At 41.3% G+C, this 72,089-nt stretch overlaps 1 non-coding gene across 1 annotated transcript; it reads left to right on the top strand.

Annotated features, from left to right (window-relative positions):
- The first annotated feature begins 49,844 nt into the window (after positions 1–49,844).
- Positions 49,845–49,916, top strand: TRNAE-UUC. The gene has a single exon. It is a non-coding gene; the product is annotated as a tRNA-Glu (tRNA).
- The last annotated feature ends 22,173 nt before the right edge of the window (positions 49,917–72,089 follow it).

The raw sequence follows: 72,089 nt of genomic DNA, 5'->3' as shown, positions 1-72,089 counted from the left end.
GAGTCACTAAAATTTGTTACAGAGTTCTGACTCCTGTACATAAGTATATAAGTACATAAGTAATGCCATACTGGGAAAAGACCAAGGGTCCATCGAGCCCAGCATCCTGTCCACGACAGTGGCCAATCCAGGCCAAGGGCACCTGGCAAGCTTCCCAAACGTACAAACATTCTTACATGTTATTCCTGGAATTTTGGATTTTTCCAAGTCCGTTTAGTAGCGGTTTATGGACTTGTCCTTTAGGAATCCATCCAACCCCTTTTTAAACTCTGCTAAGCTAACCGCCTTCACCACTTTCTCCGGCAACGAATTCCAGAGTTTAATTACATGTTGGGTGAAGAAAAATTTTCTCCAATTTGTTTTAAATTTACTACACTGTAGTTTCATCGCATGCCCCCTAGTCCTAGTATTTTTGGAAAGCGTGAACAGACGCTTCACATCCACCTGTTCCACTCCACTCATTATTTTATATACCTCTATCATGTCTCCCCTCAGCCGTCTCTTCTCCAAGCTGTATAGCCCTAGACTCCTTAGTCTTTCTTCATAGGGAAGTCGTCCCATCCCTGCAATCATTTTAGTCGCCCTTCGCTGCACCTTTTCCAATTCTACTATATCTTTCTTGAGATGCGGCGACCAGAATTGAACACAATACTCAAGGTGCGGTCGCACCATGGAGCGATACAACGGCATTATAACATCCTCACACCTGTTTTCCATACCTTTCCTAATAATTCCCAACATTCTATTCGCTTTCTTAGCCGCAGCAGCACACTGAGCAGAAGGTTTCAGTGTGTTATCAACGACGACACCCAGATCCCTTTCTTGGTCCGTAACTCCTAACGTGGAACCTTGCATGACGTAGCTATAATTCGGGTTCTTTTTTCCCACATGCATCACCTTGCACTTGCTCACATTAAACATCATCTGCCATTTAGCCGCCCAGTCTCCCAGTCTCATAAGGTCCTCTTGTAATTTTTCACAATCCTGTCGCAATTTAACAACTTTGAATAACTTTGTGTCATCAGCAAATTTAATTACCTCGCTAGTTACTCCCATCTCTAAATCATTTATAAATATATTAAAAAGCAGCGGTCCTAGCACAGACCTCTGAGGAACCGCACTAACTACCCTTCTCCATTGTGAATACTGCCCATTTAACCCCACTCTCTGTTTCCTATCCTTCAACCAGTTTTTAATCCACAATAGGACATTTCCTCCTATCCCATGACCCTCCAATTTCCTCTGTAGCCTTTCATGAGGTACCTTGTCAAACGCCTTTTGAAAATCCAGATAAACTAAACTGCAGTAAAATGCTATATTTTACTGCAACTTAAAAAAATTGGTGTAGCAGACATTAATCTACAAATTAATGAGCATAGATTGAATTTCTGTATGTTAATTTAATTTTTATTTTTTTTGCACAATTGTAAGAAATGAACCAAGATAAAAGTCCAAAAATTGGGAAAGACAGGGCCAGGAAAACCAAGACCAAATTGAAAGGTTTTTACCCTATGCATCCCTATTTATAATTTTGTTTTCAAAAGGATACTAGAAGAAAGCATTTGGGTTATCATTTCTTCAAACACTCCTACAAGAGGAATAAAAGTAGATGGGTCACTAGAAGGAATGAAAGGATGCAGACTGAAACATGTTTAAAAACACAGAGAGAAGATCTTTGAAGGCATTACCTTTGGTAAGTAGGTCTTAATGCAGGTAATAATGACCTGAGGGGTACTTTTACTAAGCCACATAGGCACCTGTGCACGTCCAACACGCGTCAATTTGGTGTTACCACCCGGCTACTGCGTGGCCCTTGCAGTAATTTCATTTTTGATGTGTGTCCGATACACGCGCCAGAAAATAATTTTTGTATTTTCTAGTGTGTGGCAAAAACCGGGTGGTAATCATCATTCTCCACGCATAGATTACCGCACCGTTACCGTGTGAGACGTTACTGCTAAGTCAATGGCTGGCGGTAAGGTCTCAAACCCAAAATGGACGCACTCCAATTTTTATTTTGCAACACATCCATTTTCAGCAAAAATTTTAAAAAGGCCATTTTTACAGGCACGCTGAAAAATGGATCTACGCATGCCCAAAAGATGCGTCTACACTAGTGCAACCAATTTTTCAGTGCACCTTAAAAGGACGCCTTAATGAAAATTGCTCCCTAAGGGGACCTTTTACTAAGGTGCGCTGCATGGTACTTAATGCACACTAATTCGTTAGCGTGCAATAATTCCATTAGATTAGTAAAATGACTGCTGTCAAGTCTAAAAAGATGCCTATTTTGAGCATATTTTATAAAAGCAATGTATAAAATAGGCTCCCGATCCAGCTCCAGTTGACACACAACTTTATACCTGCTCCAAAGAAGTAATAAATGTGTGTGTATACTCTATGCAGACTTTGCAAGTCTGCCTTCACTCCAACCTATGTCCCCGGGAATGTCTACATGCAAATCACCTAACATAGGCTCACACTTTCTGTTTGCATACTTTTTATGCATGTATCTCTGGCTAAACAGTTTTATAAAAAGGCCTCTTCTGCATGTAAAGCAGGATTTACACACTGAAATAGTGTATAAAATATACCTCCTTCAAATACGGCTCAAAGTTTTTTCAGTCATATTTTTGAAAGGCATCCCTGTGGATCTGTTTAAATATAGTATTTGCCAATAGGATTTGCAAAAGTATGGGGTCCTTTTACTAAGCTGCAGGAAAAAGAGCCCTGCAGCAGCAGTGGGGTTGTTTTTCCTGCTTGCCAGGGCCCCTTTTACTGCAGTGGCTAAAAAGCTCCTAAAATGAAATGGCCATGCGGTATGTTAACATTGAGGTGGCGGTAAGGGCTTCCATGGTAACCCGGCAAGAACCGCGCAGCACACAGTGATGCAAAAAAAAAATTTTGTCACGCTGGAAATGGCGCACACTCAAGGTGAACACCAGGGGCTATATTGGGCCAGCCCGAGTTGGGCTTACTGCCACTTTAAAAAAAAGGGCTCCTATGTGGCCTAGTGGTTAGAGCACCAGTCTTGCAATCCAGCAGTGGCCAGTTCAAATCCCACTTCTGCTTTTTGTGATCTTGGGCAAGTCACTTAACTCTCCATTGCCTCAGGTACAAACTTAGATTGTGAGCCCTCCTGGGACAGAGAAATATCCAGAGTACCTGAATGTAACTGACCTTGAGAAGGTGTGAGCAAAATCAAAATAAAATGTTTGCTATTTTGCCCTGGCAGGTGTTTGTGGGAATATCTTAATAAAGCTTTTTCTCCATGTAAAGCTGGTCGTACATGTGGAGTAGGGATCTCATAAAATTACACCTACAATAATGTGAACTACACATAGGTATTCCTGGGATGTAATTTGGCTAGAGCTAGAGCAAATTGTGATGTACTGTATGTGCATATAAAATGCACCAGTAAATGCAGAGAATTCACAAACATTTTTACACCTCCTAAGGAGCACATATATATTTCTGGACTCCCAGGGGCTGGATCAATATGTCTATTTTATAAAGACACATATCTGCCCATGTCACCTTTATAAATAGGCATAAACTAGTCACTTTTTTTGATATGTCACAAAAACAGCCTGTTATAAGATCGAGCCCCTAATGCATTGCAGCTGCTCATTTTCAAAGGGAAAACTGATGGGTGGTTTTCTGCCAAGAATTGTTGCGATGTGCACAGGATAAAATAACATGTGTACTTTGCACACAACCTGAGCCATTGAAAATTGTCCCTTAAATCCTACATGTCACATTTTTGCTCTCTCTGAGTTGAAAAGAAACAATTTAGAGGAACGTCATGTTTTATGAATACATTTAATGCACTCTCAAATGTGTTCTTTTCCTACTACAGTTTCTACCACCTAATTTATATTTTGTTATTTTTTTAAAGCAATATGTGCACTTTTAAATCTTATGTGCAAGGAGTGGCAGTTACAAATCGAACCACCTTGCTATGTTATATTAAAAGCAGTAATCTAATCTCTAGGAGGTGCATTAAGGGAGTCTTTTACAAATCACATCAAGCAGGGCCGTGCCAACACAGTAAGCGGGGTTGGCATCGCAGGGGGGCACCAACCTCTGGAGGGCGCCTACGGGCACCTTTTTCCTGAGGTCAGCTCACTTGCAAAATGTTTTACCTGAAGCTGTGATTCTCCTCGCTCCCCTCCCCTCTCCTCTTTTCTTCTCTTCTCTTCCACCACAGTGTTCACTGAGGCAGGCAGGCTCTGCTGAAGTTTTTTGAAAGAATACAACCAGTGCTATTTATGTCTTTGGTGTGGGACGAACTCCTCATTCAGGGTGAGCTTGAACAACATTCAAATCAAAGAGAACAGCCAGGTTTGGAGGGAGGTGTGCAAGTGAGACTGGGGAGAAATAAAAACTAAATAGTGTAATTGTTAAAATCTGTAAGTGGTTCAAAGTTTTGGGGGGTTTTTTCTCTGAGCTTGTACACCGAGAGAGGCATGACTGCAATGATGTTTGCATAATTATCAGGTAACCGGATATCTATAGCTAAAAGCCATTTCATTGACTGATGGTTCCAACAGTAGTTTCAGAGGAAGTTTAGCTGACGTAGTATAGAAGAACTGGTAAGTGAAAATCTGATTGGTTTTTTTTTTTGGTGTTTGTTTTTATATAAAAGATTCTCCTTGGATAGGAAGAGTCTGTGATATGTGAAAATATATTTTGCTTTAATGAAATTGCTAAACTTTAGAGTCAGAGACTTATCAATGATCAGAAAAAGAAAGTCACCAGACAACAAAGGTAGAGAAAAATCATTTTATTTTCATTTTAGTGTTTGGAATATGTCCACTTTGAGAATTTACATCTGCTATCTTATTTTGCAATGTATAGCAGTTTGTTTCTAAGAATATTGCTGACAATTCCTATCAGTATGGCAAGTGGTGAGCGATCATTTTCATGGTTAAAAATCATAAAAAACTAGTAAAAAATGCCTGCTTCAAAAAGGGAAGGAAACAGGCGCTAGCAAGGCCATCCCCCACCCTCCCTCCCTCGCTGTTCCAGTCTCTGCCGTCCCTCCATTTTCACCCCCCCTTTCCGCGACCCAGTTGACCCCCCCTCCCTTCTCGGCGAAAACCGTCCCCCGCCATAGTCCAATACCTGTGCTGACGGGGGACCCCCAACCCCTGTCAGCAGAAGTCCTGTGCTGGCCTTCGAGGTGTTGCGTCTTCAATGATTTTGTGTCCAAGTTACTCTGCGTGCATCTGACATCAGACGCACGCAGAGGAACTTGACCCGAAGATCATTGAAGAAGCAACGGCACGAAGGCCAGCACAGAATTTCGGCTGACGGGGGTTGGGGTCCCCCGTCAGCACAGGTACTGGTGTTACGTCTGTGCTCACCTCGCCCTCTGGTGGCCAGAACTGGTGGCTGCTGTGGACCATCACCCGGTCCAGATTTCAGCCCAGTCCGGTCCGGATCTTCCAGGCTGCCAGGGTTGCTTGTGCTGTTTGAGTCTGCACAGCACCTGTAGCTGCCTGGTGATTGCAGCAGCTGAGTTCCAACTGCTTCTGGGCTTATCAGCCATCTTGGAACATTTCTGCTTTGTCTTTGCATTGTGTCTAAGGCCCTGGTATGTTGGGGTGCTGGTGCACTTTTGCTGTTTCCAGTTCTAGTTTTTGCCTGCCTTGATTCTTGTTTGTTCTTGCTAGTCTGTGGATAGTTAGATTAGATTGTTGTTTGTTTGCTTGTCTCTGAGTGGTAGTTTGGTGTTTAGTCCTTGACTGTTTGTATCCTGCTGGCTGCTCTGCAGCTTTTAGTTCTGTGTCTTGTTAGTCAGTGTTTTGTTCCCTGTTTCAGTGGCTGCTTGCAGCTTCCAGTTTCTGTCCCCTAGCTTGTCCTGTCCTGCCTTGTGTTGTATTGTCTAGCCCAGTTTTCTGCCTTGCTGCCCATGTTCCTTCCTTTCCCCTCTGACACTCAGTCCCTGTGCTGCCTAGCTGTTATCCAGCTCCTGCCCTGCCCTGCAAAGTCCTGTCGGCCACATGAAACTGGGAGCTTAACTCCTGGTGGAAAGTGGCCAGGTACAGGTGAAGCCTAACTGTTGTCAGAGTTCTGCCTTGCCCCTGGTGTGGGGTGGTTTTGCCTGCCACTGCCGCTCCTCGGCAGTGGCCCAAGGGCTCACAACCCAGTTCCAGATTTGAAAACGTGACAACTGGACGGCGGCAGGGGATGGTTTTTGCCGAGAAGGGGGGTCGACTGGGTTGTGGGGGGTGCAGTGGGCTGTAACACAGGGGGAGGAGTAGGGAAACACGCTCCGTGTGTTTCCCTACTCCTCCCCTTGCTTTGGTATCAGCTGTCACTGACGTCAGTGCGTGCCTGCCTAGCAGACCACCTCCGAGGGAGGCACGGTCCCAGGCACATCCTGTTGGAGATGAGAATTATTATATAGGATTATTTGCGATCAAGTATTTTGCAAGAAAGACTTGTAAGCCTTGCCGTGATTGCTATTGAGAATGATATATGTGCCCAGTTAGATATCAAAGATTTAATTACTAATTTCGTGAACATGAAAGCACGAAAAGCTAAGTGGTTGTAAACCCCTCTATTTGTTCAGCAATCCCACAAAGATGCACTCCATCTTTCAGCTCCTATTTCCTTTGCATCTTGTGCCACACAGGGGGCGGGGGGGGGGGCGCCAACTGATAGTCTACAGGGGGGCACCAGAGACCCTAGGCACGGCCCTGACATCAAGTCAATTCTTGTATACTGTTAATATCCCCTTTCCAAATTCAGTGCGGTTTACATTCTAGGTGAGCAAGTGCAGCATTTTTAGCACATGCTAATTAGCGTTCGCTAAACACTAGTGACACCCATAGAAATATATGGGCATCTCTAGCGTTTAGCGTACACTTATTTTTAGCATGCACTAAAAACGCTAGTGTGCCTTTGTAAAAGGACCCCCCAAGAGTTTAATTTTATAAATGAGTGTGTATTTTAAGAAGTAAACAATGCATCCACTTTGAGGTGTGGCTGCATTAGGATTTGAATTGCATCTTATAAAATACTGATCAGCACAAATGTATTTGTTTTAAATTGACGGTGTGTGTTTTGCCAGAGGGTGTGGCTTTTCCTACCATCTCTATGCTGATGACTCCCAAATCTACCTTTCTACCCCTGATATCTCACCTTGCATCCAAACCAAAGTTTCAGCGTGCTTGTCTGACATTGCTGTCTGGATGTCTCAACGCCACCTGAAATTAAATATGACCAAAACCGAGCTTCTCATTTTCCCCCCCAAACCCACCTCCCCGCTCCCCCCGTTTTCTATTTCTGTTGATGGCTCTCTCATTCTCCCTGTCTCCTCAGCTCGAAACCTTGGGGTCATCTTTGACTCTTCTCTCTCCTTCTCTGCTCATATCCAGCAGACCGCCAAGACCTGTCGTTTCTTTCTTTACAACATCCGTAAAATCCGCCACTTTCTTTCCGAGCACTCTACCAAAACCCTCATCCACACCCTTGTCACCTCTCGTTTAGACTACTGCAATCTGCTTCTTGCTGGCCTCCCACTTAGTCACCTCTCCCCTCTCCAGTCGGTTCAAAACTCTGCTGCCCGTCTCATCTTCCGCCAGGGTCGCTTTACTCATACTACCCCTCTCCTCAAGACCCTTCACTGGCTCCCTATCCGTTTTCGCATCCTGTTCAAACTTCTTCTACTAACCTATAAATGTATTCACTCTGCTGCTCCCCAGTATCTCTCCACACTCATCCTTCCCTACACCCCTTCCCGTGCACTCCGCTCCCTGGATAAATCCTTCTTATCTGTTCCCTTCTCCACTACTGCCAACTCCAGACTTCGCGCCTTCTGTCTCGCTGCACCCTACGCCTGGAATAAACTTCCTGAGCCCCTACGTCTTGCCCCATCCTTGGCCACCTTTAAATCTAGACTGAAAGCCCACCTCTTTAACATTGCTTTTGACTCGTAACCACTCGCCTCCACCTACCCTCCTCTCTTCCTTCCCGTTCACATTAATTGATTTGATTTGCTTACTTTATTTATTTTTGTCTATTAGATTGTAAGCTCTTTGAGCAGGGACTGTCTTTCTTCTATGTTTGTGCAGCGCTGCGTATACCTTGTAGCGCTATAGAAATGCTAAATAGTAGTAGTAGTAGTAGTAGTAGTGTGGGCAGGGGTGAAATTTGGGTGGAGCACAAAAGTGCAGTGTTGATTATAAAATATAATTTGCACACATTCTTGATAATTTGGATGTTTGCATTTGCACCAGCTCAAGGGCTGGTGTATATGTCCTAGAGAATGACACAGGGACAGGAACCCGCGGTAATCTCAGGGATGGGAACCGGGACAGAGCTTGCAGGGACGGGCAGTGACAGATCACACAGGGATGGGGTGGGGACAGGGACAGATTCCACAGGGACAGGTAGGGATGGGGACAGAGCCCATGGGGACAGGGACAAACTTTGTCCCCGTGTCATTTTCAACTTTGAAGCCTGTTAAGGAATTGGACTGTTATTTATGTTTGAGTGATGCCTACAACGATATTTAGATTTTTTGGAAAAACAAGCAAACATGCTGGCCACAGCTAGTAAAATTTGCATGGGGGATCCTGTACATCCTGCTTCCAGCACATCTTATAAGAAGACATCTTCTATTGCAGGAAGGACTGTGGAAGACAGGAGAGCTAGATTGAATCCTGAGATTGTTGATGACTTCTTATTCATCCACAGATTAAAAAATCATAACAGTTCTTCATAGGGCATATTTTTCCCCACTAGGGCTTACAGAACAGGTTGTATTTTATATCCCTGGACATTTTAACAGGGTGAATTAAGATTCCTTGGTGTAGTAGAAATCAGCTAGTGTTGGGGTTGGAAGGGTAGAGGGTGGAGGTGGGAAGGAGGGTTATTATAGCTGCTCATTGTTATTATTGTTTTCTATTTGTAATTTATGTACAACAGTTGCACAGCATATTGTTCCTTTTTATACTTTAATAAAAAGATTTAAATATAAAATCATAAGTGTTCGAGGCTTCTGCAGATAGGGACAGAACCTACGGGGATGGGCGGAGATGGAGACAGGGCCTGTGGGGAAGGGGTGGGGATGGAGACAGAACCCACGGGGACGGGGTGGGGATGGGTACAAACATTGTCCCCCTGTTATTTTCTAATATGTCCACACCTGCCATTTATGCTAGTATTTTGTATTAGGTGAGAGTCATGTTCTGCACCTGCAAAAGAAGCAGCAGAATGAACTTGATGGAACTTATAATCATGATTTTGTTGTTTCAGGGAACCTCTTCCCTGAGGAAGATACCAAAACTTGGCCATGTTGCTGCCGATATGAAAGATAAGTGGAGTTATGAATGCTCAACTTTTAAGAAAAAGGTTACAAAAATGTTACAAAAAAATTTATTGAAAAACAAAACGTTACAAAAAATCTATAGATACACAAGTAGTAGAAATTTGCATATATAATAAAAAGCTAATTTGGGTTGATCTGTGAGGATTTGCGCCTCAACCATTTTCCTGGATGGACAGTGAACATTGAACTTTGTGTTCACATGGTGAGAGCAGCAGTAGTATCTGATGATCCCCGAAGCACAAAAATATTATATATAAAAAAACTACAATGTTAGAGAAATTTATGCTACAGAGGGCTACATTGTTGCAGTGAATGAAAAAGAAAAAATAAAATAAAATAATATAAAACATTATGGTTGTTTGGGACAAGGTTTAGAGTGTATTATTTCTAGGATAAGCAGCATAAAATGTATTGTACTTTTTGGGGATCTTGCCAGTTATTTGTGACCTGGACTGGCCACTGTTGGAAACAGGATGCTGGGCTTGATGGACCTTCGGTTTGTCCCAGTATGCCAATATTTATGTACTTATTCATTTTGAGTTATATAGAGCAGCTGTTTTTTATATAGCAGGTCCTACTTTGTGGAACAGTTTACCTTTTGAGACTTAAGAAAATACAAGAGATCAAACAGTTCAAAAGAGAAATTAAGACCTACTTCTTTATACAAGCGTATGGGGCTGAAGATAATCTGATTTTAGAAGGTGGAAGAGATCAGATTGAGTAATGAAACTAAAGTTTTAAAATATTTTTATGTTGAGTTTATCTTATTTTAGTTAGTTCAGTAATGTATATCGGTGTGAAGATTTATATTTTGATTTTATGTATATATATCTTGCAAATATATATATGCCTGCAAATAGGTGGGAAAATGTGGGATACAAAAGCAACAAATAAATAAACTGCTGAGAACTTTTTGATTGTGTGGTATATAAATTTTTTAAATAAGTCAACAGCAACCCCACACAGCATTATCCAACTCTGTTATCAAATATCATTCAACATTGTGATATGTTCTGTACATTTTACTCTGTTTCCCTCATTGGAACACCATGCTCCTACACCACATATAACATATGACATATAACATTTTCTTCAAACCATTACCCAAATTCAAACATCTTCTTCACATTACTATTAACCTTAGTAAATCCACCACTTACCAGTTTTCTGTCCATCTTCTCATCAGTCACCTTATGTGCTGACATCACTTTCAGTACCCCCTCAGTATTACACTTACCAGAATTCTCTCTAACAGAAAATTCTCCCTACTGCTCCTTTACGTTTACCATGTGTTTTTCTCTAGTTTAAGCAGGACACACAGATATCCACAGGGTGGCAGCCTGTTTAAACTGTTTTCTGTTTATCATCTTGTTTTTTCCCTTTTTTTTCAGACAGCACTTTGGGCCTGCCAGAATGGAAGCCTGCTCAGCCATTCTTCCACCATATACAGTCAACCATTTCCCATCAAATCCACACATACAGGTAAGAACACTTATTTCAACAATAACTCAAACTTGTATTTAACCATTTGTGTACCTTAACACCATACTTTTAGTTGTATCTCTGCTTTATATCCCTAAACACAATTCGGACTCTAAACAGATCTGCATGCAGCATGCTCATCAGCGGGGACGGGCCCATGTCAGCTGCTACCATTCTCTCGGAGTCTTCCCACCTCCTGGAATTCATGGCTGGTGCCTCGACCTCCATACTGCATAGCACTTCCTGGTGCTCCTTCTGCAATGAGGGTAGCCGCACTCTCCCCCTCCTCATACAATACCATCCCTCCCTGAATGTCTGGTAACAGGGGCACACTGGAGCCAAACTGTCCCGAGAAGTGCACGCCAGACAACCACTCGGCCCATCGCTGTCCCTTCCTTGATGGCCAAGTCCACCCCTGCATGGAACTGATACGTTATCTCACTTCCAATTGCTGGATCGCTGATTGCTAATAACTCCAGCTCCTCCTCATGCTCCACACACTCCTTCTCTTCTACAGCCACAGCCAACGTATCGAGTCCAAGTGTATGTCCACCATGGTCCTGCGTCACTTCAGACTCATGTGGGCTAAGTGTCCAATCATGCTCCGCTCCCAGTGTTCCACACAAAGGGCTGCAAGCTGGCGTACTATCCTCCTCTCCCTCTCCACCAATGAGGAGAACTCTGTCATGATAACTCAACAAGTTCTTCCCACCCTTTACGCAGGTACTCAGAGTTTTGGCATGCTTCTCTATGTCTATTAGCGTGGGATGTTACTGGGTGGAAAATTTACATTTTTACCGGGCTGGTTTCAACAGACTCTTTTCCTGGTTTAGCAGCACTTGCACTTCCAAGGGGAACAAAGTTGTAATCCACATAGCAAGGAATTTATAATCCATAAATCAATCAGAATTTTTGTAATCAACAGGCAAAAAAAAATCCAATTTTGTAATACACTACACGAGGTGTTCTCCGGTTCAGTCCCCAAAACGCCCCACGTAGGGTGACATTTTTGTGTAACCAAGATCTCACCCATGCGCTAGCTCCGCAAAACAGATCTCAGTTCAATTTCACATTCAGGGCCAATCTACTGTCACTCAACAGTTCCAGGACACATGCAATCGAGCTTGGGATTGGGTCAATGATCCGGAATAGTAATCCAGAGGTTTGGGAGACACTTTTACAGTTCTGGATTCTACTCAGCTCTTCAGTCCAGGAACCACAATGCACTCCAAAGGGTTTAATAGCAAAATTAACTTTTATTGCAACCTCTGAAACAAGCAGACTTTAACTTTAACGTTCTTCACAGTCACTTAATAAACTCCAGCACAACTCAGTCCCAGACTTCTGTTATTTCCAGAGGGAACACCTTTTCCACTATTCAGCTATATTTACAGGGGCACTTTCTTTCAGGGGCTATTCACAAGGCTCCTGTCCATGCCTATACTGTAGAGAGATTTTATTTCCAAAGGTTGCACTCCTCCTCACAGTATAACTTCTCTGTATCGGGCTCAGACCCCCTTAGTCTGAACCTTCTCCGGCGGTGACCCCACTCTGGATCCATTCTGGTCATGGGACGAGCTCTTCTAAGCCCTGGTCCCCTGCTCCCAGGCTGGGCCTTCCTCTACCCACCTGTAGTACACTCCACTCCTGGTTGCCACTTTATGGAGCCATGACCGGCCTCTTCCAGCCAGAGGATCTCTCTGTTTTCCAGGATTCCCCTTTCCCTCCTCCAGGTCAATGGCAGGGAACAGTGCAGGCAACTTAAACCTGTAGACAACCAAAGACACCCCCTAAAGGGCATAACCTTAGCTTTATCTCTTCCCAAACTCCTCCCCCTCCCTGTCACTCTTCAGTAACAAGGCACTATTTCTCTGCATTTTATTTCAAAACTACTCCTCCCCTTGGGCTGGGTTTCCTTCCACTCAGGGACCTTCCAGTCATAGGAAACCTACTCTCTCAGTAATCCCCATACACTAGGCACGCTGATGACAAGAAATGCTAGTAATCTATAATGGAATCTGAGTGCCCAGATGCGGTTGTAGAATAGGATCTTATTGTGCTGCATTAAGAATAGCCATATTGGGTCAGCCCAATGGTCCATATAGCCCTGTATCCTGCTTCCAACAGTGGCCGATTCAGGTCACAAGTACCTGACAAAATCCCCAAAAGTAGCAAGATACATGCTACTGGTCCCAGAGACAAGCAGTGGCTTCCCCATGTCTATCTCAATAGCAGACTATGGAATTTTCCTCCAGGAACTTGTCCAAATCTTTTTTAAACCCAGATATACTCGTCGCTGATGCCACATTCTCTGTATACTTTGGAAGACAGGAGGAAAAGAAGAGATATGATACTTCCATGGCATAAATACACTGGAGGTAGGTCTCTTTCAATTGAAAGGAAGCTCTGGAATAAGGGTGCCTAGGATAAAGTTGAAAGGGTATAAACTCAAGAGTAATCTAAGGAATTATTTATTTACAAAAGGTGTGGTGGATGCATGAAACAGCCTCCTGGTATGGGTAGTGGAGACAAAGACTGTATCTGAATTCAAAAAAGCATGGGATAAGTACAGAGGATCCCTAAGGGAAAGGAAGGCATAGGAAAGATTAGTAGATAGCATGGATGGACAGACTGGAGAGTCCATATGGTCTGTACCCGCCATAATTTTCAATGGACTCAATATTCAAAGGATTTATGCTCCTAACTGTGAGAGTTATGGGCCAGATTCTATAAATGGCACTCCGAAATAGGTGCCAGAAAAGATTAATGCTACGTGTAATTCTATAAAGGTAACACACCCTTTATAGAATCACACTTTGTGCTGATTCCCTAACTTTGGGCACCAGACTTACGCTTACTAAAACCTGGTGCAAATGCTGGCACAATTGCCGGACTCACCCATGTCCTTCCCATGGCCACACCCCTTTTTGAGTTACATGCTATGGAAATGTCCCAAGTAACCTTCTTTTCTGAGGAGTTCTGAGAAAAGAGGACATTTCTCTGGCAAAGTGAACATTATTTTGCACTGTGCTTTGGTAATTTAAAGACTGGGATAAAAGAGAAACTGTAGGCTTATTGATAAAATCAGTTTGAATTTTTAAAAAGCAAACTTTATTAACTAGTTTAAATAGTATAAAACATTTCCCCCATAGTTTTAAACTTGAGTGTTCTGTCCTCCTTCCACCAGGTTTCAGAAATTGTGTTTTTCCCTGCATCTACAAGCCACTTAGAAGTTGACGGGGATAATTTGCTTCCTTTACTCTGCTCTCCCCTTAAACATTCCTGGCTTTGTTTCACCATTGTTGAAACCAAATTGATAAAGGGGATGGAACTCCTCTCGTATGAGGAAAGGCTAAAGAGGTTAGGGCTCTTCACCTTGGAAAAGAGACGGTTGAGGGGGAGATATGATTGAGGTCTACAAAATCCTAAGTGGTGTAGAATGAGTAGAAGTAAATCGATTTTTTACTCGTTCAAAAAGTACAAAGACTAGGGGACACTCAAGGAAGTTACATGGAAAAACGTTTAAAACAAATAGAAGGAAATATTTTTTCATTCAACGAATAGTTAAGCTCTGGAACTCTTTGCTGGAGGATGTGCTAACAGCAGTTAGCTTATCTGGGTTAAAAAAGGTATGGACAAGTTTATGGAGGAGAAGTCCATAGTCTGCTATTGAGACAGACATGGGGAAGCAGCTGCTTGCCTTGGGATTTGTAGCATGGAATGTTGACATAATTTGGGTTTCTGCCAGGTACTTGTGACCTGGCTTGGCCACTGTTGGAAACAGGATATTGGGCTAGGTGGACCATTGGTCTGACCCAGTATGGCTACTCTTATGCTCTTATGGAACTCCCTAAATGTCCTGTTTTAAGACCCCACTTCCAACCATATATTCCTGAGTGACTGTCAGAGGTTGAAACTTAACTGTTACAGCATTAACAGACAGCCTCTAGAAGGCACAACAGGGCCTAGTTCAGTCATCTTCTGTGCTCTCTAGAGACTAGAGGCTATTTGTTAATGCTGTAGACTGTAACAGTTAAGTTCAACCTCTGACAGTTGCTCAGGAGCATATGGTTCAGAATGGGGTATTCTTGAAGGATACTATTAAAACAGGACATTTAGGGAATTCCAATTGAGAGGTTTCAACAATGGTGAAACAAAGCCAGGAATATTTAAGGGGAGAGCAGAGTGAAGGAAGCAAATTATCCCTGTCAACTTCTAAACAGCTTGTAGATGCAAGGATAAAAACACAGTTTGAAGTGTCTGCAAACAAATACTAGAAGCCTAAAAAAATAAGATGAGAGAGTTAGAATATATAGCAGAAAATGAGATAGATATAATCAGTGCACTTTTTCTAGTGAAAAAGGTGTCGGTACTCAAATGCTAGGCCACCCTTCAGGGGTGGAGGTAATCACTGAGGGACCCTCCCCACAATAGGCAGGCCCCCTGCAACCAGTCACGGAACCTATGAAAAGGCAGAATTGGTGTGTAGAGCCTGAGCTCTTTCATTAAAACTTGGGTTCCATGGGTCAATTTTAGCAGACAATGGAAAAGGCATCGGTACCCCCTCAAAAAAAAAAGCCCTGGATATAATAGGAATGTCTGAGACCTGCTGGAAGGAGGACGATCATTGGTAAACTGTGTTATCAGAGTACAAGTTATATCTCAATGATAGAGTAGATCAAATAGGAGGGAGGTTGCACTATCCCCAAGATTCTATATAGTGGATCCAAGGAGGATATCAAAGTGTAAAAAGTCTTTATTATAAAAAGGCATAAAACAGACCTGACATGGCTGGGTTTCGGCACAAAGACCTGCCTCAGGGGTCAATTAAATCTTTTGTTTTATGATGACAAGGCTTGACTTAAGGAAGATATCAAGATGCTGACTGCTAAAATGCTGTGTGGTTCCAAAAAGAAAAATCACTCTGCAATACAAACGGCAACTTGTCAACTAGACTGGTGATGTAATGAATGCAAATGGACATTTGCATTCACTACATTTGTATTGCAGAGTGCCATATCTGCAAATTGTCAATTTTTTCCAAGTAGTTAATTTAGCGACATTTGTGTATATATACCTGCATTTGTATTAAAATGATAAGAAAATACTTAACTTTTATATAATTTACATTTATATATTTTCAGTGAAAGGGAACAGCCTACAGGGACCTTTCACTTAAGTGTGTTGAAATCTGGGCTTAATGCATTTTAACATGGGATTTTCCTGCACACTAAGCCCAGATTTTATGCAGCACCTTTTAGATTTTTAAAAAATATATTTTTATGCAGGTTGTGATTGGTCGCCACACCTCAAAAAAGATATGGTGGAATTAGAAAAGGTGCAGAGGAGGGCAACAAAGATGATTAAGGGAATGGGACGACTTTCCTATGAGGAAAGGCTAAAGCGACTGGGGCTCTTCAGCTTGGAGAAGAGGCGGCTGAGGGGTGATATGATAGAGGTATATAAAATAATGAGTGGAGTGGAAAAAATAGATATGGAGCGTCTGTTTACGCTTTCCAAAAATACTAGGACAAGGGGGCATGCGATGAAGCTGGAGTGCAGTAAGTTTAAAACAAATAAGAGAACATTTTTCTTTACTCAGCACGTAATTCGACTCTGTAATTCGTTGCCTGAGAATGTGGTTAAGGGGTTAGCTTAGCAGAGTTTAAGAAAGGTTTGGACAGCTTCCTGAAGGAAAAGTCCATAGAATGTTATTAAATGGACGTAGGGAAAAATCCACTATTCCTGGGCAAGCAGTACAAAATGCTTTGCTCCGTGGATCTTGTCAGGTGATTGTGACCTGGATTGGCCACTGTCGGAGACAGGGTGCTGGGCTAGATGGACCTTTGGTCTGTCCCAGTGTGGTGATGCTTATGTCTTACCTGTTGGGGTTAGTACAGGAGCACTTACTGCCTTCTCTTTTGAAGGCACTGGATGCTCCTACGTCAACACTGCATTATCCAGTTAGCACACACTAATCATAACACACTAGATGGATAATATAGGAATACCCAATCTCCACCCATGGCATACCCCCCCCCCCCCCCCGAAAAAAAAAATATCCAAGAAGGAAATTACTGCAAAACACTAACATGTGTTGCAGTAAGTTTTTTCTTACACACTAACCACGCATTAGGGCTTAACACCCTTTAGTAAAAGGGCTCCTTTTATTTCTTTTCTACCATTTCTTCTCAGTAAGGGGCCCTTTTACTAAAGGGTTGCCACGCAGCAACCCAGAACTACCGCTGGCGCCATGTGGCTACCGGTGGTAGTTCCGCCTTGAGCGTGCACCATTTCTGGCGCTACAAAAAAATACATCCATAATTTCTAGTGTGGTACTGCCTGGTTACCTCTGGGTTACTGTGGGAGCACTTACCACCACCTCAATGGGTGGCGGTAAGAGCTCCCCTGCATGGCCACGTGGTAAGAATAATCTTACCACGTGGTCATGTCTTTTTAGGGGCTTTTTACCCAGTGCGGTAAAAAGGGGCCTGGCGCTTGGAAAAATGGTCCCCAGCACTACCGCAGGGCCATTTTTACCGCAGCTTGGTAAAAGGACCTCTAAGCAACTTATGAAAGTTATTTTATTTTTCATATCTCAGAAACACATTTTAACTAAACATAAATCACTGATAATATAGGACAAATAAAGAAGTTAAACTAAAGACAATAAAAATTGTTTCCAAGCTGCCATTTCACTGGAATTTTGCCTTGGTTACGTGAATTGATCTTGTGCTGTTTTTTTTCTACTATAGTGTCTTTTGTCTTTTAATACCTTATGTTGGAGTATACCACACACCTTTTAACAAGTTTTTGACAGCGAAGATCACAACATAGCCCCTGGCGCAGTCCTGCTGGGCGAAACACAGCCTGTGTCAGGCAACATACTAGTTTGCAACTCTACTATTAAAGTCTGTGTTTATCTACTACTGATCTGCTCTCTTGCTTTCCATTTATGGAGTCTGCGGATCGTTTACCTTTAATTTTTGAAATTAATGGCCATGCATAGCGGTAACTGCTCATGTGCTAATCCAACGCTAATCAGCAAGCAGCAATGCCAACATACTAACTTATTAGCATAGAAGTACCCCCAGACATGCCCCCTCATTGAAAAAATTAAAAATATTTTTTAGCACGTGGGTAGGGCACATACATTTGAATATTACTGTGGGATGCCTCAGCACAGCCCATCGTAAGCCCTTTTAAGCTGCAGTAAGCATGTGTTAGTGCTCATGCAGCTTCGTAAAAGGACCCCTTTAGCCCAATCTGTGCTTATCCCAGATGTTAATACTGCAATAAAAAAAAGGGACTGTGGTCATGTAAGCAACTGGAAGGCTTGGACTCCTCATAAAATACAGACAGTGGGTAGTGAAAAGGTCGAAAGGCTTGTTTCTTCACAGGTTCTGCACCCTCAATAAAGTCTCTCAAATACAATCCTTGTACCCTGTTCCAGAATCATGAATCAGGGCCCCAGTAGCTTATCCCAGACAGAACTGTCACGGGTTAAACAGTCACGTCTCAGAATTTCTTTATTTAGGTTTCAAGTAATTTCTCCTACTTTACTGGAAACTCTTATTCACATATACTTAGAGTAACAACGTCCACTGAAGGCCATTCCAATTCCCCAGGCCTTCCTCAGGTACTACAGCTAATAGGACATGCCGGAAGGATCTTTGCTCTCAGGACCTTCCCTTCCAAAGGCCTCTTGCTTTAGGATTTCCCTCCTGGAAGCCTCTACACTCAGGGTCTCTCTGGTTCTACAGTCAGGACATTTACTCTTCCTTCCCTCTGAGCCCCGCCCTTCTGACAGGACCTGTTTTAACAGTTTAGCGCCACCTACTTTAGGCAGCTAAACTGCACTCTCAGTGAGGAAGTGCTTAATACCATACCATCCACTTCCTCGCAGGTTCTCTGCAATAGTACATATTAAAAAATTAGCATCACTAACATGTTTGTAAATATTCAAAGAATCTACTGTATGTAAAATATTATTTGCTAAAATTCAGCCAAATGGAATGAATGCATGCTGTCCTTGTATATTAGAGCTAACATTTCCACACTGCAAAATTTTAACAAGTGAAAAATGAAACTGAAATTGATTAATTCAAAAAATAGTTTTAATTTGCATAAATTAAAGAAAGACAGTGATGAACTGAAGATTTATAATGATTAGAGCTTCCAGCATGGGCAAACACGCTGCATTAGTTACGCTAATTTATGTTTCTAATGCTCTGTCTTTTTTTCTTAGTTTCTGGTCCCAGGAGTTTGTGAATGCTCACTTTTAATTTTACTAAATAGTGCCTATATGTGAATATTAATTGAGTTGTAATTAGAGGAATGAATATTCATGTACTTTTTGTAATACCGTAAATTGATGTATCATACCAAAATAATATATTTCAATCTTATGGCACAGATTCTGTGTGCCCCTTTCCATTAGTTTTTTTTCCCTAGCCAAGAACTGGCTACATAAGTTATTTTAGCATTCCCAGCCAGGGCTTGCTTAAGGATTGATTCAAGGAGGGAAGAGAAGGGGAAAGGATTTTTCATTTAGCTCATGCCTTTGTTCAATAGTTGCTTAAGGTAAGTTACATTCAGGTACAATGGGTATTTTCTTTTCCCAAGAGAGCTTACAATCTATGGGGTCCTTTTACTAAGCTGTGGTAAAAGGGGGCCTGTGTTAGCGTCAGCACGTGTTTTTGATGCGTGCTGAGTCCCCCTTTTACTGCAGCAGGTAAAAGGATGCTTTTTTTCCTGAAAAGAAATGTCCATGCAGTAAGTGACCCACTTACCATGCAGCCATTTTGAGGGGGAGTACTTACCGCCGCCCATTGAGGTAGCGGTAAGGTCTCCTATGCTAACCCGGTGGTAACCTGGCAGTGATTACCGCTGGGTGAGCACCATTGCTGAAAGGTGCCAAAAGTGTGCCTCACTGGCCACCCTTCTAGCAGTGGAGCCTTCCTCTTTTGCTTCTGCTGTGCCATCCTTCTGTTCCTGGTACTATGGGAGAGTTTGCAATGTGTGAGAACAGGCCCTCCCTCCTTCTCAAGAGACTATAGGAAATGCCTATTCTCATGCATTTTAAATACTCCCATATTGGCTGCACCAGAAGAAGGGCACAGATGGAGCAAAAGGAAGGTCCTGCCACTGTCTGGAGGCTCCAAATGCTGGGGGAGATGGGTCTGATGCTGTGTTAGTAGAAGAGAGTTAGCACAAGAAGGCTGTGGGGATGCTAGGGCTGGGACTAGGAGAAGAGGGCTGATGCTGGGACTTGAGATAAGGGGGGCCAATGCTGATGCTAGTGCAAGGGAGCAAAAGCTGATGCTGGGGCTGGGGCTAGGATGAGAGAGCCAATGCTAATACTTGGGTTGAGGCTAAAGCTGTATCAAGGGGGCTGGAACTGGCAGATGCTGGAAGACTAGGAAGGAATAGAAGCATAGATACTGTGGGAAGGAGAAGCAAGTACATGGAAGGTGGAGATGAAGGAGCAGAGGAATGGATGCTGGGGTAAGAAGGAGGAAATGTTGGGTAAATGAATATTGAAGGAGGAAGTAGATGAGGGGATGCCGGCGATGGGAAGAAGGTGTAGGGTAAAAATCAGGGGCAATGGATACTGAGAATTGGGAAGAAAGAGGCAGGAAGATGGATACTGGAGACATGGGAGATGTCGGAGAACATAGACTAAGACCTAAGTGGACAATCAAGAATTGGGTGACAAACCTGAAAAAGACAGGCTCTAAGATTAGTTGGGTATTAGAGGTATAAGGGTAAATTCAGAGGTTGGATGGAATTGTACAAGAGGACTCAGGGTTTGGGTAGGGACGGTTTCCTAAAGGACAAGTCCATAAACCGCTACTAAATGGACTTGGGAAAAATCCACAATTCCAGGAATAACATGTATAGAATGTTTGTACATTTGGGAAGCTTGCCAGGTGCCCTTGGCCTGGATTGGCCACTGTCGTGGACAGGATGCTGGGCTCGATGGACCCTTGGTCTTTTCCCAGTATGGCATTACTTATGTACGTATGTTATGTACTCCCATTACTCCCCCAGTGGTCACTAACCCCTCCCACCCTCAAAAAACATCTTTAAAAATATTTTGTGCCAGCCTCAGATGTCATACTCAGGTCCATGACAGCGCATGGAGGTCCCAGGAGCAGTTTTAGTGGGTACTGCAGTGCACTTCAGACAGGCGGACCCAGGCCCATACCCCCCTACCTGTTACATTTGTGGAGGAAACAGTGAGCTCTCCAAAACCTACCACAAACCCATCTAGGTGCCCCCTTCACCCGTAAGGGCTATGGTAGTGATGTACACTTGTGGATAGTGGGGTTTGGGGGGCTCAGCACACAAGGTAAGGGAGCTATGTTCCTGGGAGCATTTTATGAAGTCCACTGCAGTGCCCCCAGAGTGCCCGGTTGGTGTCCTGGCATGTCAGGGGGACCAGTGCACTACAAATGCTGGCTCCTCCCACATCCAAATGGCTTGTATTAGGACGTTTTTGACATGGACGTCTTTGGTTTTGAAAATTGCTGAAAGTCAAAGACGTCCATATCTAGGGACGTCCAAATCTAGGGATGTCAAAATTTAAGGACGTCCTTGGATTTTGAAGTCTGTGACGGTTGTTTCAAAATGAAAGATGGACGTCCATCTTGTTTTGAAAATATGGATTTCCCCGCCCCCCCCTCCCCCCCCGATTTTGGACATTCTACAAAGACGTCCAAATCACAACTTGGACGTTTCTTTCGAAAATGCCCTTCCACATGTGCAGAAAGTAACAATTCTCTTCTAAGCAACTGAACTGTGACTGCATATTATATTCTTGGTATTGTTATTTGTAAAATGTTGAAAATTAATTTAAGAATATCTGCTGCAACACTTTCATTGCTTTGATAACGCTTTACAACTCTGTCCTACCAGACACAATCATGTCTGATAATGGATCTTCTTTCACATCTGATCAGTGCTTTTTTTGTAGAAAAAAAGGTGCCGGTACTCATTATGGGCGGGGTCACCACATATGGCTCCACCCCTATGATAGCCACACCCACATTAACCACACCCCCTATACCAGCCATGGCGCATATAAACAGACATCATTAAAAATATTATAGTACTATAGGAGAAAAAAATAACGTGATTTTTTTTCATGATAAATAATCTCTGTAAGCTCTTACAGCTCCAGTATACCCAGTTCAAAATAAGACAGCCAATGTAAATTCTCAAATTGGACATATTACAAACACTAAAATGAAAATAAAATGATTTTTTTCTACCTTTGTTGTCTGGAGACTGTTTTTCTTTCCATATTGGTCCCAGTCTGTGATTCTGCTTCCCTTTGTTTTCGCTTAACTCTTCTCTGCCATTTGTCATTTTTGTCTCCTTTTTCTTTGCTTTCTTCAATATTTTTCAGGCTCTCTCTCTCTGTCCAGATTTAATTCATTCTTACTATCCATTCTGTAATTTCCTTCATCTACCTGTGGCTTTTCATCTTTTCCTCACCCTTGTTCTCCCCATGCCCCTTCCTCTTATTCTCCAGTCTTTCTCTATTCCCCTTTTCCATCCAGCAGCTCTGCTTTCTCTCCCCATCCTTCCAGTGTCTCCCCTATTTCTTTCTGCATTCTTCCATCCAGCGTCTTCCCTCTTTCTCTCCCCATCCTTCCGTTTTCCCTCTCTCTCTCCCCATCTTTCCATCTGTTTTCCCTCTCTCTCCCCATCCTTCCATCTGTTTTTCCCTCTCTCCCCAATCCTTCCATCTGTGTTTTTCCTCTCTCTCCCCATCCTTCCATCTGTTTTTCCCCTCTCTCCCCAATCCTTCCCTCTGTTGGTTTCCCTCTTTCCCCAATCCTTCCCTCTGTTGGTTTCCCTCTTTCCCTCTCTCCCCAATCCTTCCCTCTGTTGGTTTCCCTCTCTTCCCAATCCTTCCCTCTGTTGGTTTCCCTCTTTCCCTCTCTCCCCAATCCTTCCCTCTGTTGGTTTTCCTCTTTCCCTCTCTCCCCAATCCTTCCCTCTGTTGGTTTCCCTCTCTTCCCAATCCTTCCCTCTGTTGGTTTCCCTCTTTCTCTCTCTCCCCAATCCTTCCCTCTGTTGGTTTCCCTTTCTCCCCAATCCTTCCCTCTGTTGGTTTCCCTCTCTCCCCAATCCTTCCCTCTGTTGGTTTCCCTCTTTCCCTCTCTCCCCAATCCTTCCCTCTGTTGGTTTCCCTCTTTCCCTCTCTCCCCAATCCTTCCCTCTGTTGGTTTCCCTCTTTCTCTCTCTCCCCAATCCTTCCCTCTGTTGGTTTCCCTCTTTCTCTCCCCAATCCTTCCCTTCCCCCCCCCCCCCCCCCCCCGCGACACTCCGGGGGAGTCCTGCACTTATTTTTTTTTTTTAAGACTCAGAACGTGCGAACGATGCAGCCGGCAGCGATTGAAAGAGGCTGTCTGGGCTGGCGTCTGCGTCAGAGCTTCCCTCACCCTCTGCGAGTCCCGCCTTCGTTGTTACAACTTCCTGTTTCGCGGGACTCGCAGAGGGTGAGGGAAGCTCCGACGCAGACGCCAGCCCAGACAGCCTCTTTCAATCGCTGCCGGCTGCATCGTTCACGCGTTCTGAGTCTTAAAAAAAAAAAACTAAGTGCAGGACTCACCCGGAGTGTCGCGGGGGGGGGGGGCGGGGCGGGCAAAAAAAGGTGCCTGTACGCCGTACCGTTGCGTACCGGCACAAAAAAAGCACTGCATCTGATGACTTCAAAGATACCCCAGATCTCCCCTTATGTAACAGCTTGACCCCTAGTGATAGTGCCATGAGACTACCTCTAGGGGGTCACCAGTTCCATTTTGAACCCAGCACCCAGTGAAGCAGGAGTAGGGCTAAATTAAAGCCAACTGATGCCCCAAGCACAGCCCAACAATGGTGCCCCTTGGCCCTTCTATTGCTTAACTGGCAAGACATTAAGACTCAATAAGTGCTGAAAAATATCGTTATGTATGAAACAAAACATACCAGTATATTTTTATAATGATTAGACATTGAAATTCATGTTGGATAATGAGTATGGCAGACAGCAGTGGAGTTAAGGGCATGATAACTAGGGGAAAAACTCTGTGGTGCTCCCTTCTCTTGGTGCCCTAAACATGTACTTATTTTGCTTAATACTTAACCCAGGGCCGGGCAAGAGTGACTGGGATCACTTCTACCCAATCTGCTAAACATCAAGGAAAGCCCTGGCATATCCTAGAGGATCTTTGGGGTGGGGTGATGGTATCCCAACCTTGGTACCATCCAGGATTAAAATTATGTAAACAACAGGTACGTAGAGCTGAACGCCAATGGCGTAAGCATAAGATCGCAGAATTACAAGAAAAGTGCAAACAGTGTAAAAAATACTATTTATCACAATTAAAGGATGCTAAAACTACGTACTTCTCAAAAGAGATAAAAGAAGCAGCCAGTTCGCAGAAAAAACTGTTTCAAATTATGAAACGTTTGACAACAATAACTAACGAAAAGAGAGAATCGCCTACTATTGACTCTGAAACTCTAGCAAAGTTCTTTAGCTCTAAAATCGAGAAACTAAGAGCCCTCTTCCCAAGGGTACCAAGGCTCGGTCATTCTGACAACTCCCCAAGTTCACAACTATTGGTACCTTGGAAGGATTTTGAAATTCCGTCTGCCGAATCATTATATACCTTGGTTGCAGGTTTATCTCCTACTTATAGTTCGTTGGATCCTATACCTTCTGCATGGTTGAAAAAATACTCGCTAGAAGTCCAGCAGTTTATGTACTCAATTGTCATGTTGAGCCTTTCTGATGGGATAGTTCCCACTATTTTGAAAGAAGCGCTAGTAAAACCTAGTCTAAAGAAAGCCTCATTGGATCCCTTATTACCTTCTAACTATAGACCAGTCTCTAATCTTCCTTTTCTATCCAAAGTTATAGAGACAGTAATATTTAGACATTTGCAAACTTATGTAGATTCAAAAAATTTGTTACATCCCAGACAATCGGGTTTCAGGAAAGGTCACAGTACAGAGACTATTCTGACTTCACTGTTAAGTGAAATCCATGCAAAATTAGAACTCGGTTATATTGCCCTGGTAGTTTCATTAGATTTGTCTGCGGCCTTCGACCTAATCAATCACAACTTACTCATTGATAGATTGAGTGAGATTGGTATTTCAGGGACAACTATGAAATGGTTTATATCCTTCCTAACGAATCGTTCATTTAAAGTAGTTCAGCAGCAATCCTATTCTAGATCCTACAACTTATCATGTGGAGTTCCTCAGGGCTCGGTCTTATCTCCACTACTGTTCAACCTATTCATCAGTCCCCTGGCGCTCCTCATTCAAACAATGGGTATAAGTTTTTACTCATATGCAGATAATTTTTTGCTTATCCATTATGTTAGACCATCGAACATAGATCTTACACCCATTCAAATATGCTTGGATAAAGTAGCAGACTGGTTGACAACACATCAGCTGGTACTGAACCCGGATAAGACTACTACATCTTGGATAGTAGGGCAAGGCACATATCCCTCTGTGGTACCTGTGCTATTTGGTCAGAATATTCCAACAGTTAAGTCTTTTAGATATCTCGGGGTCATTATTGATTCCGCATTGACCTTTGAGGAACAAGTATCCGATGTAGTGAAAAAATCTTTCTTTCATCTGAGACGGCTTCGGTCAGTCAGAAATTCAATAAGTAAGGACTCTCTCAAAACGCTGACATCGGCATATATTACTTCACGTTTAGACTACTGTAACATTGTATATGCTGGGATTACTCAAGCAAACTTAAAGCGATTACAAAGAATTCAAAATACAGCAGCACGTATGATCTGTAGGGCCCGGAGGGATGATCGAGCAACACCTTTATTGCATCATCTGCACTGGCTCCCGGTCGAAGCAAGAATAAAGTTTAAGGCTCTTGTCCTGACACACAAAGCCTTTCACACATTAAACCCTAGCTACTTGTCGAATTTAACAATCCCCTACACCGCTATGCGAACTCTCAGATCCCTAACAGATAACAGGTTAGTCATTCCCCCTCTTACTAAGGCTAGGTGGGAATCTACACGGAGATCGGCTTTTTTCTACCTGTCACCCTCCCTTTGGAATAGCCTTCCAAAGGAGATCAGATTAGAGAAATCTTATCTCCATTACCGAAAACTTCTGAAAACCTTTCTCTTTATAAGCTACGTAGAACAGAACTTAGCATAATAAGATAAGGTCAAAAAGACAAAGAAAAATGGGATAGCTTAACTGGATATTAGATTTTTAACTTGTATTGATTTATTATGTAGTTTATCTTGATTGCTGTGCTTTCCTGTCATGAATGGAATTCCTATGTCTGTTTATTTGTATATACCAATTTTTTTATATATATGTAAACCGTTCTGTTTTGCAGATGCAATAAGATACGGTATATAAATTAACATAAATAATAAATAAATAATATCCATTCTCAAGGGTACATTAGGTGGAAAGCCTTGTTGGGAGTTGGGGCCTTGTCAGGACCTGGAGGAGGGTTTTCTGTATGGAGGAGTAGTGAGTGAGGAAGGGTGAAGGAGTCTTATTTGATGCAGCAACCCTTTTGATAAGGCTGCCTGGAGCATCAGACTACGGGGTCCTTTTACTAAACAGTGGTAAGCACTACCACATGCTTCCCATGTGCCAAAATGCACTACTGCGGGGCACGTTCAGGCACCCTGCAGTAGTTCAGGCATCTGAGCACACTTCCCCAGTTTTGTATTTTTTAGTGTTGGGACATGTTTGGGAGCACAGCTACATTGCCACATGCCAACCAATTAGCACATTTTTAGTGCATGAGCCTTTCTGCCTACTAAATAGGTGTCGGTAAGGGCTCACACGCTAATTTGAAAATTATGCCTTCTGATCTCTCACAGCTTCTTTCAGTTCTGCTATGTTCATTCCAGTATCTTCCTTGATAGTATCTATCCAGTGAATTCTTGGGTGGCCTCTATTTCTTTTGCCTCTAACCATTCTAAGCATGATGTATTTTTCAAGGTACTTACTTCATATGATGTGCCCAAAATAGGAGAGCTTTTGTTTTGCTACCTTGGCCTCCAGTGAGATTTGGATGTCCCTAGACATGGACATTTCTGACTTTCGGCGATTTTCGAAACCAAAGACATCCATGTCAAAAACGTCCTAATGCAAGCCATTTGGACGTGGGAGGAGCCAGCATTGTAGTGAACTGGTCCCCCTGACATGCCAGGACACCAACCGGGCACTCTGGGGGCACTGCAGTGGACTTCATAAATAGCTCCCTTAAATTGTGTGCAGAGCCCCCCAAAACCCACAACCTACAACTGTACACCACTACCATAGCCCTTACGGATGAAGGGGACACCTATATATGGGTACAGTTATATACCCTAGCCCAATTGATAGCTCTTGTTTTATGTAAACTTACCTGTTCACTGTAAGCCACGTTGACCCAAACTTTGGATAATATGGGGTATAAGAACTAATAAATAAAATGAAATTTATTTATTGCATTTGTATCCCACATTTTCCCACCTATTTGCGGGCTCAGTGTGGCTTAAATGAAATTAATGAAGATTGTTGTATTGTTTTTCTAATATTATTCTTGATTGATTATTTATTATTACTTTGTATTAGCACAGCAACAAATATTCATAAGAGAGACTTGAATGTCCTGCCTTCAGATTTATTAAAGATATTTCTGTACTCATCTGTGGTTAGGGTTGTAACCACTTTAAATGTATTGTTAGTTAATGCTAGATCTGTATGGAACAAAATCCGTACTAATTACAACTTGATGACTGATGTTGCTCTCAATTTTATATGTATCACTGAAACCTGGTTGAAACCTGAGGATCTAATTATTTTGAACCAACTTTGTCCCCCTTCATATTTAGTTCTTTCTCAACCTAGACTAGGTAAAATTGGAGAAAGAGTATTGATAATCTATCATGATAGTTTTTCCTTTGTGAAAAAAGATTTACGAATGATTTCAGGTCTTGATTTATTATTAATTAATATCCCCTATGATTAATATTTTGTTCTTTTATTGTGCTTCTCGGATTTTGCAATCTGACTGTTCATCTTTTGTTGAGTTATTGGGTGATTTTAATTTGAAAGTTGATAATATTTTGCAAGATGATGTTTTATTAAATTTTATTAATTTTTTTTGGATTTTTAAGTTGGTCACAGCATCTCAGGGGAAAAACTCATTCCAGTGGGCATTTGTTTAATCTTGTTTTTTTTTAGATTGCAATCACCCCCTCCCCTCCCCCTGGACCATGTGTTTTCAAGCAGCATAAATTAAGTCTGATCATTCTTTGATTCATTTTAGTTTTTCTATTGAGAATTTTTCTCCACCTAATGATCAAAAGATTGAATTAATGGTTAGAGGTCATTATGAACTGTCTGACTTATGAAAGACATTACAAGTAAATTTGGAAAAGAATTGTGTTGTGAAAGATGGCATTCATTTTATTGAAAACTGGAATAGTAATTTAATAGATACCTTAGATGAAATTGCTCCAACTCATCCTTGTATGGTATCCAGGTTAAATCATGTGCCTTGGTATAATGCTCAATTAAAAAATAAAAAGAGTCATCTTAGACAGACAGAGAGAGCCTACTCAGGGCCGCCAAGAGACTGGGCCGGGCTCGGGACAAGGCCGCCCTGGGCCCCCGGCCATGCCCCCTGGGCCCTGCCCCCACTGCTACCACCCCCAGGTTGTCACCCCCCCCCCCCCCCCGAGGGGGTCTGGCGCCACAGTCCCACCCGCCTCTGCCACCGGGCTGGGCCCCTTCCACCCGAACCCCCGCCAGAAGAAGTGCTGTCTTCTGACTCCGGCGTGCACGGCCCACACAGACGTGCTCCTCTCAGCTGATCTTCGCTGTACTGTGCAGGGAAGATCAGCTGAGAGGAGCGCATCTGTGTGGGCCACGCACGCCGGAGTCAGAAGACAGCACTTCTGTTGGCAGGGGTTCCTGTGGAAGGGGCCCGGTGGCGGTGGCAGGTGGGACTGCAGCGCCGGGCCCCTCTTAGAGGCCCAGGCCCCGGGAATTCTGTCCCCCCTGTCCCCCCCCCCCCCCCCCCCTTGGTGGCCCTGAGCCTACTAGATTGGAAGCACAAAAGTCTTGTTTTAATAAAAATATAGAGGAAGCTCAATCATCAACAAAATAACTTTTTTCAATAGTAAATAGAAATCAAACAAAATAAAACATGGAAAAGAAAATAAGATGATACCTTTTTTATTGGACATAACTTAATACATTTCTTGATTAGCTTTCGAAGGTTGCTCTTCTTCGTCAGATCGGAAATAAGCAAATGTGCTAGCTGACGGTGTATATAAGTGAAAACATTCAAGCATTACTATGACAGTCTGACAGGGTGGGAGGATGGGGGTGGGTAGGAGGTATGCATGGGGACATCAAAGCATATCCCTTTATGTTGAATATCTTTCCTTTGTGGATGACTTTGGGGTCCTGTGAAATATTTTGGCATAGTTTGCAACTGGATAAATTACAGGGAAGTGTGCCCTTCTGTTCCTTTTAAGTCTGTGATGGAAGTTTACTTCTGATTAGCGTGTGACTATGCAGAGAAACTCTGCAAACGCACTAGTCAGAAACTAAGAAATGAACTTATACATCAACTCTACAAGAAAAAAAGAATAATACAAACCCAAAGGGATGTAATCATGAGGAACATGGAGGAATTACATCCACACCTTGTGAACCAACTTAAAGAGGACCTACATAACATCCAAGGAGAAAAACAATACATTGATATCCGCAAAAAGGAAATAAAGCTATATTCTCGTCTTCAAAATCAAAGAGAGAGAAAGTGCTTATCCTTGAATAGCTACAGCTCTGCAGAACCAACATCCCCAGACACCTTGGAGACACTTGGATACACATTTGAGGCATGTGAAAATCAGAGCCCAAACAAACCAGGGAATACTGATCACACCTTTACAGATGCAAACCAAACGGGGATAATGAACCTCTCGAACCATCAATTATCACAGCATGAGGTCTACGTGCTATCCAAAGGGCTCTCATTCTGCCCATCCAGGAAACTAGATGAAATCCAACTATACTCAGACCTAGAAGAATTCTTTAGAAAAATGCGCCTTAAAACACATTTCTATAATAAAGGGACACCAAACAAACCGGAATACAGTCTTAAACAAAAGAACACTTATTTCACCCCACAGGAGGGACAAAACTACAAGCTGGATAATTACATAGAAAGTTTCAGACATAGGGTGAAATCCCAACTTTCCAACAAACAAAAGAGAATCCTGTACAATCTTACCCCACCAGAAAGAGCGGCCATAAGAACCCTACAAACTAACGAACGCATTATCATCAAACCCGCAGACAAAGGAGGCGCAGTGGTAATTATGGACATACAAAAATACATTGAAGAGGGGCACAGACAGCTCTCAGACAATAGATACTACAGGAAACTAACTGAGGACCCCACACAGGATTACACAAAACAGCTGAAAGACCTTATCAAAACATTTCCTACACAAGCGCAACCTCACCTGAAGAAACTCATACCAAACCAGCCTGCTGTGGGCATATTCTACATGCTACCCAAGATCCACAAACCGGGAAACCCTGACAGACCAATTACAGTGGGGGAAATAAGTATTTGATCCCTTGCTGATTTTGTAAGTTTGCCCACTGACAAAGACATGAGCAGCCCATAATTGAAGGGTAGGTTATTGGTAACAGTGAGAGATAGCACATCACAAATTAAATCCGGAAAATCACATTGTGGAAAGTATATGAATTTATTTGCATTCTGCAAGAGGGAAATAAGTATTTGATCCCCCACCAACCAGTAAGAGATCTGGCCCCTACAGACCAGGTAGATGCTCCAAATCAACTCGTTACCTGCATGACAGACAGCTGTCGGCAATGGTCACCTGTATGAAAGACACCTGTCCACAGACTCAGTGAATCAGTCAGACTCTAACCTCTACAAAATGGCCAAGAGCAAGGAGCTGTCTAAGGATGTCAGGGACAAGATCATACACCTGCACAAGGCTGGAATGGGCTACAAAACCATCAGTAAGACGCTGGGTGAGAAGGAGACAACTGTTGGTGCCATAGTAAGAAAATGGAAGAAGTACAAAATGACTGTCAATCGACAAAGATCTGGGGCTCCACGCAAAATCTCACCTTGTGGGGTATCCTTGATCATGAGGAAGGTTAGAAATCAGCCTACAACTACAAGGGGGGAACTTGTCAATGATCTCAAGGCAGCTGGGACCACTGTCACCACGAAAACCATTGGTAACACATTACAACATAACGGATTGCAATCCTGCAGTGCCCGCAAGGTCCCCCTGCTCCGGAAGGCACATGTGACGGCCCGTCTGAAGTTTGCCAGTGAACACCTGGATGATGCCGAGAGTGATTGGGAGAAGGTGCTGTGGTCAGATGAGACAAAAATTGAGCTCTTTGGCATGAACTCAACTCGCCGTGTTTGGAGGAAGAGAAATGCTGCCTATGACCCAAAGAACACCGTCCCCACTGTCAAGCATGGAGGTGGAAATGTTATGTTTTGGGGGTGTTTCTCTGCTAAGGGCACAGGACTACTTCACCGCATCAATGGGAGAATGGATGGGGCCATGTACCGTACAATTCTGAGTGACAACCTCCTTCCCTCCGCCAGGGCCTTAAAAATGGGTCGTGGCTGGGTCTTCCAGCATGACAATGACCCAAAACATACAGCCAAGGCAACAAAGGAGTGGCTCAGGAAGAAGCACATTAGGGTCATGGAGTGGCCTAGCCAGTCACCAGACCTTAATCCCATTGAAAACTTATGGAGGGAGCTGAAGATGCAAGTTGCCAAGCGACAGCCCAGAACTCTTAATGATTTAGAGATGATCTGCAAAGAGGAGTGGACCAAAATTCCTCCTGACATGTGTGCAAACCTCATCATCAACTACAGAAGACGTCTGACCGCTGTGCTTGCCAACAAGGGTTTTGCCACCAAGTATTAGGTCTTGTTTGCCAGAGGGATTAAATACTTATTTCCCTCTGCAGAATGCAAATAAATTCATATACTTTCCACAATGTGATTTTCCGGATTTAATTTGTGATATGCTATCTCTCACTGTTACCAATAACCTACCCTTCAATTATGGGCTGCTCATGTCTTTGTCAGTGGGCAAACTTACAAAATCAGCAAGGGATCAAATACTTATTTCCCCCACTGTATATCAGGTATTGGCACACTCACGGAAGAAATATCTGGATTCATAGAGGGAATTCTGAAACCTCTCGTACACAAAACTAACAGTTTCATACAAGACACCATAGACTTTCTGAATAAATTGAAAAATATCAAGCAACTACCACCTAACACCCTTCTGGTCACGATGGATGTAGAATCACTATACAGCAACATTCCACATGCGGATGGCATAGCTGCATGAGGAAGACTCCTAAAAAAATCCACACTGGACCATCAATACTCACCAGAAACTATTACAAAATTAATGAAATTCATTTTAACTCACAACTACTTCCGCTTTAACAATGATATCTATCTACAAATAATGGGCACTGCGATGGGCACCAGGACAGCACCCCAATATGCCAACCTTTTTATGGCTGAGCTGGAAGAGACATTTCTGAATACACACCAGACCAAACCTCTAAAATACTACCGGTACATCGATGACATTTTTATGATTTGGACGGAGGGTGAAGAAACTCTGAAACAATTTTATTCTGCCTTCAATACATACCATCCTACAATCAGATTCAAAATTGACTACTCCCCGGAAAAAGTCAATTTTTTTGGACACCACGGTCTCAATCAGTGATGGCTGTATACAAACATCTATATACAAGAAACCCACAGACAGATGCAGCTACCTCCACAACTCCAGCTTCCATCCTTCACATACAAAAAGATCCATCATTTACAGCCAAGCCACAAGATACCACCGTATCTGCTCTGACCCAGGGGACAGAGACAGACACCTTAAAAGCCTGACTGCATCCTTCAAACAGAAAGGCTACAACCCCAAAATAATCTCCAAGAATATTGCCTCCTCCCTCAAAACACCCAGGGAGAATCTGCTACAGTACAAGGAGAAAAAATCCACAGACAGAATCCCCCTTGTAGTGACATACAATCCAGAGCTGGAAAAACTGAGGAAAATCATAAGAGATCTACAACTTATACTCCAGGAGGATGAATTACTGAAAGAGATATTCTCATCCCCACCAGTACTGGCCTTCCGACAGCCACCCAACTTAAAACACAAGCTAATCAGAAGTAAACTTCCATCACAGACTGAAAAGGAACAGAAGGGCACACTTCCCTGTAATTTATCCAGTTGCAAACTATGCCAAAATATTTCACAGGACCCCAAAGTCATCCACAAAGGAAAGATATTCAACATAAAGGGATCTTTCACTTGCTCATCTTCCAATGTGGTATATATCATTCAGTGTAAAAAATGTAACGAAGGATGCTATATTGGAGAAACAGGCCAGATGCTTAAGACAAGATTCAATTTACATAGACATCACATGAACAATACTGGTGCCAGTAGGGTTCCCACACCTGTTGGTCAACATTTTACAGGACCAGGACACTGTACCAGTGACTTCACAGTGAGAATCCTGAAAGGTAACTTTAAAACCATACAAGAACATAAGACCTTTGAAGTCAGAATGATTGAATATTTTAACAAGCAACAGAAAGGACTTAACAAGGATCTGGGGTTCCTAGCCTATTATAAACCATAAAGTTGTATGTCTCTGTTGATCACCCCACCCCACCCCTCACCTATCCACACCCATCCTGTTAGAATATCAATGATATGCTTTGATGTCCCAATGCATACCTCCTACCCACCCCCATCCTCCCACACTGTCAGCTAGCACATTTGCTTATTTCCAATCTGACGAAGAAGGGCAACCTTCGAAAGCTAATCAAGAAATGTATTAAGTTATGTCCAATAAAAAAGGTATCATTTTATTTTTTTTCCATGTTTTATTTTGTTTGATTTCTATTGATAACCTTAAGAGTGGACTAACACGGCTACCACACTCCTCTACTTCAATAGTAAAGAAACTGACATCAGTACATACTCAAAAACAAATGATTTCCCCTCAGGATTTTGCTAATGGTTTTTGCTCTAAAGTTGAGAAGATTGTTTCACAATTTCAGAATGCTCCCCTTCCAGTTTAAATATATAATAACCTATAAATGATGTTCACTCTTGGTCTGAATTTTCCATCTTATCCAAAGCTCAATTAGAAAAGACCTTGACTCATGTTAACAACTCAGTTTATAAATTAGATCATGTTCATCCATTTACAGTTAAGGCTTTGAAAGTCCCTTTCTTATTATTCTATATTAATGCATCTTTAGTTGAGGAAGTATTGCCATCTGCACTGAAAGTAGAAGCTGTGAAACCTTTACTTAAAAATTGGACCACATGAATATTGATAATTTTGACCACATTTCTTCAGTACCTTTTTTTTACTAAAGTAATAGAGTGTGCTGTGTTTCAGCAATTAGATGATTTTTTTTAAAGAACAGGGAATCCTAGACCAACATCTATTTAAAATCATGATAGTGAGACATTGTTAATGTCCTTATTAGATGGTGTTTGGTTTTGACAAAGGGACAAAGTTTTTGCTTGTTACTTTAGGTATCTCTGCAATGTTTGACATCGTTGATCAAAACATTTTACCGAACCAGCTTCAATCTGTAGGATTAGCCGGTACTGTATTATGTTGGTTCCATTCCTTTCTTTCGAACAGAAGGTTATGTGTATTTAATAACTTAGAGAAATCAGAATTGGTAGCTTACTCAACGGGTGTTCCTCAAAGATCTTGCCTGTCTGCAGTACTTTTCAACCGTTTTCTTATATCATTATATATGCTGTTACAATGTCTTGATGTACAATATAAATTGTACACTGATGGTATTCAGTTTGTACTGCCTATTGAAGTTTCTTTTGAAGATTCTTTTTCTAAATTAAGATTATGCCTAGGGAAGATTTACAGTGGATAGAAGGTAACTATTTAAAACTTAATATAAAACTCAAATACTTTTGTTATCTGGTACAGTTGGAGTGGACTGTTCTAAAGAATTCAATATAAATTCAATTGAATCTCCAATATTGAATGAGGCTAGGAATTTAGGTGTCCAACTCAATACCTCATTATCTATGAAAAAACAAGTGCAGAGCATGATTTTGAAAATTTGTTTTATAAACTTAAGATTGTGAAATGTATTAGACCCTTTGTTACATCAGATCATTTTCGTAAGATAGTTTAATCGAGGGTATGTCCCTTATTAGACTACTGCAACAGCCTATCAATGGGAATTGCAGCTGGTTCGTTGAGAGCCTTACAAATCGCTCAAAACTTTATAGCAAGAGTGATCAAAGGGGGATCGCATTATGACCATGTAACTCCTATGCTGAAATCTCTTCATTGGTTGCCTGTAAAATTTCAAATTGAATTTAAGGTTTTGCTCCTAATTTTTAAAATTTTAAATAGTTGTATTTCTCCAACACTCAGAGCCACTCTGATATTACCAGCCCTCACACTCCCTGAGATCCTCACAAAAACAATTACTTGCAGATTTGTTTCACCCATACCAGGGCTTCATCAGGAACCATTAGATCAAATCATAATTTCGGGGGTATTAGTTTCAAGATAACTTGACTCCTCTTGAAAAGGCCCCGTTGAAAGTGAAAGAAAATCAGCAATTATGCTGTGGGGTAGTCAAGGCAGCATTTATTGAGCTAAGTGAAAGTAGGTCATGCTGTTGCTTGAAATGTTTTTGACTTAGTTATTTCAAGAATAATCTTTGAGTATCGGTAGTTTAAACAAAATAAATAGGGAATATATACCCCATGAAAGAAATCAGATCAGGGACACAAAATCTTTTTTAGACAACAGTGTCTTGTTGATTAGACCTTGGTGGGAGCCTTGGTTTCTGAGGGTATTTCCCATTTTTGTCATATTTATTCTACACAACCCGTTGGATTGTGTTGGGCTGTTATTCAGTCTTTATTGTATTAGATTACTTACTTTTGAGTAACAGCCTGTACTGTTGTTGTTTGAGTACAAGCAATAGAGATCACTGCCAAGTGATAATAACAGGCAGAACCTGTCACCCTCTACAACTGAATTTTAATTTTAGCTTGCTTCGGGTATTATTATTGGAGAAACATGAGCAAAAATAAATGGGATGTCATAGACATATATAGTGGTATAAAGTGCCTATTATTGTTAATTCTTCTGTTATTTTGTGACGTATGCCACCTTGAGCATTTATATGGATCATGATATAAAAACTGAAGAAATAAAATTAAAATATATACTAGTAAGCAATTTGCATATCATGTTACTTTCTTCTTCGTAAACAAGTATGTGGTCTACAAAATGGTGAACCACAGGGTTAATTTGTAATTTTTCAGTCTAAAATATTATTTTGTTCTTTCTAAAGATGGGTCCTTCTTGAACACCTATTAAATAAATCACAACATGCTCTGGTTGAGCAAGCAGAACTATAGATAATTAGATAGCACCTAGCCATTTTGTTGTCCATGGGTAAACACAATCACGCAGTCAAAACCCATATTTTCCTTAGTGGACATGAACCACTTAAGCATTTCTAGATTGTGCTAGTGGTTGAAAGAGGAAGCAATATTTTCAACAATAAGTATTTAAAACAAGATACCTGAGAAATCTCTTAGATTTCTAATTCAGGCTTTCCAAAAAGCTTCCGCTTGTCACAATATATAGTGTCTTCTCTTTGATAAGGTCAGCTTGCAGAAAAGAACAAACTGCACACAAGTAATACATTACTCAGCCACTTGTATACATATATCTATTTTTCTTACCAGGTTTCACTATTCAGAAAGGTACAGACATGGCACCATGATAAAAAGGGTCATTTAAAAGACTTCGCAGAAGCTCTGTACTGTGAAGGATTGAATTTTCACTTGAGTAGTTACATTTTCACATCTTTTCTTAACAGAAATATTCTTTTTGAATGACAGACTGCAATTGGAAGGGATTTTTTTATGTCATTGGCCAAGAATATATAAAATAATAAACCACAGTTATTCCAATGGAGATGCAGCTAAATAAAAGATGCCATACTGATGTCACAGTGGTTAACGAACTCTAACATGATGTGCTCAATCGTCTTTTCGTACAGACTTCAAATCTAGTCAAGGTGAAATACTAAGGTACACCACTTGTAAAAAGACAGGCAGGTTAAACTCAGTTATGAATGGAATCATTAGTTCTCAAAATTGGTCAATGATTAATGTTTTATGATCAATGATATTGTGTATCCTTTATATTAATATGATCCTTGTTTATGACTGTTTCATAGTGGTAAGTAGTATAGGGCTCGGAAAATTGTTCCATGTAAAGTGAGAAGCCACAATATGCAAAGACCAGGCCCAAGCACATGAATGAAATAAATGAGTGTTATTATGCAGGCTCTAGGTTCAGAGTTTTATATATCTATCCCAAGAACAAATCAAGAAATGTACCACCTTAGTCCAATAAAAAAGGTATCGCCTTAGTTTTGTTTTTGTTAACCTTTCTTTTATTCATTTATATGATGATTCTGATGATACAATCAGGCCAAAATAATGTGTTCAACCAAATGAAGGACTTCTTTGGCATACCATCATTAGCCATAACCTCCATCCTGAGAAATGTGAGTCCTGTCTCTCATGGGAAGGGGAAGAGGAACAGAAAGACAGTAACTTGCTGCTTTTTTCCTTCTTTTGTGATAAGAGTAAAGATGATTAGCTGGTGACAATTGTTTCCCTCTCTTGGTGAATGAATATGGAATACTACCATCTGTACCTGTGCATGGAATGGATAGAAGAGGACTATGCAAGGAAAAGATTCAGGAGATCATTAGCATTATGAACTGGATGTCAGAATGAGGAATTCCCTGCAAAATATGAGTCAACTTTAGTTTAGAAAGCAATCAGGGGGTTTTCAAGGGTCCAAGATGGCGGCTTGATCCTGTCTCGGCACTAGGCTCAGGTCTAATTCTTCGTAATGCCGAAGCGGAGAGAAAGGTCGGTGGCTACTGGGACCCCAAGCTGGCCCTCAGCTTCAATGCCAGGTTCCATTGGATCTTTCTTGCGGAGAACAGAGGTGATAGAAGTAACGGGAGGCGGCATATTGATGGCGTCCAGGTAGAGTGGAGATCCTACGATGCCCCTGCTTGAGGTCACGCTAAGCCCCGTTCAAGGAGCTCCCCCCCCCCCCCCCCCCCCCCCCCCCGCAGCCCCAATGTGCAAGTTCTCCTGAGCAATCTCTACTTCATGTGCCGGAAGGCGAAATCGAGGGTGAGAGATCGGAATCCCGAGGAGACCAACAGGAGAATGTAGGAGCGGTGCACTTCTTTAATTTAGAGTATGCCTCGAGGGAAAATGCAGGAGCTCGTTTGGCAAATGAAAAAGTAGCTGATGATAATGGCACAACAGACAAGGTACAGACTTTAAACTTTCCACAATTTTTACAAGAGAAACCGGCTGAAGTTACTTTGGAAAATCTTTGGGCCTTGATTGTTAATCTGGGTAAGGTTTTGTGTCCTCAAACCCAGGCTTTAGAGACAAAGATAAAAAAAAACTAGAAGGAGAAATGGAAATAGTAAATAATGGTATTTAAAAAATTGTAGAAAAGGTCGAAACTCGGGAAAAAAATTCAGCTCAAGTTCAAACAATTCATACAACTATGATAAATGACAATACGAGCATGCAGAGGAAAATTGAGACTTTGGAAAATTCCCTGAGATCAAACAATTTAAGATTATTGAATTTTCCTAGGGTACCATCAGTAACACCTAGGGAAACGTTGAATAGATACTTTAAGGAAGTTTTTGGACTTAAAGAAGATACTATTCCTCCTTTCTCCCAGGTATATTACCTTCCAAATAAACCGACAGAAGCACAAATGTCCACTAATCAAGCAGAACCTCCTCTAGATGATTCTGCTATCTTAGAATCCTTTGATACAGACTTGGCTATTCCTTCTACTTTATTGGCAACTGTCGTGTTAACCTTGGATAAAGTATGGATAATAAAAATGTTCTTCAAAAATAAAGATAAAGAATTTTTAGGTCTTAAAATATCAATATTTCCAGATGTAACTAAAGAGACTCAAAAAAGACGGAGGCAGTTTTTGCTGCTAAAGCAAGGAGTTCTTCAGATTGGGGCAACTTTTTACCTCAGATATCCTTGTAAATGTATAGTCAGATTTCAGTCAGTCAAATATGTTTTTTTTTTAGCCATCTCAGCTTACAGAAGTCCTTGTAACCAAACGCTCTTTGGGGTTGAGAGAATGTTAATGTGTATTGACAATTATTGAGCTCTGTTAAAATAAGTCACCTCGATGTTAGACAAGTTTCTAAATTACTTTAAAAATGTATACGTTTCCTTTTTTTTTTCTCCACAATTGGTACATCTTGGACCCAAATGTGGACTTGAGTATATTTACATAATTATAAATTTCCTCTTTTTATGTTTCTCATATTTTCAGTATTAATCAAGATTGTAATATATACTTTTCTGTACAAGCTTAGGCTTCGTAGTGATTGTTTATCAATTATATTTGAAATAAAAAAAAAGAATGCCATCAGGGATTTATTCAAAGATGTTTAAACAGTCAAAAGAGCAAACTAGCTTATATGGTCTATCTTCAGTATAAGACAAAACAGTCATAGGAATAACACAATCCAAGATCCAGCCCAGGTCAGTTAATCCAGTTATATCAATTGTCTACACTTTTGATATAGGAAATTCAAAATACTCTTCTACTTATGGAAACAAGTACACATATACATAGGTACGAATAGTCACAGTTCTCTCTGAATCCAATGGTTCAACTCATCTTGATGCTCTAAACATTTTGGGACCCCTTTACCAAACTACAGTAAAAAGTGGCCTTAGCGTGTCCTTAAGCAGGTCACTCCTGTGCGCTAAGACCATTTTTACTCCAGGGGTAAAACGACCAATTTTTCTTTTTTCTGTATTAATGGCCATGTGCTAATTTTACCATTAGCATGTGGTCATTTGCACGTGAGCCCCCACCGCCACCTATTTTGTAGGTGGTTTAGGTTCATTTGCTAACCAAGTGCTAATTAGCAATGTAGCTGATTATGCCCACTGTCCGCCCCTAGAACCACTCCCAGCACTAAAAAATAAATGTTATTTTTTAGTGCATGGGTAGCACATTCTAATCTCCAAATTACCATGGGATGCCTGAGCACACCCCATGGTAAGGGATTTTTTTGCTTCGATAAGCACACGTTAGTGCTTACTGAAGTTTAGTAAAAAAAAAAAAAGACCACTACGTTTGCAAAATATTGTGATATTCACAACAATCCCTTTTGAACATCTGTGGACCAACTCAGATCCTCAGGAGCAGGGCCACAAACTTGCTTGAGGCTGCAGACATGCTTTTTCTGGGTTAGTTTTTGATCAAGGGGACAACACAGGAAGCTCTAATGCTCAATATAATTAGTTAATATCCATGGGAAGAGTATTCCACAACTGTGGCACAGTCTCTGACAATATTCCAGATCATCCATTTAAACAAGTCGACCAGGGGTACACAAAAATCACAATCTTGACTAGATTGAAATCCTCATGTTAACTTGCACTTCTTCAGTTTTCTCATAGATAAACTGGCTCCATATTAAAGATTCCTATAAAAAATATAACATTCTATAGTGAACTAGCCTAAAGTTATCAACAATGGGGTGCTCTTTTCCTACCTTGAGCATGCAAGAAATTACTCATGCTGCTGTGTTTTGGACCATCTGAAGTTTACACATAACTCTTTTTCGTAGTTCCTGATAAAGACTATTACAGTAGTCTAAATGCTGAAGAACTACCACCTCAACTACGAAACAGAACTCCTGACAGATCTCTGCTTATTAATCATAGGTGACTCAAAGCTTCCCTATGTACTGCAGGCACCTGTGCCTCCACACTTTGTACAATTCTAGGATGTCCCCAAGTTCTTAATCACAGTTTTAATCTATGAGTAATTCATATCCACTCTCAGCCATCAATTCTAGGGCTTGTGATCCAAAACCAACCTTAACAGTACCTATAGAGGTTTCTGTCAATATGGGATTAACTGTAATACATGGCCATTTTCATTGTGGCAGATGTAAAACATGTCTTATAACAGAAGAAACTATAGAATTTGTTAATCCAGTAAATTCAAAAAAATACATGTTGAAAAATTATACTAATTGCAACAGTACTTATGTAGTGTAGGCCATACATTGTCCATGTAATAAAGTGTATATAGGAAAAACTGAATGTCCACTCCAGTATGGATGAATGAACACAGATCATGCCTAAATCATTCCAGGTTGGAGGCTCCAATGGTGACTTGTTGTTTGGCAATTCCACATCATTTTGAGGATCTTAGATATTGGGCTATTGATAAAGTAGAGGATTCTATAAGAGGTGGGGGATAGGGGTAAGAGATTACTTCAAAATGAACAGCACTGGATATTCAGGCTTCAATCACTAATTTCCAAAGGACATAATATATGTATTGATTGGAAACCATTTTTATAATGTCCCTTAAAATGTTATAAGTTAAACACCAATATTCAATTTTCAACAAGCTTTATTGCATGCTTTAGTAGAACTGTGAATCAAGTGGTCCCTTTTAAAATTCAAGCATGCGGATAGGTGGTAAGATTGGGGCTTGCTGTTTAAAATCATAGGCACCATTTTGACAACATTCAGTGGCTGAATTTGTTAGGAATGTTAACTGGCACTCAAAAAGGTACTCTTAAGTGTTAGTTCGATATAGTATGTTTTTGACCTCAGTACAATGTTCAAAAATTGAGCCTTTTTGTTTAATTTTAGGACTGATTGGTGAAGATATAGATAAAGCTCTTGAAAAAGCTGTGGTGAAAAAGCAGTGCTCTTTTGAGCAAACTGGAGGATTTAAACGCCAGTTAAGTCATAGACATTCAGCCTAGATTGTCTTTATCAGATTTTTTAATTTTATGAAGCAAGATTGTTTTCAGTAGAACAATATGAAAGTGAAAAGAATCTAAAAGATTGTTGAATATACAAAAATAATTTTTTAAAAAGATGGAAGTTTTTGAGACTGGTGACGAAGGAACTCAACAACAGATAAAGCAGTTATGATGCTGCAAGATATTTTTAACGATGGTTGAGTATCTGAGGTCTTTTCCTCCTTCTTGTGAGTAATAAGAACAGGCTCTAGATATTTACCCTTGCTTTGGAGTTCATATTTTGCAAGTGGAAAGCCAGATTGGATTTTGTTAAATGCCAATTCAAACTCCAAATAACACTATCAGGCTTATTTTCGAAAGAGAAGGATGCCCATCTTTCGACACAAATCGCAAGATGGGCATCCTTCTCACAGAGTCGCCCAAATCGGCATAATCGAAATCGATTTTGGGCTTCCCCAATTGCTTTCCATCACGGGGACGGCCAAAGTTCACAGGGGCGTGTCGCAGGCATATCAAAGGCGGGACTGGGGCATGCCTAACACATGGGTGTCCTCGACCGATAATGGAAAAAAAGGGCCTCCCTGACAAACACTTGGATGACTTTACCTGGTCCTTTTTTTCTTACGACCAGGCTTCAAAAACATGCCCTAAATGACCAGATGACCACCAGAGGGAATTGGGGATGGCCTCCCCTTACTCCCCCAGTGGTCACTAACCCCCTCCCACCCTCAAAAAAATGTTTTTAAATATTTTTTCCAGCCTCTATGCCAGCCTCAAATATCATACCCAGTTCCATCGCAGCAGTATGCAGGTCCCTGGAGCAGTTTTAGTGGGTGCAGTACACTTCAGGCAGGCGGACCCAGCCTATTCCCCTCTACCTGTTACACTTGTGGTGGTAAATGTAAGCCCTTCAAAACCTACCAGAAACCCACTGTATCCATATGTAGGTGCCCCCCTTCACCCCTAATGGCTATGGTAGTGGTGTACAGTTGTGTAGAGTAGGTTTTGGGGGGGTTGGGGGGCTCAGCACACAAGGTAAGGGAGCTATGTACCTGGGAGCATTTTATGAAGTCCACTGCAGTGCCCCCAGGGTGCCCAGTTGGTGTCCTGGCATGTCAGGGGACCAGTGCACTACGAATGCTGGCTCCTCCCACAACCAAATGGCTTGGATTTGGTTGTTTCTGAGATGGGCATCCTCGGTTTCCATTATCGCCGAAAATCAGGGACGACCATCTCTAAGGATGACCATCTCTAAGGTCAACCTAAATTTCACGATTTGGGCGTCCCTGACCGTATTATCGAAACAAAAATAGGCGTCCATCTTGTTTCGATAGTACGGGTTTCAGGAAAACTTGGGCGTCCCTTTCGATTATGCCCCTCCACATGAATCAGCTTACTCTTAATCTACTTTTATTTACATCTTCAAAAAAATTCTAATAAATCAGTAAGGCATAAACATACACTTGTAAATCCAGCCTACTGTACTTCTCATTATCTCCAAAGCTTGAATATACATGTTAAACAACACAAGTGAAAGCAGAGAGCCCTGAGGCAACCAGAAAGAACAGAATATGAGAAAAACCTTTCCCCTTCCCAAGAGATTCTCTACCACTGATCCTGGGAGGAAGCCTCTAACCATGGCAGAGCTACTTGTTTCATCACAAGATTATCTAACTCTTCCAACAACCTGTGATGTGCTGGTATTGAAAGTCACTGTGAGAGCTAGTAAAATCAACATTCTAGAACAACCCTTGTGCAAATTGAGTCACAAATCCAAGCACATAACAACATCTTGTACTATGTTGAGGGCCGAACCCTGATTATGCCTCATCAAGCAGACTTCCTTCCTCCAAAAATCACTGAATGATCAGTTACATCAGTTTCTAACATTTTTGCCAACACAGGAAAATAAGAGATCAGAGGACAAATAACTGTAATGTGTCACCTCTAGGGTTTTTGAGCACTGGCTTAATCACAGGTAGGGACTATCCATTTTGAAAAGACAGTTCCATCATCTACAACAAAACCTCTTCAATTCGTGTGGCAAATCCTTTAGCAACTATGCCAGGTAAGACGCCAGCTCACTATTCTGTAAAGATAATTTGCTCAGAAAATTTTCAAAGCTGAGGGAATAGGAAAGATGTATTTCTTCAAAAATATGCTGGAATATGATAGATGGGAATAGATTGGTGGCTGCTACAAAAGTATGAGAAGGGGGTGAGGAAGAAAGCTCTTTCTCTCCCTTTTCTCCTACTTGTGTTTCAGCCACCAATCTATTTTCATCTATTGTTTCAGCTTCAATCACAGCTATATGGAGGGGAAAGAAGTTTGAATTTTTTTCAATCTTTGATGAAATAAATTGGCCAGTTCCTGACTACTGGGCCAGAACCCAGTTCAAAGTCAGAGGGGGTTTTTTTTGTTTTGTTTTTTTGCATTGACAATGAGAGAAAAATAAAACCAATAGAAAGAGGAAGAGAGAATTAAAAAGAATAAAAAATTATTAAGAGAGGAGAATTAAAAAGGGAAAAAAGAAAAAATGTAAATGGTATTCAGAGAACCATTGAAGAACCTTTATACCAAAAGGGCCCTGTTTACTAAGCAGGTGCTAATGCTAGAGACACCCATATATTCCTATGGGTGTCTTTAGTGTTAGCACGCTAAAATGTTAGCGTGCCTGCAGAGCAGCTTAGTAAACAGGGCCCAAGGTGTGCTTATTATAGAAATTTAATGCGTACAAAAATTTATTTCACTCATTAAAACAGGTTTTAGTGCTCAATGTGTTATATCACAACCATATTAATATAGCCACATTAAACTTAACACCTCAGTTTTAATGTAATTTAGTTTAGTTTATTTAACAAATAATAAAATGCCCGTAACACTGTACACAATAAACAAATACATGTAAAGGAGAGAATTCTATACATTGTGCTCAAAATTCAGTGCCCAAAAAATCTGGCACCAAATGCTAGTCTACACAGTGTGGGTCGAATTATGTGCTGTTTGTAGAATAGCACTCGGTGCAGAAAATTGCATAACCCTAATTCTGCACCAATTCTGCACCAAGTTTTGGTGCTGTTTTTTGATGCCGATGTCAGTGCGCTGACATCGGCGTGTAATGTGTGATGATGTCATTCATATAGGGACAGTGAGAAAAATGACAGGAGCAGGAGACAGCCAAATTTCACAGAAGGTGACATTCTCCTCCTGGCAAGGCTGTTTATGGCCAAAAAGGAAAGTTATTTCATAATCCCAGGGCACAAGAGAAGGAGGAACTACAATGCCTACAGGAAGGCATGGCTGATGCTGACTGCACGCTACAATTTATTTATTTATTTATGACATTTAGATCCCACAATATTCCCGCCCATGGGCAGACTCAATGTGGCGTACAGTAGTTAATAAGCAAACGACAATATCAATAGTACAAAGTACGGTAGACAAGGGCACAGGTGAGAGAGAGAAAGAACTGATAAGGAAAAGGAAGAGAGGGTAGGTGATAAGTCATCACAGAGCAAGTCTCCTTCCTTAGGGAAGTAAGTGCAAAATGCAAGCAGAGTACAGTATAGCTCCTGATTGCAACACAACAAAGCATTGTTTGCATGTTAATCAAGTACATGTATGTAGTAATGGAAATTACAGACCAGTAAGCCTGACTTCAGTGCAGGGTAAAATAGTAGAAACTATTATAAAGAATAAAATTATGGAACACGTGGACAAACATGGTTTAATGGGACAGAGTCAGCTTTGATTTAGCCAAGGGAAGTCTTCCCTCACAATTTGCTTCATTTCTTTGATGGTATAAATAAATATGTGGATAAGGGTGAGCCGGTTTTCAGAAAGTTTTTGACAAAGTTCCTCATGAGAGACTCCTGAGAAAATTAAAAAGTTATGGGATAGGAGGCAATGTTCTTCTGTGGATTAGAAATTGGTTACTCGACAGAAAAGAGAGGGTAGGGTTAAATGGCCGTATTTCTCAATGGAGGAAGGTGAATAGTGGAGTGCTGCAGGGATCTGCACTGGGACTGGTGCTATTTAACATATTTATAAATGATCTGGAAAATAGAACGATGAGTGAGGTGATTAAATGTGCAAATGACACAAAACTATTCAAAGTTCTCAAAACACATGCAGATTATGAAAATTGCAAGAAGACCTTAGGAAACTGGAAGATTGGGCATCCAAATGGCAGATGAAATTTAATGTGGACAAATGCAAAGTGATGTATATTGGGAAGAATAATCTGAATCATAGTTACCTGATGCTAGGGTCAACCTTAGGAGTCAGCACTCAAGAAAAAGATCTAGGTGTCATTGTAGACTATATGCTGAAATTTTCTGCTTAGTGTGCAGCAGCAGTCAAAAAAGCAAACAGGATGCTAGGAATTATTAGGAAAGAGATGCAAAATAAGACCAAGAATATTATAATACCTCTGTATCACTCCATGGTGTGACCTCACCTTGAGTTTGGGGTTCCATTCTGGTCATCGTATCTCACAAAAGATATAACAGAATTAGAAAAGGTTAAAAGAAGAGCAACCAAAATGATAAAGGGGGTGGACCTTCTCCCATATGAGGAAAGGTTATAAAGGTTAGGGCTCTTCAGCTTGGAAAAGAGAAAGCTAAAGGGGGATATGACTGAATTCTAGAAAATCCTGAGTGGTGTAGAATGGGTAGAAGTGAATCGATTTTTCTCTGTTTCAAAAAGCATAAATACCAGGCGACGCTCAATGAAATTACATGAAAATACTTTTAAAACAAATAGGAGGAAACATTTTTAGTTAAGCTCTGGAACTTGCTGCTGAAAGATGTGGTAACAACAGTTAGTGTATCTGGGTTTAAAAAAGGTTTGGACAGGTTCCTGGAGGAAAAGTCCATAGTCTGTTATTGAGATGAACATGAGGGAAGCCAGTGCTTGCACCGGGATTGGTAGCATGGAATGTTGCTACTAATTGGGTTTCTGCCAGGTATTTGTGATCTGGATTGACCACTGCTGGAAGCAGGATACTGGGCTAGATGGATCATTGATCTGACCCAGTATGGCTATTCTTATGCTCTTAGGGTCACAAGAAAACACCATAGTCTGTGTTTTAGAGAGATTTGGTTTCATTTGATTAGATTCAATCCAATGCAGGGTTTGTTCCAATTTGGATATCATGACAGATCGTTCAGACAAGTCAACAGGATCAAAGGGTGCTAAATCTGAACATCATCAGTGTAAAGGAAAGATGTAAAACCCAAGTCAGAAATAAGTGATGCCAAAGGGGCCATGAATATATTGAAAAGCAACAGGTTTGACATCAGGGGTGTTAGGTGCTCGTGAGTTGAGTTAGAGAGCATTCCAAGGGAATTAAGATGTCTGGGGGGGGGGGGGGGTCGGGGAAAGGGATCAGTTACCTGCTGTGACAGATAGCACAAGTACCAACTCTATCTGGCACTGCAGGTAACATCGTGCCATTCAGTGTTTGCCCTGCATGATAAATGCAGGCAGATGCTTGATATGCCACCTGTGTTTAGGAAGAGGTTTTTTGCGTACCTTGCACTAGTTTTGCAACTAACACATGGTATGGTCAAATTTTTACTGCACTTTAGTTAAAGAACCCCTAAATGTTTTAATACATGAGAATTGACTGTACACATGTTAATTCGTAGGTTAATGCGCATTAAGGGCCCTGTTTACTAAGCTGCATTATAGGCACATTAACATTTTTAATGCACGTTAACCATGTACGCGCATTAACTGTGTACACGCCTACAATATCCCTATAGATGTCTACACAGTTAGCGCATGCGCTAATTAAAAATGCTAATGCGCCTTAGTAAACAGGGCTTTAAATCAATTTTGCATGCACTTTTTCTAAGATGCTTTAACACACCCATTTTATGCTAATGAATGTGTGTCCCTAAAATATAACATTGTCCAATGCAAGAAGCAAGAACTCAAGTATTCCATTACTTTGTTCATGAATGCTTATATTAAAGGGATTTTTTAAAAATAATTTGTCTGAACCAAGATTAATGCACTTAATTATTTATGCATTCCTGTAGAGCTGTAAGTTCTATTCAAGACAGTCCCTGGCAGTCGCAGTTGTTAAATACCATTAACAAAATATAGCCTCAGTAGGGGGGGGAGGGAAAGGGTTGTAATGCTCACTACTTCATAAATGAACTGCAGAATATAATGGAGTATAATTCATAGAAATATACTGACTGGGAATAGTATTATGAAATGATAGAAAAATGAAGAGGAAATAGGTGGGCAAATGCAAATCAAAAACAAAATACTCCTTTCAAAATTGAAAGACAAAAAGTAATAAATATAAAATGGTGAACTGCTGCTGAGATGTAAGTAGTCAGATAGGAACCTCAATTTATTCATTCTAATGTATGCAGAAAACAAAAAGACCTCAGTGACATCACTTCAGCACTTACTGAAGGTGGAAAACACTTTGCATCCTATGCAATCGGGCACCCTAGGGGGCACTGCAGTGGACTTAATAAAATGCTCCCAGGTACAAAGTTCCCTTACCTTGTGTGCTGAGCCCCCCAAAACCCACTACCCCCAACTGTGCACCACTCTCATAGCTCTTACGGGCAAAGGGGGCACCTATTTGTGGATACAGTGGGTTTCTGGTGGGTTTTGGAGGGCTCACAGTTTCCTGCACAAGTGTAACATGTAGTGGGGGTATGGGCCTGGGTCCACCTGTCTGAAGTGCACTAAACTACTCCAAGGACCTGTATGCTGCTGTCATGGACCTGAGTATGACATCTGAGGCTGGCATAGAGGCTGGTAAGTAATATTCATCATTAATAAAGGATTGCATTTTTCTCATTCCTGAAGGCCCAGTGTTTACTTTTTCTGTTTGTTTGGTTGCTTTTGTATGCTGTTTTCCCTCTGTTTTGTGAAAGTAATATTCTTCAACACAATGTTTGGGGGTGGGAGGGAGTTAGTGACCACAGGGGGAGCAAGTGGAGGTCATCCCTGATTCCTTCCAGTGGTCATGTGGTCATTTGAGGCACCTTTTTGTGCCTTATTCATAAGAAAAACAGGTCTAGCTCAAAATGTCCACGTTTTAGTGCTGGACGGTTTTGCTTTGTTCCATTTATGGCTCAAAGACGTCCAAATCTTAGGGTCACCCAATTCCCACCTTGAATACACCCCCAATACGCCCCCTTGAGATTTAGATGTCCTTCTGACAAACTTCTGAGAAAGACGTCCAAAATGCGATTTCAATTATACCGATTTGGATGTTTCTGTGAGATGGATGTCCAAATGCCGATTTATGTCACTTTATGTCACTTTTTGGATGTACATCTCTTTCGAAAATGAGCCTGAAATTGTAGTTGACATTCAAAAGATTTGGTTAATTGTGGGAGTTTACCAGACACATCTCAGCTTTTGAATTCTCCTCTAGCACCCAGTTAAATTTAACCAGTTTTCTCTGGGAGACATTAGAAGTGTACCAGGTGCAGTTAAACTTTAATCAAATAACATGGATAGAACTATCTGATTAAAGTTTATCTGGCTAAGTCTAGTCGAAAATTTGTAGTCTAAAGATAACCAGATAGTTAACTTTAGGATGCAATTTTGGCCTGACTTAACTAAAAAAAGATATTTTAAGTTCATGGCTAAAGTTTTGTTTCCCGGTTTATAACAATGTATGGACCAATATATATTGATGCATTATGAATTGTGGTGTACCAAGGTATGTATAGGTGTATTATGCATATTGGGGGGATTATATATATGCCACTTTAAAAATCTGCACAGAAAACATTTCCACCTATGTTTATGTTTATTTAAAACTTGATATACTGCCTTTACATCACAATAGGTCAAAGCGGTTAACAATGTAAAATAGTAACATAAAATCAAACAAAGAAAAGGAACTCCATAATTAATAGGAAAGAAAACAGTCACTCATACAAAAAAGAATAGCAAACATCAACAATAGCAGTAGTGTGTGCAAACCTGACATTAACAAGCTCCCATATGGTCTAGGGGTTAGGATTCCTGGTTTTCACCCAGGTGGCCTGGGTTTGACTCCCGGTATGGGAAGCAAAATACCTTATTGTTAAATTGTACAGCGCTGCGTAGCCCTAGTAGCGCTTTAGAAATGTTAAGTAGTAGTAGTAGGTCAATGAGAACTGGATGGAAAGGCTGATTGAAAAAAATATGTTTTATGTAGTTTTTTAATTACTCTACTCTCACCATAATACCATCACCTGAGCAACTACATAAAGCTGACACCTACACAAGACCACAATCCAGCTTATAATCGAACGAGAAAAACGCCCAAGTTCCGACCTAAATCGGGAGATGGGCGTTTATCTCACAAAAACGAATAACGCGGTATAATCAAAAGCCGAATTTGGGACGCTTTCAACTGCACTCCGTCGCGGATGCGGACAAAGTTGACGGGGGAGTGTCGAAGGCGGAACTGGGGCGTGGTTATCGGGCGAACAGAGATGGGCGCCCTTTCGCCGATAATGGAAGAAAAATATGCGATTTTAGCGAGAATTTAGGGCACTTTTCCTGGACCCTGTTTTTCCACGAATAAGGCCCCAAAAAGTGCCCTAAATGACCAGATGACCACTGGAGGGAATCAGGGATGACCTCCCCTGACTTCCCCAGTGGTCACAAACCCCCTCCCAGCACAAAATATGACGTTTCACAACTTTTTCTTTTCACCCTCAAATGTCATACCCACCTCCCTGGCAGCAGTATGCAGGTTACTGGAGCACTTATTAGGGGGTGCAGTGGACTTCAGGCAGGTGGACCCAGGCCCATCCCCCCCTACCTGTTACAATTGTGCTGCTTAATGCGTTAGTCGTCCAACCCCCCCAAACCCACTGTACCCACATGTAGGTGCCCCCCCTTCACCCCTTAGGGCTATAGTAATGGTGTAGACTTGTGGGCAGTGGGTTTTGAGGGGGATTTGGGAGGCTCAACACACAAGGGAAGGGTGCTATGCACCTGGGAGCTCTTTTACCTTTTTTTTTTGTTTTGTAAAAGTGCCCCCTAGGGTGCCCGGTTGGTGTTCTGGCATGTGAGGGGGACTAGTGCACTACGAATCCTGGCCCCTCCCACGAACAAATGCCTTGGATGTATTCGTTTTTGAGCTGGGCGCTTTCATTTTCCATTATCACTGAATAACAAAAACGCCCAGCTCACAAAGTAGCGAATAACATATGGGCGTCTATTTTTTTCGAAAATACGGTTGGCTCCGCCCCTTCACGGACCCGTTCTCGGAGATAAACGCCCATGGAGATAGGCGTTATCGTTCGATTATGCCCCTCAATGTATTCTTCTACCACATATATACGCACTTGATTGTAAAACCACGTGTTAACATGTACGCATGTTCACAATGCATTCTTCCACCATGTATGTACGCACTTGATTGCAAAACCATGTGCATATCCGAAGTCCGGAAATGGCAATCGCCATAACGGCAAATGTAAGCCACATTGAGCCTGCAAATAGGTGGGGAAATGTGGGATACAAATGCTACAATTAAATAAATAAATAAATAAAATTTAGTAAGAGAAATAGCTGGGGCCAGGAAATAAAATGCAGAGTTTCGTGTTGACATGTATCAAGCTTGATTAGGAGACAGTAGTACTAAGCGGTTAGCATCTAGTGAACAGAGTAAACGGGATGGAGTATAAGGGATAATTAGAGAAGAAAGATATGTAGGAGTTCCAGAATGTCATGTTTTAAAAGTAAGCAACAAGATTTGAAACCAGATACGATAGGAAACAGGTAACCAGTGAAGTTCCAAGAACAAAGGAGTAACAGAATGGACCGTACAGATCTTTATCTGCCTTCATAGACTATGTTACTATCCAGCTCATTTTCGAAAGTGATCGCTGGCCATCTTCCAACACAAATCGGGAGATGGCCGGCGATCTCCTGAAACAAGCCAAATTGGTATAATCGAAAGCCGATTTTGGCCGGATTCAACTGCTTTCCATCGCGGAGCTGGTGAAACATCAAGGGGGCGTGTCGGTAGGGTAGTGAATGCAGGACAGGGCGGGATGGGGGCGTGCTCACAAGATGGCCGGCTTCGCCCGATAATGGAAAAAAAAGCCAGGCTTGACGAGCATTTCGCGGCTTTACTTGGTCCCTTTTTTATCATGACCAAGCTTCAAAAAGGAGCCCCAACTGACCAAATGACCACCGGAAGGAATCGGGGATCACCTCCCCTTACTCCTCCAGTGGTCACCAACCCCTCCCACCCAAAAAAAAACTTTTTTGCCAACCTCTATGCCAGCCTCAAATGTCATACCCAGCTCCCTGACAGCAGTATGCAAGTCCCTGGAGCAGTTTTTAATGGGTGCAGTGCACTTCAGGCAGGTGGGCTCAGGCCCACCCCCCCCCCCCACCTGTTACACTTATGGTGGTAAATGGGAGCCCTTCAAAACCCACCCAAAACCCACTGTACCCACATGTATGTGCCCCCCTTCACCCCTTAGGGCTATGGTAATGGTGTATTGGGGAGTGGGATTTGGGGAACTCAGCAACCAAGGTAAGGGAGGTATGCACCTGGGAGCTTTTTTTTTTATTTTTAGAAGTGCCCCCTAGGGTGCCCGGTTGGTGTCCTGGCATGTGAGGGGAGCCAGTGCACTACAAATGCTGGCTTCTCCCATGACCAAATGCCTTGGATTTGGTCAGGTTTGAGATCGCCGGCATTATTTTCCATTTTGGCCGAAAACCGATGCCGGCCATCTCAAACCAGGTGAACTCTGGCATTTGGTCGGGCCCAACCGTATTAGCGAAGAAAAAGATGGCCGGCCATCTTTTTTCAAAAATACGGTTGGCTCCGCCCACTTACGGTGCCAGCCCCGGAGATGGCCGCCCATAGAGATGGCCGGCACCGTTCGATTATGCTCCTCCATGTATGTTATGAAACATTTTGTCCAAAATAATAAACAAATTGCAGAATTTTGAAGAGTCTGAAGTCTATGTAATTGAAATTGGGGCAGGCCCGTGTATGTAGCATTACAATAATCTAGTCGAGAAATGATGAAGGCTTGAAGTAAAGTATGTAATGAATTAAAATCTAAGTAATTATGGATTGACTGTAAACGACACAGCCAGAAATACCCAGATTTTACAACACTAGAAATTTGCTTATTGAATGAAAAGTTTGAAATCAGTGTATATGCCTAAGTAATGGAATGACTCAATGGAAACAATTTGATAGCCAAATAAATTCAAGGTATAGACGGAGTATTGAATGAACCTGTGATCCAACATGCTATTGTTTTAGTAGGATTAAGAACAACTTTATAGGAAGGCGCTATATAGAATCCATCAGATTGAGAGCAATTCCAAAAAGAAGATGCTAACATTTAGGTGTTAAAAATGCGATGGCACATGCTTAGTAAATCTTTTTCAGTGGAAAGGAAGTTCTAAAACTAGGGATCATGAGACTCAAGTTGGTAGACTTAAGAGCAAGTCAAACATTTTAATGCTGCCATATGCATGTCAGGATGCTTCTAAAATAAGGGCCTTAGTCACCTTGTGGAAGAACTTAGATATGTCAAGATCTCATTGTAAAATCAAGTTATCAACGTTTCTGTATTCTACTTGTTTCAAGGTGTGCACTAACACCCAGATTCTATATAGGTCGCCCAAAGTTGGATGCACAAATTTGGGTGTGGATCACAGATCCACGCATAAACTAATTAGTTAATGAGGTATTAATAATCAATAATGGAAAATGTGGGATACAAATGTAACAAATAAATAAATAAATAAATAATTGGTGTTAATTGGCAGTCATTAAGATTTACACATGAATCTGCTCTGCATGCTATTAAATAACATGTGCACTTAAATTTTATACAACTCCAAAGGAGGCATGGCCATAGGTGGGGCAGAGACATTTCTATAATTTAGGCATGATGTTATGGAATAATTGTAGATCCACACCTAACTCCCATTAATTGGATGTCAACATTTATACCAGGTTTTAGCAGGCGTAACTGCTCACGCCCAAAGTTGGAGTGAGAAGCACACTAAGCTAATGTTCTGGTCCACTTTTGTGTAGTGAGACCACATTTCTTCCCTTCCAGTCCTTTGGAAACTTCCTCAGCTTCATGAACAAGTTAAATAAAACCTACAAGGGGTGCTCTCTTGAATTTGTTTACCATTAGGTCTCATGGCCTTATCCACTCTCTTTTGCATTCACAGTGACTGTGAAATTCTGACACACTGTTAATTTTAATCATTTGAATGACGGCACAAAAATCGCTAGATAGTAATGTTAAAATGTTAATAACATCAACATAGCTTAAGATAATTAAATGTTGTTTAAAAGTAATATGTAAGTAAGATGACTAAATTACTAAATACAGTTTCTCACTGAAATTCAAAACAGTCACTGAGAAAAGGGCAAAAAAGTCTAGGAGGTTAATTTTTTTTGTCTCACTTATAGATAGATAGATAGATAGATAGATAGATAGATAGATAGATAGATAGATAGATAGATAGATAGATAGATAGATTAATAGGGGGGTGTGTGTGTATATATATAAATATATTTTTTAATCTTTCGTCTCACTGTTCCCTTTACCTCCTTAGAAAAACATGCCTTCTCATTTCTCTTTTTATTTTTGTTAACTTGTCTTACACAAAGATCTGTTGCTTTTCAGTGCTCCCTTTTATCATCAACTAAAGTTCCTCTGTTCTTTTCAGCTCTCAGACTCCCTATAGTCCTCCTCAACTGTCATACATCCTCTTGAAGTCAGCTCTCCAATATGTCCAAGACATTAGTCTTTGTATAGTTCAGTTCAGGGTTAGAGTTTAGTATTGAACCACACAAAACAATCCTGTTTTATACCCAGATGTTTCTGAATGGTACTAGCATAAGTTGTTCAATATATTTCATTTCAAAATAAGAGACTTCACAATTTTTGCCTCAGAAACGCAGTAAAGTAAAATCCAGAAAGAAATAAGATCTCTGCATAATTGTATTTACTCTAAAGACTGGATGAATTATTAAAGGCAATATTATAGAAGTCCAGCAGCATCAAAAAATATCAAACTATTGTACCTCGAGTTCTAAGCCATTTCAAAAGAGATGCAAATGATGTATAGCATATCAATCAAGAGCTTGATCCTTACATAGCAGGTCAGATAGCTAATGAAATTTTACTTAAATTTACATTCTGTTAATAAGTCAGAAGTTATCCTGCATGGCCATAATGAAGTTTTTGCCTACCATTAATCACAATACATGAATATTGTGGTTTATGTTGGCTGTATTTGTCTCCCGAATAAATCTTAAGCTGCTGATAATTTCGATTAGAGATTGGTACAATTAAAACCTTTAAAAAGTAGCCTTCTATTTATTTATTCTTATTCATATGATATTTTACCCTTTCCTAAATAATGCACAAGTTGGATTCCATAAAAAATGTTGCAGATTCATATCATGCAAGAATACACAAATAATTTTTAAAAAACAGTATAATCAATATCAAAATAATTAACATCAAAACAATTTATCATAAAAACAATAAAGGTTCTTCAACTAAAACTGAGTCAGTCAACAGCTGACAGTATATATAGCCTGCAACAGATAACAGCAACAACTTGTAGTAGAATTTGATTCTTATTGAAAGAAAGGTAGGAAATCTTTGTGCTCACTGCATAGAATGTTGTTAAATAGTTTTGAAGAAAAACAGTTACATGCAGGACCTCAGCGCCTCATGGCAGGACCAAATTTCTCTCCTGGGTAGAGTTACCATACGTCCGGTGTTACCCGGATATGTCCTCTTTTTGAGGACATGGCCAGGCAACTGGGAAGGGTTTTGCCAGCCTGCCCATTTGTCCAGATTTGCGGACAAACTGAGAGGTTGGCAGGTGGGCAGGCAGTCCTAGGGGTGTCCTATCCTCCCCTCCCCTTACTGTACTGCCTTGGTGGTCTAGTGACCTCTTTGGGGCAGGAAAGAGCCCCCTCTTTCCTGCCTAGAGTGGCTGCAGACTGTCTCTTGCTGCCTCTGGTCCCGGCGTCGATTCAAAATGGCTGCCCTGAGTTCAAACGGTGGCCTCGCAAGACTTCTGTGAGACACCTTAGGAGGTGTGACAGGGGGCGGAGTGGGGTGTGATGGGTGGGGTGGGATGTGACAGGGGGCGGGGTGTGGTGCGAGCAGGGCATGTGGCCTCTTTTTTGGGGGAGCAAATATGGTAACCCTACTCCTTGTTGTCTAAGAGAGTTAAAGTTGGAATAAGTAAATTGTGGCCATTCCATTCAAGTACTGTAATTGAATACAATGCACAAAGTTTTGAATTTAAACCCTGCTCTAAGCAGTCATCCACTGTAACTCTCACAAAACTGGCCTCACATGATTGTAGGATTTAGCCTTTACAACTGTAAGGTAACCAAGGTGTTAAAAAAATATATACAATTTTACCTGGGAGCCCAGTTCTGGATCTGGGGAGGGTCATTGGTGATTAGAAGGGACCCATTCTGGGTCTGGATGGGGTTTGGAGGCATCTAGTGCTGGAGCCGCAGCATTTGCGGCCAGCTGTGATGCTGTTCTGGCTGCAAATGAGGCTTCCTGGGCTTAAGACAGGCAGGAAAATGGCCTGCTTTGGGCCTGACCACCAGAGCTCTGGCAAATGCATGATAGCACTCCAAAGCTCCAGGTAGGTCTCAAGTGAATCCGAGGATTACAATTTTGAGGCAGCCTGGTGGAGTTCTGTGGCAAATCACAGCTTTTTCTAGACCCTTAAGAAGCCCAGAGACAGCCTGAAGAGGGCATGGGGAACCAGGCAAGCGGTCTCCTGGCCTGGGGGTTTAATTATTTTAATTTTAAATTTGGGTCCATGACACTGCGGGCTTCAGGATTGGATTTTTTAAACTATTTTAGTCCCCAAACTGGCAAACTCAAGCAAGAAGAAAAGATTTTCTCGCATTACGAACTGCAACACTGGCTTTGGGAGCCTCATTTAATTTGAATTATCCTTACAAATGTAATATAAAATATTTAGTAGTTAAATATGTTTTCTTTGTTGCTGAACATTTAAAACAATTTATAATACATGTTGGGAACACGCAGTCTTGCTTGGCCTCGAGTTAAGAGTTTAAGATTTAGACATTAATTAAAAGTGGGTATATTGCTAAGCATTACCTTTAAATATATTTAAAATTGAATCTCATCTCCTGAGTTTGTAACGGCTCCTACCCCTTAACTGTGGTGGTCTAATACAAGTTGTATGAATATTTCTGTTTTAAGGTTAAATATATTTTTCTTCTTTGAAGCTTTTTGAAACTGTTTTTCCTTTTCAAGAGATAATGTTCTGTAAATTCTTGAAAATGACAATAAAGAATTGATAAAAATTAAAAAAATTAATTCTTTTAGTCCCTCAGGAGGTCCAGAGACAGGTGTCTCCCTCAGGTGGGTTAGGGTAGTGAGAGTTTAAAAAAATTTATTTTAATTGGTTTTGTGCCTTTTCTTTATGTGCAGGAGGTATTTGGGCTTTTGGATGCATGTTTCGGGCTCTTTTCACTTGTGCTCATGGCTGAGGTTGTGTTTAAAGTTTTAAGAGTGATGGATTTGGGGTATTTTTGTGAAGAAATTTGGTAACGTCTTATATAACATGTTATTGGAATTGTTTGCATGCAAAAGTTTTAGAACGTGTTTAATTGCATGATTCTGATTTGTGCTCTGGTTCATGCGTGCATGCTCTGATGTCATCTGTGTCACTGTTACTCTGGCAATGGCTTGGGTGGTAGTTACTCAGATGAGCTTTGACCTTAGAGAGTGAGAAAGTGTAAGTGTGTGGCCCTATGAGATGACAGAGAATTTCCTCAAAAAAAGTGCAGTCTTGTGATAGCTGCTGTGTGAGAGTGATTTTCCTTTTAAGTTGTGAAAGCTGCCTGTGAAGCTTGTTTTGGGTCATGAGATGTTAAACAACAGCTTTTTATGAATCTGACATTCTAGAATAAGCTGAGAGAAAATTTTCTTAAAATCTTGTCTTAAGATTTCACCTGGTTTCAGGCCTGAGGTGATTGGGACCCAAGTACTGTGTGACCCTGGGGTCTGACTGTGAAACTTGGAAACATTGGCAGCTGAGGTGACAGTGCTGCAGTTAAAACTAGATCCAGCATATGTAATCAGGGAAGCCTGTATGACTGTTGTACTGGGATGGTTGTTCTGCCTGCACCAAATTAAACAGCTCTCTAGTATTCAGAATAGGCTTCAATAGTTGAGTATTTAATTAGCCTTTTCTTTCATGTAGCTAGAAAAGTCATAACATTTACTAAATTAAGTCCCAGCTTAACAGCTAAACCTGAGACTTGAAGTAGTAAAGGTTTTATTTTATTGAGTTTTAAAGTTACGGATGTAGCATCTTCCTGAGGCTATGGATCAACTGAGAGAACAATGCATTGCTGGACTCACTGCAGGCACTGAAGGGCCCAACTGTTCAAGCAAGATCATAGTCCAGCCAAGAAAGAAGCCACCACTGAAGAGTTAAATGAACACAGGAACTCTTGCTTGAGCAATAAAAGGCGAAGGGAAAAATACACGAAATTTGGAGTTAAACTCTTACCCGAGTATCCAGAAGTTCTTCAGAATCTGGGGTACCTATAAAACAAGAATAACACAAAGAATCAATTCTTTAGGAAGGGAAGTGTAAGGAAAGAAACATTGGTGTTAAGAAGAAAGAAACAAAGGGTATACAATACTTATCTGATTTATAGTTTCCTTGGTGATAGTTGCTGAAATAATTTGCTGTGGCTTTGTTGAATGGTTGTCATTGTTAATCTGAAAGTTAAATACAAGTTTCGTTAATATTTGAAATAATTCAGCTGAATTGCTTAAAAATTGCTATAAAGTTTGGAAAAACTACTGCTGTTCAGAATTACATAAGTACATAAGTTTTGCCATACTGGGACAGACTGAAGGTCCATCAAGCCCAGCATCCTGTTTCCAACAGTGGCTAATCCAGGTCACAAGTACCTGGCAAAATCCCCCAAAAAGTACAATACATTGTATGCTGCTTATCCTAGAAATAAGCAGTGGATTTTCCCCAAGTTCATTTTATTAATAGTCTATGGACTTTTCCTTTAGGATGCTATCCAAACCTTTTATAAACCCCGCTAAGCTAACTGCTTTTACTACATTCTTTGGCAAAGAATTCCAGAGTTTAATTACATGCTGAGTGAAGTAACATTTTCTACAATTCATTTTAAATTTACTACTTTGTAGCTTCATTGCATGCCCCCTAGTCCTAATATTTTTTGAAAAAGTAAACAATCAAATCACGTCTACCCGTTCCACTCCACTCATTATTTTATAGACCTCTATCATATCGCACCTCAGCTGTCTTTTCTCCAAGTTGAAGAGCCCTAGCCGCTTTAGCCTTTCCTCATAGGGAAGTCATCCCATTGCCTTTATCATTTTTGTCGCCCTTCTCTGTACCTTTTTTAATTCCACTATATATTTTTTAAAGATACGATGACCAAAATTGAACAAAATATTCGAGGTGCGGTCACACCATGGAACGATACAAAGGCATTATATCATCCTCATTTTTTTCCATTCCTAATAATACCTAACATTCTATTTGCTTTCTTAGCCGCCACTGCACACTGAGCAGAGGGTTTCAACGTACCATCAACGATGACACCTAGATCCCTTTCCTGGTCAATGACTCCTAATGTGGAACCTTGCATTACATAGCTATAATTTGGGTTCTTCTTTGCCACATGCATCACTTTGCACTTACTCACATTAAACGTCATCTGCCATTTAGATGCCTAGTCTCCCAGACTCGTAAGGTAATTTTTCACAATCTTCTTGTGATTTAACAACTTTGAATAACTTTTGTGTCATCAGCAAATGTAATTACTTCACTAGTTACTCCCATCTCTAAATCATTTATAGATATGTTAAAAAGCAGCGGTCTCAGCACAGACCCCTGGGAACCCCACTATCTACCCTTCTCCATTGAGAATACTGACTATTTAACCCTACTCTCTGTTTTCTATCTTTAACAAATTTTTAATCCACAATAGGTCACTACCTCCTATCCAATGACTCTCCAATTTCCTCTGGAGTCTTTCATAAAGTACTTTCTCAAATGCCTTTTGAAAATCCAGATACACAATATCGACCAGCTCACCTTTAGCCACATGTTTGTTCACCCCTTCAAAGAAATGTAATAGATTGGCGAGGCAAGATTTCCCTTCACTAGATCTATGTTGGCTTTGTCTCATTAATCCATGCTTTTGAATATGCTGTGTAATTTTTTTCTTTATTATAGTCTCTACCGTTTTGCTCAGCACCGACGTCAGGCTCTCCGGTCTATAATTTCCCAGATCTCTGGAACCTTTTAAAAAAATTGGCGTTACATGCAGTGGTGTGCTGGAGCCAGCTCGCTCCGGCTCACAAGAGCCAGTTGTTAAATTTTTACCTCACCTCCCACCACTGCCCTCGTTTGCCTGCGCCGCCCTGGGGGGGGGGTTAAATCGATTTTATTACCTCTGTCGAAGTGGCCACGTCATTAAAAGCCCTGCCCTTCTCTAGCATTCCCTTCGTGAGTTCGTTCCCTCAGAGTCCCGCCTTCTGACGTCATTTTCTCTTTCCGCGAGGGCAGGACTCTGAGGGAACGAACTTGAAGGGAAGGCTAGAGATGGGCAGGGCTTTCAGTGATGCGGCCGCTTCGACGGAGGTAATAAAAAAGATTTAAACCAACTGTGACAGGAAGAAAAAGGGGGATGTTGGGGGGAGAAGAGGGTAAGTAGGTGGATATGAATGGGAGGGTAGGATGGGGGCGAAGGAGAATATCTGTACATGGATGGGAGTGGGAGGGGAGGGCAGGGGAGAGAGGAGAATCACTGGGTATGGCTGGATGGAGGGGGCAGGGGAGAGAAGAGAATTGCTGGGTATGGATTGCTGAAGGGGGCAGGGGAGAGAAGAGAATCGTTGGGTATGGATGGATAAGGGGGGCAGGGGAGAGAAGAGAATTGCTGGGTATGGATGGATAGAGGGGGGCAGGGGAGAGAAGAGAATTGCTGGGTATGGATGGCTGGAGGGGAGGGCATGGGAGAGGAGAGTTGCTGGACATGGGTGGATGGAGGGGAGGGCAGGGGGGAGATGAGAGTTGCTGGACATGGGTGGATAGAAGGGAGGGGAGAGGAGAGGAGTTGCTGGACATGGGTGGATGGAGGGGAGGGCAGGAGAGAGAGGAGGGTTGCTGGACATGGGTGGATGGAGGGGAGGGCAGGGGAGAGGAGGGTTACTGGACATGGATGGAGGAGAGAGAAGGGAGAGAGAAGAAATGCTGGACATGGATGGAGGGGAGGTAAGAGTGAGGAAGGAGATGAGATAATGGAAAAGGAAGAGAGGAGAAAAACTGCACATGGATGAAGAAAATAGGCAGAAGCTGGATCCACTGGACAGTCAAGTCTGCGGAGGAACCAGCTTTTACTTACAGATGTAGGGCAAGAAATGAAGAAGAAAGGCGGAAAGTAACTAAATAAATGGAAAGGAAGCCCTGGAAACAGAGTTAAGAGGATAGATAGCAGCAGAATCAGATACTGAGCCAGCAAGATCAGAAAAACAAAGTCACCAGACAACAAAGGTAGAAAAAAATCATTTTATTTTCATTATAGTGTTTGGAATATGTCCACTTGGAGAATCAGGTGCTCAACATTAAAAGTTTATATTTATTTATTTACTTATTTATGGCATTTTATCCCACATTAAACATGAATTAGATTGGAACCTGGGATCATTTAATTTTTTTTCCCTGGAGAGATTAATGCATTGCCCCCCCCCCCCCCAGGCTCTCTCCCCGGCTATAGCCAGCTCTGCAATTTGGGGGGGGGGAGCAGAGGTGGACCGGGGAGAGAGCCTGTTGTTAAACATTTACCAGCACACCACTGGTTACATGTTGTGCACAATCATATCTGAAATTCTAAATAAAATTGTTGTTATTCTTACATGTGACTGGTTCTTCAATGAAAAATCCTGAAATTTAGCTTTATTTCCTCCACTTAATCCAGGATTCTGTGAATGGGGCTAATGATTTGGATTGCACTGCTCAGAGTTGAGCTCCTGAGTTGGACACAGCTACAAACATTCTTTCCTAAAGAGTCTAACTTCACCTGAAACAGAGTAAATTACAGTAATATGCCAGTGTAGAAGAAAATTACAATCTAAAAATATTTTAGAAAGGATTGATGGTTGGAAGAGTAAGAAAGATTTGTTTTGTGATGCTGGTTTATACTGATGAACTGGGTATTGTATTGGTTGGTCAACTTCTCACTAGTTTTTTAGTACATTTTTTTCCATTGTTATTTTCTAATTAATCTGAACAATCCTCTGTGTGCTGTGAAGGAACTGAGAATGAGAAAGAGACAAAAACAGAAAGGAAGGTATCGGAAATGTACAATATTCAATCAGAAAATGCAATACAGAAAAAATATTTCTAAGGAAAATTGCACGTTATGAAACCTTGTATGAGACTATCATAAGAATTACTCAAAGATATTGGTGGAGATTTCAAGAGTATATAAACCTCTTGTTTGGATCTGTTGTAACTGAGCAAAGAAATTTAGCCTGATAGCAGACATAGGAATGGACTATAATTTTTTGATAATACCATTACAATACTACTGAATATAATATCAGTGGGTAAAATGAATAGCAGCAACAGTAAAATGACAGGGAAAGATCCCTGTGGAGAAAGAAATAAATAGAACTAAACTCAGAGCTCCCCTAGCTACTTTTGTCAATAGCATTAGTGTCATGGAGGCAGTTCATCCCTCACAGACATCACATTTGCAATATCATTACCATTGTCACTTCCATCACCAGCCCTACAAGTACATCATTTTCAGAAGCCTATTTACTAAGTCATATTAAAGCAGTAAGCAAGTGTCACACAGTAAAACCCTACAATATGCGTTAATTCTGCTCAACCCACATTATTCACATTAACGAATGAAAATCTGACCCAATGCATGTTCAAAACTAATGAGATGTGTTGTACACAAATGTATACACAACATCTCATTATGATGCAAAATGGATAACAAACCTTGCATTAAAATTTGTAAGCTGTTATTCATAGAAAGCTAGCAACAGCTCCAGAAGTGTAAATTAACTTTCCTCTCCAGGAACATAGGGACTGGTGCTTAATAATAAATGTTGTCCCACTCCAATCCCTCTGATTCATTTTCAAATACCCTCAGAATCCATTCTTATCCCCAATCCAATATAAGGTATCCTCCTCTAGCCCCCCCCCCCCCCCCCCCCCATGCTCTGATCCATTTTCAACCCTTCCAGGAACAGGCCCCCCACCATTCCTTTCTTTGTAGCCTAAACCCTAGTGATAGTACCCGAAGGCTACTTCCGGGTGCTGAGCACACTATTTTGAGTGTGTAAATTGTAAGAATAGGAGTGCCCAAAGCTAACTCCTGACTTCCCCACAACTCACTAGAGAAAGCCCTAGAAAAACCCTCAGTAGGTGCTGGAGAGTACAAGAGGACGGTAGGGTCCTGATTGGTGTTGAAAAGGGATCAGAAATCAGGAGTAAGGGAGAGTTATAGTGGTAGTGGTTGATTTGGGGTGAAGGAAGTAAAGAGATTGGCCTATTGCGGTTATGTAATTAAAGATCTGGGGTCCAGAGGGTGTTTGAAAAGGAATTGCAATGAGATGCAATTTTTTTACTAACATAAGTATTCATTTAGGACCCATTATGCTCTAGAGGCAGGACCATAACATCTGAGAGTAGTGAGGAGGTGTAAATCATTTTGCTACAGAATTCCCTAGGTGGCAGTGTAGATTTTCCTTGGATTTCACAGAGACAGTGTATGTTTCTTTTGGTCTGCAGTCTTAGGGCATGTAGGTTATGTTTGGTGAACAAGACCACCTTGAGTTTCCAGTTTATGTCCTTGATGAAGTGCCTCTGTAATAAAGGAGTAAACTAAGGAGCCTAGACTACAAGCATAAGAGAAGCGAAGAAGCAAGCCCCAAAACTAAAAAAAAAAATGTCAAGTACATCCAAAGCAAAAACCTGTGAGAAAGTCAGTTGGACCACTGGACAACCAAGGAATTAAATAAGTGTTCATGGAGGAGGATAAGGTAATAACAGAAAAACTAAATGATTTCTTTGTCTCAGTCTTTATTGAGATCATACCCACACTGAAAACCAGCAAGAGGTATATAAGAGTCCTCTTACCAGCGCCACTACAGTCCACTGAATGATTCTCATGTGATAGTGATCATGCACCATTAAGTGATGCTATTCAGCAGATTGCAGTGGTACCAGGACTGTTCTCATGTGCTTCCTGCTCTTGAGCACTGAGACCTTGCAGAATAGTAAGAACTAAGGGGCCCTTTTACTAAGCCACAGCTAAAAGTGGCCAGCGGCCATATGAGCGCATCTTTTGGAAGCATGCCGAGCCAGTTTTTGCTGCTTCCTGGAAAAAAGACCTTTTTTAAGGGGCCGTAAAATGAATGTGCAGCAAAATAAAAACCAACGCGCATCCATTTTTGGCCTGCGATATACCGCCACTTAGCAGTAAGGTCTCACGTGCTACACAGGCAGTAGGCATGCAGCATGCACCCACTGCTGTTTACCGCCGGGTAAGCGCCATGTGGAAGAAAATAGAAAATATTTTCTACCACGTATTTTTGGTGCGCGGCAAATTCAGAATTACCAGGGCACATGGTAGCTGGGCAGAAATGCTGATTTGGCGCACGCTGGATATGCGTAGGCCCTTACACACCTTTGTAAAAGGGACCTTAAGAAAGGTGTAGGAGGATTGAGGAGACTGATTTATGGAAGAATTAACCAGGATAGCAGATCTCAGAGCTGCCTAGTCGTTAGTGTAGTGGGCTGAGAACCTGAGGAACTGGCTTTGATTGCCACTTAAGCTCCTTGTGACTCTGGGCAAGTCACTTAACCCTCCAATTCCCCAGATACAAGAGATTACATTAGGAGCCCACTAGGGGCAGAGAAAGTACTATAAACTGCTTTGATTGTACCACAGAAAGGTGGTATATCAAATCCCATTATCCTTACCCATGGAAGGGCAGGACTGTCTTGAATGGAATAGATCATCACTGAGAGGATTCGAGCTGCCCTAGGGAGCCTGTATTTGTTCTGAACAACAAACCTTAATGGAGAAATGATGGATGCATTCTCCTGTGCTGAATGACTCTTTAATTTTAGGCCCCTGAGGCAGGTGTCAACATATAGGCCTCAATAGTCACATATGTGACTATCTCTGGGAAAATGTGACTAAAAAAGCAGATTTATTTTTGTGCCATATTTAGAATTTACCTCTAAATACCAGCATCATTGTGTGCACTCGGTATTTTATAGTGAATATTTTTGAAGTTATACCAAGTGTGTTTGAATGATTTTTGATTAGTAAAATCTATGTGGGATATTTTAAAGGTGGTTAAGACCAATAATGGATTGGAGAGCCATTATCAATGGGTCACATTTTTATGTCTGGGTTCATTAAAATGTGAGCTCAGTCTGGGTCACGATGATATTATAAGCATACAGAATTCTGAAGGCCTAGCAACCTTTTCAAATAATATGCAACATAGACACGTGGAGGGGCATTTTCGATATGATGTCTAAGTCCGACTTTAGACGTTTTGCAAAAAACATCCAAAATCTAAATAGGAAAGAAGTTCATTTTCAAAAAAGAAAAATGTCTATCTTTTGTTTTCGAAAATACTGTTTCTAATAAGGTTTTGCGCTTTGAACGTTTTGTTTTTTGGTCCATTTAAGAAAAAAAATGTCCATGTAAAAAACGTAGAAAATCAAGCCACTGGGATGTAGGAGGGTCCAGCATTTTTAGTAGACTGGTCTCCCAGATATCCCAGGATATAAATGAGACACCCTAGGGGGCACTGCAGTGAACTTCAAAACATGTTCCCAGGTACACATCTCACCATTCCTCCCTTATCTTGTCTTCTGAGCCCCCCCCCCCCCAAAAAAAAAAAAAAATCCACTGCCCACAACTGTACACAATAGTCCTTCTGGGTGAAGGGGGCACCTATACATGGGTACAATGGGTTTCTGGTGAGTTTTGGAGGGCTCACAGTTTTCCTCACAAATGTGACAGGTGGAGGGAGATAGGGACCAGAGTTCCCCACTCTATGGTGCACTGCACTGACCACTACACTACTTCAGGGACCTGCATGTTGCTCTAATAGACCTGGCTCTACCATCTGAGGCTGTCATAGAGGCTGCTAAATCATATTTGTATTCACATTTCTGGGGGGTAGAAGGGGGTCAGTGACCACTGGGGGGATACTGGAGGTCACCCCTTGTTCCTTCCAGTGGTCATCTGGGCATTTAGGGCACCCATTTGTGCCTTAATTGTTATAAAAACAGGTTTTGTTCCATTATAGCTGAAAAACATCCATTATAGCTGGAACGCCCAGACCCCACCCTTAACACACCCCTTACATGCCTCCTTGTGATTTGAATGCACTTCTAACAGACTTCATAGAAAAAACATCTAAAATTAGAATTTTTTAGTGAGAAAAACATCCAAATACAGATTTATGCCACTTTTTGGACGTTTTTCTCTTTTGAAAATGAGCTCTGTCCCATAATGATTGTTTTAGCAACTTGGGTGGTCTTTTGGGGGGATTTATATTAGGCATTCCCCTTCAAGAAAACGTTTTACAGAGGAATGACTAGTATGCTGGCATTTACACACATTCTTACTGACTAATCTAGGCAGCTCATTATGGAATTATCCTCTTAGCATTTTCAACTATGTACCTGAAATGTAGAACACTATTCCACTTGATCTTTGGGCTGGTAGAAATGACTTGCTCTTTAGTAAATATATAAATAAATAAGCATTGAAAGCCTGGCTTTTTGATCAGTGAACTGTCAATCACTTGTTTTTCACACCTTTAATTAGTTTATGCCATAAGGGATTAATATTCAACTCTTAGTTGTGATTAGAGTTTTATTAAAGTCTTTTGTCTGGGATTGAGGTGATATGCTGGCAAAGTAAGGGGTGGAGGATGTATTTAAATTGTTATGGCATATGAACTAATATTTTTTAGTACATATTGTTTTATTGCTTTCTTTGGATGGAACGCGAGTTATGCAATGACAGGATTAAAGAAACAAATAAAATAGGTGTATTATTGTGTCGATGAATAGAATCAGTTCCATGTCACATAATTTCTTTGACAGCTGACTTAAAATGTAATACATTCATCCTTGCCCTGTTCGGTTCTCTCAATGTAATATCTTTGCAGCAAACTCAAGAAATTCAGCAAAACAATATATTGTAGAACTATTAACATGTTAAATTTCTGCAACAAATATTCATAAATTATTCTGTTTTCTACAAAGCTTAGGAGGAAAAGAGTTAAAGGTAGAAAAGTCAATCCATTGTATGTGATGCCAGCAAAGAAAAGTGAGATACAGATATTTCACAATAATATATGAATGTGATTTATAGTTTCAAGCACATTTTCTTTCTGCGTTAAGCTTCACCAGTCCAGATAGATGGGTTAACTTCTTTTCTTTTAAAGGCAGAGATGATATCGGATTCTCTCCAGGCATCCATTCTTGCTACCTTTCCAGTAACAGCATCCAGTTCCTCCCAATGTAAACCGTCAAAGCACTAACTTGCATAATTAAAAATTAAAGGAACAAGTGGGAAGCATCCTGCTTTTAAACCTCACTAGTTTTATAATGGAATTTGTGATGTTTGAATTGATGGAACTAATCATAGAAAAAACTAGCATGGAAACCAGATAATGGGAGTTAAGTATGATGTCTACTCTAGGGCCATTTAGAGGGTAATTTTGTAACAAGAACCCACTCTAAAGCTCTGGTTGTGGTGCATATTTTAAGCTTATTCTATAAAGAAAGTAAGTGCTTATATTTCTTTATAGAATACAATTGCAAATGGCCAAAAATGTTGTATATTAAGGCCCAATCACTTACACTAGCCCTGCAGTTGGTGTAAATGCCCTATTGCGAAGGAGCTTGAAGATATGACCAAACTTTGGATGTCTCCCATCAACCTTTCTCCTTCTCATCAAGGACCCTGTGGTAGTGTGAGCTAGCAAGAAGGCAGGGAGCCCTCAATAAAAACTGTCAGAGGATTGCAAGTAGCGCAAGTTTATTTAGACTCAAAAATAAAGATTTCCCAAGTCTGTTCTCTCCACAGGTTGGACATTTAACCATACAGTCACTTGGAGCTTTACTATAAGTCCCTGGAGCACTGTCCCTAACAGGTTGCATAGGATAAATACACAGTCACTTCTTCATAAGTCAAGCTCTTGTAATCTCGTCTGATACAGCTTCACAGAGTTAGTCAACACTCACTCTCTTAACGCTGAAGTTTCAAAGAATAATAATAATAATAATATAGTAACATAGGGGTCCTTTACTAAGCCGCAGTGGAAATCAGCTGACAGCAAATGCCAAGACGCCCATTATATTCCTATTGGCGTTTCTGCATTTACTGTCAGCTGATTTCTACCGTGAGCTAAAAATGCTACCACGGTTTAGTAAAAGACCCCCATAGTAACATAATAGCATAGTAGATGATGCCAGATAATGACCTGTATGGTCCATCCAGTCTGCCCAACAAAATAAACTCATAGCATAAGGTATGATGTGATACTTCGTATGAATACCTGATCTTGATTTGTCCTTGCTATTTTCAGGTCATAGACCATAGAAGCCTGCCCAGCACTGCCCTTGTACTAAATCTTCTGAAGTTGTCATCAAAGCCCCTTAAAAGCCCCACTCCAGCCCATCCAAATCTATGCAGCCACGATAAGGGCACAGACTGTAGAAGTTTGCTCAGCACTGGTTTTGCTTCCCAATTACTGGTGTTGCCACCTGTTCACCACTAAGATTCTTTGGACCCATTCCTTCTAAACAGGATTCTTTTGTATTTATCCAGTGCATTTTGAATTCTGTTACTGTTTTCATCTTCACCACCTCCTGCAAGAGGACATTCCAGGTATCTACCACCCTCTCCTTTAAAAAGTACTGCCTGATGTTAATCCTGAGTCAGCCCCTCTGCAATCTAAATTCATGTCTTCACATTTCTGGAAAAGGGGAAAAGGTTTATTTGTAAATTAATACCTTTCAAATATTTGAATGGCTGTATCATATCACCCCTGTCTCTCCTTTCCTCCATGGTATACATGTTTAGGTCCTCAAATCTCTCCTCATATGTGTTGTGATGCAAACCCCATACCACTTACATTGGTTTTCTCTGAACCACTTCAAGTCTTCTTACATCCTTAGAAAGGTACGACCTCCAAAACTGAACACAATGCATAAATAATAATAATACATAATAAAATGTATTTACAACCTGCATTATTATAAAATTCTAAGTGAGGAACAGAATTGCAAACATAATAAAATAACACATTACAAGCAACACACCATGAGACATATCATCAAATCAAACAATCAGCAGTATAAGCAGACATAAAAATAGGCAGGATACAGTTCTCAGCACATAAAAAAAATGTCCTCACTGTTCCAATAATATTCTGTATTGAGTGAAGCTCAACAGGTAGTGTATTCAATAATTCTGGGCCAATTATGTAAAAAATAGAGGATCTATGCTCTTCCATATACACTTGCTGAAAAGATGGAACATTAAGCAAATTCATTTGAGAAGATCTCAGAGAGTATGTTAGCTGGTAAAGTCTCAAAGCAAAGCATAACAATGGAGAAACACAATTATTTAAAACTTTGAAAAACAATAACAAGAGCTACCTCATTGAAGCCTCTGCTTTTGGCAATTACAGGGTAACAATTGCTGTTGAAGGCTGCCCCTCTTCCCCAGGCTCTCCTCAGGTACTGCAGCCAACAGGAACACCCTGAGAGTCCTCTGCATTTGGGGCATCTCTGATGTGTTCAAACCTCAGGGCATTGAACTCCAGTCTGGTCTGAGCTCCGCCCTCCCCCTCAACTCAACTCTCATAGGTTGAGCACCTGCCATAACTAGGGGCAGCCCCCCCCCCCCCCAAAGGGCTGAGGGTAACCATCCTCTAAGGCACCTAGGACCCCCACAACCACTAGGAATTACTAGGAATGCCCATGGGCCACAACCAAACTACCACCCTGGACATGCCATGCTTCCAGCACCCCTATGTGAACAAGTAAGGTAAAACACAGCAGCCATTGGGCCCCATCACACGAATGGCCATAGATCGTCCAAGTTCTCATCACCGGAACATCCATGGGCTGCACCACAACTAACCTCTCCAATAGTTGCCACCATCATTCCATCTGGAAAGGGTCATCACCTCTGGAACACATCATCTTCCAGTATACCATTCTCCTCATTCCCAAGTCACTGTTCCTGTGACTCTTTGTAGGATCAACCTACTAGCACCCTCTTCTGCACTACTGGACCCCTATTGAGAGTCTTCCTGATCCTCAGGCAGGGAATTATGTTCACCATCACTAACTGTAGGCTCCTCTCCATCCTCACCCACTGTAAATGTACCTTGGTTCCCAGGTTCAGGGTAGACGTCTAGCACCCGATTCAAGGGATGGTCACTTTCCACAGTGATGTCTGTCCCTCCCTCCCTGGTGCTGCTGTCAACTCCATGTAGTACCTCACTCCACAAATCAGCATTCTTAACTATTGCCCCCACCTCTGGGGTGTCAGATTGACTAACCTCAGTATCAGTCAGGTTACACTCTTTCTAACCTAACACTTCTAGTCTCAGCACCATCATCTGCTCTCGGGGTTCCAACTCACAGTGCTCTTGAGGCAGCACAAACTCTGGGCTCACAATCTGTACTTCTTCCAGTTGCCCCTCTTTCTCCTGGCCTCTTTCAGACACTCCTCAAGTGTTTGCTTATACTCCAGCAATATAGCCTTTGCTCAAAACTCCTTTTTTAGCTGGGTCCTCAAACTCTCCACCTCTTGTAATGGTTCCAGTTGAAATTCCAACACAAAATTCATAGGCTTCCCACTCTCTGAGAATTTGGCCACAATGTTCCTTAGGTTCTTTTTGGTGGCTACTTCATAGGCTTGCAGCAACTCACTTAATACACCTATACTCTTGGAAATGATTCTCCAGAACTCAAGGACACTGGACTGGCCCTCCTTCTTAGTACTAGTCAGGCCATTCTCTATCCAGTGTGGCTCTTCTGATATTACTAGTACCCCCTGGTGTCTATGCTTTGTCTCCCGTGCATGTTGCATATGAACCTCCTCAAGCTCTTAGCTGGTCATTTGCAAGGCATCTGCCATGCCCTTTGCAATTCCTGATTCTTTCTCCAGTTGCCTCTTTAAATCTTCCATTTGGAGAGACATCTTCCTGGTATGTCAGGACATGAGCCCTTTCTATCCATTGTTTTTCTTCTGCTCTCCTCCTGGCTTCTTTGAGTTGAATATCCAACCAAATCTTTGTCTTTGAACTTTCATCTGGGTCAGCTGGGCTTGTCTATGGGCCAGCTGGCCTTGCAGTGTCTGTATTCTACTCTCCAGCACTGCCATCTTTTCTTGGTTCTCCCGAGCACTGACATACTCTATGCATATGTTCTCTTGCATTTCTATTAGCTGCTAGGTAAACAACCATTCACTTCTGCCAGCTTAGTACACTTTAGCTGGACTGCTCTCTGCCACTCACTGGCCCCCTCTTCCCGGAGGCTCAACTGGTGGAGGGGTAGCATTGTATATTAACGAGAGCCTTGAATCAAATAGATTGAAAATTCTGCAGGAAGCAAAACACTCCTTGGAATCACTGTGGATTGAAATTCCATGTGCAAAGGGGAAAAGGATAGTGATAGGAGTGTACTACCGTCCGCCTGGCCAGGACGAACAGACGGATGCGGAAATGTTAAAGGAAATCAGGGACGCGAACAAACTGGGCAACACAATAATAATGGGGGATTTCAATTACCCGCATATAGACTGGGGTAATGTAACATCTGTACACGCAAGGGACATAAGATTTCTTGATGAAATCAAGGACAGCTTCATGGAACAGCTAGTTCAGGAGCCGACAAGAGAAGGAAAAATACTAGACTTAGTCCTTAGTGGTGCTCATGATCTAGTGCAGGGGGTAACGATACGAGGGCCGCTTGATAACAGTGATCATAATATGATCGGTTTTGATATTGGCATTGAAGGAAGTGAAACTAGGAAATCAAGTACGCTAGCGTTTAACTATAGAAAAGGTGATTACGACAAAATGAGAAAAATGGTGAAAAAAA

Source organism: Microcaecilia unicolor, chromosome 2, assembly GCF_901765095.1.
Source record: "Microcaecilia unicolor chromosome 2, aMicUni1.1, whole genome shotgun sequence".
In the NCBI taxonomy this organism is placed as follows: Eukaryota; Metazoa; Chordata; class Amphibia; order Gymnophiona; family Siphonopidae; genus Microcaecilia; species Microcaecilia unicolor.
Note: the sequence above shows the minus strand (reverse complement) of the source record. Positions and strands in the feature narration are given on the sequence as shown.